The 60948-nt window shown below is 40.0% G+C and overlaps 2 protein-coding genes across 3 annotated transcripts; one reads left to right on the top strand and one right to left on the bottom strand.

The window, feature by feature from the left end:
- The first annotated feature begins 1030 nt into the window (after window positions 1–1030).
- Window positions 1031–12269, top strand: LOC139928214 (UNC93-like protein MFSD11). The gene is made up of 13 exons (XM_071920667.2): window positions 1031–1498; window positions 2300–2355; window positions 2833–2940; window positions 3034–3113; window positions 4212–4308; window positions 6289–6347; window positions 6506–6650; window positions 8091–8140; window positions 9137–9202; window positions 9297–9422; window positions 9542–9716; window positions 9808–9943; window positions 11259–12269. The coding sequence occupies exons 1-13, from the start codon at window positions 1409–1411 to the stop codon at window positions 11409–11411; spliced, it is 1341 nt and encodes a 446-aa protein (XP_071776768.2). The 5' UTR covers window positions 1031–1408; the 3' UTR covers window positions 11412–12269.
- Window positions 12270–15683: 3414 nt separating this feature from the next.
- On the bottom strand, window positions 15684–23537 carry kdm8 (lysine (K)-specific demethylase 8). Of its 2 annotated transcripts, none has more exons than XM_071920692.2 (8): window positions 23272–23537; window positions 20995–21473; window positions 19605–19777; window positions 18317–18449; window positions 18128–18178; window positions 16252–16401; window positions 16060–16152; window positions 15684–15971 (listed from the first exon to the last, which is right to left on the bottom strand). In XM_071920692.2, exons 2-8 carry the CDS (start codon window positions 21448–21450, stop codon window positions 15807–15809), a joined length of 1221 nt encoding a protein of 406 aa, XP_071776793.2. In that variant the 5' UTR covers window positions 21451–21473; window positions 23272–23537; the 3' UTR covers window positions 15684–15806. The 2 variants fall into 2 exon arrangements, with proteins under 2 accessions (XP_071776793.2, XP_078140956.1); XM_078284830.1 differs by having other exon boundaries at window positions 23426–23511.
- Window positions 23538–60948: the final 37411 nt, after the last annotated feature.

Here is a 60948-nt window from a genome sequence, read left to right as displayed (position 1 = left end):
GGTGGTGAAGGTGGTGAAAATTAACAGAAATTCCAAAACATTAAAAGTCCCTCTGTCCGCCAGACTCACCTAAAGTGGCTTTAAATAATTACAACCAACACACCAAGATCATTATAATATTGTGCAAACCATCCTCAAGTCAAAAAATCACCACTCACTTTAATCAACTTGCTGTTTGATGTTTTTTTTTCCCCCATCTTGTTTTCCTTTCAAATTACATCATTTGTCCATAGTTGCTGCATCTTGAAACTTTCCCTATATATGTCTTCTATGTATGCCCTGTATATGTTTTTATTCTTTTTTATTGTGAAGCACTTTGTACTTTATGTAAGAAAACTGCCATAGAAATAAAGTTTATTACTATTATTATTGCCATCCCTTTTTTTTTTTGTCATTAAATCAGTGGTTCTCAGACTTTTTCATGTCAATGTATATCCTACACATTAGACCCTAGACCCCCCATCTGATAACATTGTGTCTGCGCAACTACATCTGAGATCATCTTTGTTGTTGGATACGATTTGGTACAGAAGTGGACAACTGACTATACTGTAGGTATAGGGAGATAACAAACCTCTGAACAGAGCTGCACACTCATCATTCTCTCACCGTAAACTTCAAATATATGAGATAATAGTGAAATTAAACTCATTTTCCTGGGGACCCCCTGGAAAGCTCTCAAGGACCCTGGGGGGTCCCCGGACCCCACTTTGGGGGCCACTGCATTTGATGGTGTGTGCATTTGATGAGGAAAATTTACTTCAAAAAAAGCAAAAGTCAGGGTAATAATATCATGACAGTGAATTTTAGTTGACGTGCTTTGAGTTTAGTGGATTCACGTGAAGGCATAAGGTTTTAGCAGGCCCGTAGTCAAAACACATGACTGGGAAATAAATAGTAGTTTGTTTTTTGGGGGGAATACAGGCGTTTGTTCCTCTCGGTTACCTCTGGAAGGCAGCAACGCCTAAATTCGTGTAAATTGCGCAAGTAGTAGTAGACGGCGACGAAGAAGAAGAAGAAGAGGGAGAAGTGGAAATAGAAGGAGACGAAGAAGAAGAAGACACAACTTGCTTTTAATTAAAGTCACAAGTTGTCATGCATGCCTGGTATAAATCAGAAGGGAAGCGTTGTAACAGTGCTGCACTGTTTGAATCTGTCTGCTCCAGTTTCAGTCTTCCCATCCCACATCTTCTCTACTGTAGTAACCTGTAACTAACCAGTTAGTAAGTAGAACTTTATTCACGCGTGTATTTGTCAAAAAAAAAAAGGCTTTATCTGAGTCTTGAATGAAGACACCGTCCGTATGGGAGTCTCCTACAGGTCAGATGAGACGACAGCGCGACGTTATTAGTGGCAGTGAAGCTAAAATGTTTTGCTAGGACGTCCTAAACAGAGAAAACAAAACACCATGGCAGACAGAAGGACTTTCAACGTTGTGATTCTAGGTGTGGGCTTTCTGTTAATTTTCACCGCCTTCACCACCTGCGGCAACATCGAAGTAAGTCATAACAAACTTTCTCTTCAATAATTCATGTCGGTTATCAAGTTTGTCGTCATCTAAAAAACATTGTTTCGTATGTTTCGCCATGTCTGTATGAGTTTGTTTGACGTGTTGCCTCAGAGGCTCGTTTCCAGACAGTCTGCACGAGAGAAGAGTTTTACTGGTTTTCATGTTTTTTTAGTTGTTTTTTTTTTTTTTAACTTGAATTTACCTTCAAGGATGGAGCAGATTTCCTGACTCTCACTTCCATAAAACCCATTCAGAGGCTGTAGCATAAACCCATGCTCCACCCACAGAATAGGCTAACGTTATATGTTGGGAGATACAGTATGTTTCTACAACACACACAAACTGGCCATAAATATATTTTTACACGTATATGACATGAATTTGAAATATATTTTGGACACTGGAAATACATTTTCTCCCAGTCTGTTGACAACAAATATCTAGCTATAGGCCTATACAAAATGTGTCATGGCAGTTTCAAATGAATATCATCTACCTGTACAAATACTACAAGTACTTTTCTTGTATATAAAGATAGTCTGAAGCATAGGTGAAATGTTGTTGTTTTTTTTAATTATTTTTTTAGGCATTATGTGTGTCTCATGGGCAGCAGGCAGCAGGCCAGTCAGAGAGTTGTGTGTCAGGCGCATCTCGTGTTTCTAATTTTCTTCAACGGTCAAAGAAATTATCCTGCTGGACGAAAGACATAATTACGACCCCATTTTGTCTAGTCTAACCATACGTTTCACGTTTTCTTCTTCTTTTTTTTTTTTTTTTAATTATTCTCAGCAAACCGTGGTTAAAAGCCTGGACAATGATACTTTCACTGGAAGTGGCTACCACAGGTAAGTCAGTCTGGTTCACATCATTGTTGGAGGATGGAGAAAGTTGCTGTTATTTATTTATTTACAAAAGAAGTGACTTTAAAGTGAAAATGGAGTAAGTAGCCTACTGCAGTGATTCCCAACTTATTATCAAGGACCCTAAATTTAGTCCACATTAGAGCCACAGACCCCCATTTGATGAGATTTTGTCTCTCGGACACAAATCAGAGAATATTTTTATTGTTAGATATGATTTTGTCCAGAATTCCAAGACTATCTGAGATATAACAGTGAAACTATGACCAAAATAGTCATTCTTCTACATTATCTAATTGTGTAATTTATTGTAAATGAAATAATGCTTAAGTTTAACAATTGATCAATTTGCTGGGGACCCCCTGGAATCCCCTCAAGGACCCCTGGTGGTCCCCGGACCCCACGTTGAGAACCACTGTTGTACTGTACTGATCAGTGTTTTCTGTTTTGCCTCCTGGACAGTCTTGGGATCATCTATGGAGTTTTTTCCTTCTCAAATTTACTTGCACCAACAGTTGTTGCAGTAATTGGACCACAGATTACCATGTTTTTGAGTGGTATACTTTACAGGTAAACATTTTTTTTCCAATGTACTGTTAAGTGCATTTGTTGCCAAAGTTGTCATGTTGCTCATAACCGTTCTTCATGCCTTTTATCTTGTAGTGGTTACATAGCCGTGTTCATCATCCCAGCAACATGGTCCTTTTACTTCACCTCTCTACTCATCGGCATAGGAGCAGCCAGTAAGTTTTTCCCACATGGGAATGTGAAGTTTTCCCCATTCTTATTTACAAAAATATTAAGGCTACTCCTGTAACAATTATTGTCAGTTTGCAGCAGCATGCACATACTAAAAGACAGTGGTCAGTAACTTTATAGGACACTTCCAGATATTCTCAGGGGGTGTAAAGGGAGTTGGGGGTGAGGGGGTTATAGTGTTATTGTTGTTATTGTTGGTATACTTATTACTTATTCTGTCTCAGCTGCAGACAAACATGCAGCCTATACAGCGAAAGCTAAGAATGCCATTCAACCTCCCAAAGTTGGAGTGCAGTAATTTAAGATATTTCTCTTTCGATAGTCCAACTACAAAAATGTAGTTGGACTGTGGCCATTCAACATGACTCTCTTCTACTGTATGACCCAGTGAACCTAAACCTGGCTTATAATGTTATGAATGACATATTAAATGCTTAGTAACTTAACAGGGCCATCTGTAGGTTTTTTCTTACTGAGTTGGTGTATATGCAGATTGTTATTCAGAATACTCAGGTATCCAGTTTTTGAGTTGGCACACATCACATCCCATTTACAATAATCTGCATATCCTTATCATGAGAAATTTGAATAAGATACCTGGAACATTAACATTATCCAGGATACATGTAAATACCTCAACTTGGTTCCTCTTGGTTATTGCAGTCTGTGCAAGCTCAGTTTCCATATTAATATCCAAAATGCTGTTTTAATCATAAATACGGGGATAATCATGATGGGGATGTGACGATGCATATAAACAGTTTATCCCAAATAAGAGCTTAAATGGGTTAGGAGCTATTATTGGGAATAGCGTGCAGCACCTCAAGCCTGTTAAGCGATGTCAATGAAAATACTGAGCGAGCCACCCTCCACTGAGCATTTACAGGGAAAAAATGAAGAAAAATGAACGTTTTTAAGTGTGAAGTTTGATGACTCTTTATCATCTCCCTGGGCTACTGTATGGTTAGATACATTACTTACTGAAAAGGTAATTTTTCACTTCATGTGGGCAATTAACTGACGAGTTAATTTTTTTTCCCCCTACAAATGACCGCTCTCCCTCTCCCCTCTCCTTCCCACAGTGCTCTGGACAGCTCAAGGACACTTCTTGGTGGAAAACTCGGAGGCTTCCACCATCAACAGGAACACCGGACTGTTCTGGGCGCTCCTACAGTGCAGGTATGGATCTACTGACACACTCAGACATGTATGGATGGTACTCAGGTTTTGTTATTATTTCATTGAACAATTTAAAGGATAGTTTCACCCATAATGCTTTCGAATACTTATTTTCCCCTGGATATATTTGATTCCCCCAGAAGGATTCCACTACAGCCTCAGTGAATTCAGCTGAAGTGTTTTGTTTTGATTTGAGTTTCTATAAATCCTCATTCCAATTCACTCTCCTATACGATTTAGAATAGCTGTGTGAATGGCGTACATGATATCTTCCCACCGTTACGGGCTATGCATAAAACTCTCACGTTAAAGACTGAGACCGTCATTTGCATATTTCAAAGATAAAATTACACTGCAGCCGCCAAAATACCGCCTCCTCCGTATTTTTAGTCTGACAGGATATTATGTTTTAATTTAACAAATGTTTCAACAAATTGTGCTACAAGGTGTCATAGGGTGTCAGTGTGTCATGGCGTCTTTTGCGAAAACGTGAAAATTTTCCACCCCGTCTTAAAACGGGGAGTTGTGCAGGTGACAACTTTGGCTTTGGTGCTCTGTCATCTCTCGGATTTGGCCCACAGCACTCGCACACGGGCTTGGACAACCAATGATATTTGTTAAAAATATGCAAATTGAATTAGTATAATAATTACACAGGCTGCCACCTGCGCCAAAGCTCACAATAGGGCAATGCTAATCTGACTCCGCCACGGTAATCTCCGCCATGGTAAACTTATGAATCAGTTCTGTACAGGCCGCAGATCCGGCGTGACGGAATGCAGCTACCGTTGTCTTTTATGAATAACCCCCATTATCCCACAATGAGGCTGCGGGTCAGGCTAATTGCTCATTTACATTGTTTAGTTTAGGTGAAATGTAATTAAAGACAGAAATAGATCACAGCGCTTTCCAGGACTGCGTCGTTACCCATAAAAGGCAAATAAACAGCCAGAAAAAAAAACCAGAAGGATGAAGAGTCTGGGAGGCAGAAATGCAGATGACTGCAGCTTTATGAAGTCGGTGTTTCACTCAGGAGGGTCGAGCCAAGCAAGTGATGAGCACAGTCCACAGGCCTCGTCGTCCCCCATGCAGGGGTGTGTGTGCGAGTTTGGGGGTGGGACTGTGGAATCGGCCGTCCGTCCATTTGTCTGTCCGTCCATTAGTCTGTCCGTTCGTCCGGCACTCCATCAAACATGATATCTCAAAATTGTAACCATTAAAAGGCCTAACTCCTGCACCATGAGTCCAATTGACATGAAACTTGCTACACAAAGCCATGCTATTCTTACAAATTACACTGATTGGCCTAATGATGGCGCTATAGTTAAAGGTCCAAATTTTTAACTCAAATGTCATTTCAAGGACGCAACTGGTCTGATTTGATGAAACATGGAGAGGGATGTCACAATTTGGCACTGTGCTCTGGTGTGTAAAAAAATACTGATTGGCCTGATGGGGGCGCTATAATTAAGTTAAAACATAACTGCTACACCACCACTCCCGATTTTGATGAAACTTGGAGGGATGGTGCATCTTGTCACTGATTGGAAGAGTGCCTGCATCATTTGTGAGGGACGACATGTTAACTTGTTTAGCCCTTTAGGGTCGGTCGGAGTTGTGAGACATGTGAGAGAGTCGCTGTGGGGTGAAAACCTTGTAACTCCAATTTTGGTTATTTTCATATTTTAAAATTAATTGCAGGATTAGATGTTCCTTTATGGGTTGAGAGAATTCTACAGCCTTTGGGCCTATGAAACCTTGACAAATGAAAACAATCAGATAAACTCAAAAAAGCATGGTGGTCAAGCTAAAAACAAGGCTGCTTTTCTTAGTTATTGGAAAGCTGGCGTATTGGAGATGCAAGGTTTTTACCACAACAGCAGTGTGTTAGCTTTGTTAGGTGAATTGCTCTTTTAATTTGTGTTCATATCATGTCTATCATTTACTCATTTGATTTATATAAATTAATTTCATTTACAGCATGTTGTTCGGCAATCTTTACATTTATTTTGATTGGAATGGAAGCACAGAAATATCAGGTAGGGCTAAACTGAATAAGTATTGTAATGATTATAATAGCAAATGTAGCATGATGTTGAAAGCAAAATATAAAGGGATTTTTATGAGTGATTGCTTATGCTGAATATGCTGTAGCCTCCCTTATTATTCACGGTTTATTTTAATCTTTCTCTCTCAGACAGGAGCAGGAAAAACATTTTTACGTCTCTGTTGGTTACCTCTGTACTCGGCACACTAAGCTTCCTGGTGCTGAGAAAGACCCATCAGCAAGAGGAGCTGCTCTCTGAAGAGGAAGGGCAGTCTTTGCTCTCAGCTCACACGATGTAAATGAATATCCTCCTTTATAATGACATGTTTCTCTCTGTAGTCTCGGAGGTGTTGCTCAGAAGGTGTGTATTACTGAACCCCTGTGAAAAAGGCACGCGGAGGGTAAGAACCTGCCTGAGTGTAGAAGTAAATAACTGTATTATTAAAGAGCGTTACAGATCCATGCAACCCATCTGGGTGCTGAGGCGGTGCAGCTGTCTGGCTAGCAGTTCTCTCTTTATATCTTCTAGCATTACAAATGTATCAGTGCTTACCGTTTTAGAGTGTGTTGCTGTGCACACAGCCAACTATGTTAGACTTGACATTATGACAGGTCAACAAAAATACGCACTTGACCTCTCCACTCCAGTGTGGCCAGCTTTAACCAAACCATCCAGGAAATTGGGATTTTTTGACAGCAAGTTTTCTTTTTTCTTTTTTCCAAAATAAGCTGCTTCAGATTTTGCAAGGGTTTGCAGTATGACTAGCCACCGCAGTTCTTCAGCGGTTTTAAACCACTCTCATCCTTTACAAAAATGACATGGACCATTTTTCACAGATCATTGCAATTTTGACAGAGTCAAGTCTAATCATAGCTCTTCTCAACAAGTGGAGTGCAATCAAGAAGCTTTGGGGAGACTCTTCGAGTGTGAGAGGGGTTAAAGACTCGGCCTGTCTAGGAAGGGCCCCTAACGTTATTTCAAACATTTTTGACAGTTATGACTTGAATCTCTGAAGAAAGTTTGAAGAACTCCCATCATTTGAGATGGGAAAACATATAATGAAGCAAAGATAAATATAAGATCTGACTACGAAGACTATGAATGACAGTAACAGTGTTTTGTAGGCTACTGTGGCATTCAGCTTACCTCCATGAACATACACAGCCTGCTTTAACCTCTATGCGGTCTTGTCTGTGTAGTTAGTACATTATCTTCTACTCAGTGTGCACAAAAAAGTTAAACGCTAAGAAAATCAGCTTTGACAGAAACGTGATGGGACTGAAATTGTATGATCATATAGAAATCTCTTATTATGGCAAATGTAGCCTGATAATTACTGACAGTGCAGCTCCTTTCTGTCTGTTTTTGATTGTCTTGTGGTAATGCAGTTGTGTGTGTGTTTGGAGGCTGTGTTGGTTATCTCCTAGATGCAGGCATTTAATGTGTGATCCTCTCTTGTTGCCTCGGTACACAGTGTGCACACCTTTCTGACAGCATAACAAGGAATTCTGCAGAGACCCATCACTTACTGTGAAATCCACTCTGTTTTGCAGTCTGTTAGGATTTTACGGAAGTCTTGTAATCTGTATGCAGCTAAAGTCTTGTAAATTATTTCTCCAATTCTTCACCTGAAGGAAGCTATAGCATCGTTTTGTCTGCAGCATATTTTTTAAGGATTTTGAAGGATTTCAGTGTTGCAAAGCATATAATTCATTTATTTTGTGTTGTGTGTAGGTATAAGCAAAGAGCGAACACTGCAGTAAAAGATGCCAAGTCAGAATTCAGTAAGTTGGAATAACACACTAAAGTGTATATTGCCTATTTTGTATAATATAATATACTGTGGGATTTAGCCTAATATTTAGCCTCCTTTACACCTTTCATCAACATGCATCTTGTTATATATCTCCATATATGGTTTATCTACATTACATGCTTTTAAAATACATATAGAAGTGGGACTGCTCTTTTCCTTGCAACACGTAAATGTGCATCAGCTAAGGGAAAACTCTTCACACAGTTAATGCAAAAACTGAAATAGGCACTAGGGAGTTTACACAGCAAGATGTGTTTTCCTTTTACTTCTAAACCTGCCGTGGTTATTTTGCATACTGCAGGTAACCGCTAGTTCTCAGATTTCTTTGCTGTTACCGGTAAGGTAACAAGCAATCACATGCATTTTCTTCTTCAGTCAGAGTCAATTTAATGAGGATAAAAGAAATCTTCTGGAATTACAGTTGACTACACACAAACTGGTAGCGCAAGTGTTTATTTCAGATTTTGCCGTTTGTCAACTGGAAACGCCGCTGCACTTGCACTTACTTTGAAAGCAGCCTGAAGTTGTTGGGTGATCAGATTGCTCTTCTCTTCTTCTTCAGTGTATCTTGGGTGCATGTAGACCTCTTCATACCTGCCATTAAGGTCTCAGTTTTGTCAAAGACGGATCTAGATTTTACCTAGAGAGGGGGCTCAAGCCATAAATAAACACAACTCTAGTCCGATTTTTATCTCAATGTCCCAAACCACCGAAGATAAATTGTTTCTCAGGTGTTTTTACACGTGTTTAAATGTGGCTTGGCGACTCATCGAGACAGAATGTTTACACATCTTCTATCTGCTTTGAAATTTAATTGTCACATAAAAATGGGGCCTTAATGTCTGCTTTTTTTTATCTGTAAAAGCTCAACCCAGATGTTAATGAGGCATAGTAGTGCCAAGTGTATAGGGGTCCTTTATTTATCAGCAATTTAAAATAGTGTATTGTTTCTTTTCCTCCTCAGAAACAATCCTACAGCTTCTAAAGAGCAAAACTATACTGCTGCTGAGCACCTGCATGGCATACAGTGGTAAGTAGAATGGAGAATGCTCAACACCAAGTCTCTCAGATGTGTTGGCCTCCAAAAAGGCTCAGAGCAACAGCGTGTGCCCCTTGTTCTCCAGGTCTGGAGCTATCTTTTTACAGTGGAGTGTATGGAACGTGCATCGGGGCGACTACGCAGTTTGGAGCGGCAGCTAAAGGCTTGATTGGGATCTCTGGAATTGTGGTAGGCGTTGGAGAGATAGTGGGTAAGTTTATGGCCCTCTAATTCACGGCTGCTTCAGTTGATTTGCTGTCACTGAAGCGCTGCGTCCGACAGCAACTGAATTCATGTGGCAGAGATGTAAGATGTACACTTTCTCATCAGGTGGCGGCTTTTTTGGATTGTTGTGCAAGAACAATCGCTTCAGGCGGACGTCTGTGGTGTTTTTGGGGATGGTCGTCCATTTCATCGCCTTCTATTTGATCTTCCTCAACATCCCAGACGATGCTCCTGTCGTGTTAAAAACCAGCACTCAAAACAACCCTTATCTAACTCCAAGGTACTTTATTTCTCATAATTTTGTTGATTTTCTGGAGAATTCCGGTCATATTTCTGTTTATGATAAACATCGAATGTATTTTCTTTGTTAGTGTGTCCATTGCCATGCTGTGTAGCTTCTTGCTTGGACTCGGCGACAGCTGTTTCAACACACAACTGTACAGCATATTGGGCCATGTTTATGCTGAGCAGAGTGCGCCGGCTTTTGCCATCTTCAAATTCATCCAGGTAATCCTGACTCGCCACTTGCAGACATTGTTAGCAGAGCTGAGCAAAGTTGAGATGAAATGTTGTCTTGTCAAATATAAAATAAATGCACCTGAAGGCTCATTTTATTTTATAACTGCACAAGACAATAAATGTGCCTTTCAATCTCAATCTTTTCCTTCCTCTACTCTGGTCTATTATTAGTTTTTAATATTGCAAACATTAACCAAACAGTCATTCAGGTGTATTTGAGAAACATATTTGTTCAGTGACATTTCCATAATAAGCGTGTTTTTACATGGGCAATTTACATTTGCCATTAGGCCTTATTCATCTTATGCATCAATCTAAAAGGATGAACGTTCAATTATGAAATCTATACAATAGCCTTAACAATTTTTTTTTATGCGTGCACCTTTAATATAGAAAAAACATATGGGGCCATAGTGGCCACAGATCATTGAATAAAACAGAAACTATCACACACTTATATAAAAGACGCTGACTGCATGAAGTTGTAATTTGCCTGAAAGGACATTTACACTTTGATTTATGTTTAAACAAGGTAAGACATTGTTCTGAGATTTATTGCATAGCCTATACATTGTTGTTCAACACTAAGGAAAGGAAAGAGGATGACAACAATGAAGATTTATTCAATTGCAATGTTTATTTTATAGCCAGAGACAATTATACAAGAATGACACATGCACAAGTTGCAATTTAAAACTTAAAGGGCTAGTTAGATTTTTTCTATAGTCTTACTCACTATTATCCTGTTATCCTGCGAAAACCTCTTCTCCTCTGAATGATTACATGCTTTTCTATGGGTTGAGAAAATTCTTATGAAACCCTTTCAAAACCCCATTGGATAAACTCAAAAAATGCATGGTGGACAAGCAGAAAACGAGGCTGTTTTTCTTAGCTCCTGAAAAGTTGACCTTTTGGAGATGGGATTTTACTGGACAGTGATGATATGCTTGTATCTCTATGCTGTGGTTTATAGAGCAGATGTGCTTGTGATGAAGGAGACCAGAGTGAAGTGGAGTGGTAGACTTTCCAACCTTTAGAAGACGCGTTATGCTCTGCTTTGCTCACAATGAATGGCCTGTAGTGCAGTTGAACCTGAAACATTTACCTACCAGTAATAGGGAAAGTAGCAGTGGGATGATGGTAGATTGAGAATATGTATGAGAGTGATACATCTTGCAGTTCAGGCTCAGCTTTGTCACAGGGGGAATCTTTATTTGTTAAGTGTTAGTAGCTTTGTGGGGGCAAGTTTATCTACTAAATGAAGTTATTACAGGCATATTTCATTCTTTATTGCCCCTGTCAGTCCATTTTTGCAGCGGTGGCGTTCTTCTACAGCGGTTACCTCCTGCTGACCTGGCAGCTCCTCCTCATGGTCATCCTGGGCTTCACTGGAACGCTCTGCTTCTTCATGGTGGAGAGGATACAGAATTTCTCCGTAGATTTGCAAGAATATTAGAGAAATCATTTCCATTTCAACACTGGCAATTCTGTGGGACAGATACCTTTTTAAAGGAAGAACTGAAGCCCGCAGACAAAGAATCCTATAGCTTAAGTTTTATCATGACTGGTGATTTTAAAATCTCTCTACATAATGATGCACTGAAGGCTGTGTTGTGGTCCTTCAGACGATGGATAGCATTAACACTCAGTGGTTTGTCTAAGCACGTTGCCTGTTGCCTGAGCAAAATTTTTAAATGGACTTACATGGTTATCCATGTCACAGCCTGAATCGTACTTTGCACATTATTTACTGTTTTACTTTTAAATTATCTGACACCACACACTAGTCATCTCTGATAATTAACAATATTATTTTTCTATTGCACCACTCGTACCACATTATAGGATTTTAATAGTAGCCACTCACCTTATCTCTTATGTTTCTATTGCTCTCAGCTCAGGATTGTTATTTGAGATAGGGCCATTGTTGAAAATGTTTTATGTACGCAAAAATGTTAGTTGCCAACCTTTATGTTCATAGTTTGTCTATGAGGATAATTAATGATAGTTTGATGAAGATATATGTAAGATAAGAGAGACAAACACATACAGGGAGATATATGAAAGGTCTCTAATATTAGTGACTATTTGATGTGTTTAGAAAGCAGACATGCTAATCCATCAGAGTAGGATTGAGGTTAATAACTACTGCTCCAGTCAGTATATCAGAAAAAAGTTACTAAATAATGCTTGACAATCGCTGTTCCTAACATTTTGTAAATTTTGCATGATAATGTAATGTTATTGTTTTTTTCTACGGTCTAAACCTTTCATAAATAAAGCCCTATGCGTTGGGTTTTTGCTTTTGACAACACTTGCAAGCAAACAATGTGTTACATTTACTGTATTTTTTAGTACAATGCAATGCACATGTAGCTCAGATGATGGTGTTAATATAAAATACAGTGTATCAAGGTCACTGTTGGGAAAGAATGTCACATTGTGTAAGTGATTAACATTAAAATGTATAGATCAATAGATACATATTCTTGTGCAGGGATATTTTTTTTAATCATTTACTCAGAAAGCTGCTCTTTGAGCAAGTTGTTTATGATCTATGAATCAGACAGATTGCGGGTGTCTGGGTGAGTCAACCACTGGATTAGACACACTCCCACATTTACCTTTTATATTCCTCTGACTGAAGTGAACAACCAATTACAGAATAGCTCTAATACTCCCTTCGCCCTGCACCTCCAGCCCCTAACACTTACATGTAGTAGTCGCTTTATTGTATCACAAGACAAGATAAATCTACTGGATGTAATCGAGATTTGGCAGATTTATTTCAAGAACTAGGAGGCCATTAATCAAAGAGCAGCAGCAGCGGTCTGGATGGAAGAGAAAGGGTTATAGGCCCAGAGGTCCCACTTTACTTCACTGGTAATTGAGTATTGATTGCATTATAATGAGAGTAAGCAGTTTTGTGTGATCTTAAGTCAATTGTGCCACCTACTTGACAACAAAGCATTGAGGTTGTAACTGAAATATACAGCATTTACTCACAGAACTAAATTAAATTACTGTAGTGTTCATTGGTTTTGAGATAACCTTATAAGAAGAGCAACTGCTTTTGGGTAAAGCCATTACCCGAAGACTAACATGTCTAATGTCTAATGTACATGTCTAATGCACAGCGAAGCATCACCATGCTGTTTCTCATTTGAATTTTAAATTTAAGTGAAGATTTTAACACTCAACTGACACTGGTGAACTCACTGTTTATCTGTTTAAGCACAACAGTGTTTTGAAATATTGGCCAATTACTTTTCACACTTGTCTGTAACCGTAAGGCTTTCTCAGTCTGTCTGCTGCCCTATGGTGTCTGTCCATTGTGTGCAGCTGAGATGTCAGCACTTCTGTGGAAGCTGTCTGGAGAAGCAAAATCTGTCAAGCCATGATGAATCATTTAGTGTTCATCAGCATGAGCGCATTGCATTTCTCAAACTTATTAGCACCTATCAGAGAAAACGGTCATATCAATTATCGTCACATGAAAAAACAACTTATTCCTCGTGCAGCTGTGGATAAAAATGTGGCATAAACCTTTTAAGGCATAAAATCAATTTCCAGATCATGTTTTTGACTTTGTTTTAAACATTCAGCTCAAACAGATGTTTTGCACTGACACATAGCCTTAGCATATTCATATTCATTTTGTCCAAATGGCCACCAGAATTTCAGATTCAAAAGATGAAATATGTCTGCTGTTTGGTGAAAAATGCATTTACAGCCCTTTACATGAGCTGTGATATCATTGTTTTCACCTGTATTTGTACAAGATGACATATCAGAGAGGACTATGGTGCCTGGCCTCTGCTACTGGGCTCTTTAGTGTCGTCCATTCTTTTGACACTATTTGACTTTGTTGGCTGTTATCTGGCTCTTCCTGGTGGAGTTAATAAATAACTTCCCGTACTCAACTGCCTAGTTTAAAAAAAATAGTGTGGAACCTGCTGATCAGTTGGCTGTTTCAGTTTATTTAATTGAAAATGATTAGCTTGATATTTTTTCTCCGACTTAGTATACTGAAAATGTCAGGTTTGATTTTGTAGACAACCCCAAAATAAGTCGAATAGAGATAAGTAGAATAAACAAGTAAAGAAATACCCACAATGCTGTGCGACATGATGAACGATGATGGAAAAGGTTAAAATCGTGGAAAACAACACACACAACAGCGTTTGGGCTTCAGTAGAGGTCGAGTAAATGCTTGTAATTTGAAAGCGATTTCCCTGCACATGTCGGCACTTAATCCAATTCAACAGTCTGACTGCTTTTCAGTTGGATTAGGAAGATAATACAGATGAAGCCCGCATCTAAATGTACTTTACTCACCGGCTGCTAGTAATTCCACATAATGGACAACTTTTTAAATGAGTGTACTCTAACGCAGCTGCTCCTGCTGGTGCAACTGGAGAGCGGCTCCATCTTTGATTTATCTGTGATTCTTTGATGTACAGGAAGACTAACACCCCGAGGGACTCGAGCTACCAGCCTGTCACTAGACACAGACAAGACATACTGAGTTAATTTGTGCTTGTAAAGATGTGATTCCTGATCTGATTTGTTGAGAGCATTGGCACATAATTATAGGCCTATATAATCCAGGTTTTCATCGAAATGTTTCCAACTTTTTATATCAAAGTTAGTAGTTTGTAGGGAAACCGCTGTGCTCTAAAGCGTGGACATTTTTTTTATTTTGAGCAGTTGCCCTTTAACAGGGAACCAGATATATTGTGATTAAGAGAATGCCCTGATGAAAGCCAAGCATGGCTGAAACAAATCAGCATTCTCTATCCCAAACATTTTAAAGTTATGCCACAAAATGCCCGGCTTCTAGTCCAGTACTTGAAGAGTTTTACTGAAAAATGCCCGCATAACTCTTCAGCTCCTCCTCCTCCTCCTCACAAGTACGCCTCGTGCATCTTAAGATTTCCCAAAACACTACTTTAGCTCACGGCAATTCTGGCTGAAATGCAGATCAAAATGTGAACATCAGTCCAGACCAACCTAAGTTTGTCACATACTGATGTACTTCATGGTGCAAATTAGCAGACTTGATTGAAATGGACCTATGGGATACACGACTAAGCTTGTTAAATGTTTAAATTTGAAATGAAGTGTGGATTTCTCTGCAGTAGTAGAGTATTGTGAGTTTGGTTCAGAAGTTGTATCGTCAGAATACCTAACCAATGAAATAATTTTAATTTCAAAGTCTTTCTAGGCGTAGGGATTTGATTAATTTATAACTGCAACCTGCTTGACTGCTTTAGACTGTCAGTTTAACTAGAAAGCTGTGTTTATCACTACGTTTCTGTACCTGTGGTTCACTAGGTTATTAAATTTGAAAAGTCTTGCCTCATTTGCATAAATTATGGAAATCACACCACATCATCTGAGAATATTTGTAAGAATAAATTTGAGAACACAATTAAATATGCCAATTTGAAAAAGCATATCCTATCAAATTAGATGACAACTCTCCATAATTTATATGCGGGAAGAAACGAGCACAAACCGCTTATTTATTTTTTTTCCCTGCTTGTAGCTTTCCACACAATAAATGTTCTCGCAATTGTGAGTAGCACAATTAAACAAATCATTCAGCGGTGTGTGTTCACTGTTCATGGATCAAAGGTTTGTGTGATCAGCGGTTGTCCTAATGTTTCTGAGAATTAGCCTTGCATTAGTTATGAACTCCAGAAGAGAGAGAGAGAGAGAGGAGAGCAGCCACTGATTGATTTTCCTCTGGAGTGCGTGGGCATTTCTTTTAGCGACAGAGAACAAATGTAACTCAAATTTTTATTCCGTTCGTGCGAAAAAATTCTGCTTTATTATGGATCTGCCGTCATGACCACCAGAAGCTGACAGAGAAGCTGAGAGCCAAGGAGCGTACGTAATGCCAGTGCCGGACGGGGATGAACAGCACATCCCCGGGCCGCAGCACACACTCCAGATACGGAGCCTCGGCAAACTCGGGGAACCGCTCCTCGTCTGGATTCTCCACCTCCACCTGCATCGAAGGAGTCATTGTTAACAGGGAAACGCTGCATACATTTGCAGGCTTAACATGCAGTATCTCCGCGGACTGTCAATCCCACCTGACTCGTGTTATGAAGGAGCTGTGATTGATGAGGGTAGAGCTTGTCTGTCTCCGCCGGGGAATATAGGCGAATGTATTTGCTTCCCACCACCTGACGTAGACGAGGAAATTCCTTGCGGTAAACAAGTCGCAATCACATGACAAATCTTTGACATTAACTGGATCCGTAGAGAGCGGTTATTATCATCACCTGCGCCAGGAAGTTCTGCTGAGGATCTTGGTGGAGAGGAGACACGGTGCCTCCAGGCCCAAACCACGCGTTTATAGTAATATCGTCCTCATCTCCCTCACCGAGACAGCAATAATCAGGGATGCGGATGTCTTCTCTCAGCTCCGGTATCTGAGGACACACAGATACATAAAGAAAGACTTTAAAAAGGGGGAATACAGGTGATGATGACTGTTTTTCAGGCATCTCTATCTGTGAGCGAGTGACTGAGCCCAAATTTGGTCTTGTAGTTTTCTATCATCACAGTGGAGAGCAAAGATTAAGCAAAAATGTATTTGGAAGCCTGATACATTAGGACCCGCCTGCTGTCAATCACAACCCAGTCAAGCCAACAGACAAACCAAAGACGCCAGCTATAGTCCGTAAAATTAAATGGAAAATAAAGCTCGACTTTCCAGAATTGCGGCTTAAAATTAGTGCTCTCTTCTTTACTGGGAGTACCTCATAATATGTAGACAGCATTTATTTCAAAATATTTCCTTTGAAAAGCAACTAAGACTAGGGAAAAATAGCAAATATCTCCTAACATGATAAAAGCACTGGGAAATGATCTGCAGTGATGTAAAACAGTAAGGGAATGCAGAAAATGAGCAAAAACTCCAATCACAGCGGAATTGTCCTTGAACTGCCTAGATCAGTGTTCAGTTTGCCTCATTCTAAACTATCAAACAGCCCAAAACATTCCACACAACTTTTAGTTTGACACGGTGCCCTTTTCATTAAGTTCAATCCAGACGATGTATTGACTTCTGTGGTAAAATTAGCACTAAAAAAGTCCACCATGTCTGGAGAAATGTGGTGTGAGGGTGACAGTTTGATAGGGCTTGTCTGATAGCTTAGATTGTGGACATTATATTCCAAACACACCTGTGTCCTGCGGTTTAGACTCTGCTGCGTAGGGAAAAACTGTTGGGACACATTTTGACAACTTTCTGAGCAATGCATGATGATGCCATGATTCAACAAGGCAACAGTAAACACGTTGTCCCCTACAAATGATGCAGCCTCCCTCTGGGCCACTCAGTAACAAATGTCACCTTGTTTTGACCTGTAATTACAGCCCCCCCCCCCCCTTGGGCCAATCAGTGTAATTTTGAAAATGCCAGAATGGAGTGGTGCCATTTCCCAAAGTTTCATCAAAATACAATCAGTGGTGTCTGAGCTATCACATGTGACAAAGTAGTGCATTAAGTAAGTCATTACAGTTCCAATATCAGTAATCACATTACAGTTACTGATCCAACAGATAGATCGTTACTTGCGCTACATTCTTTAGCCTCTTTATTGGCGTAATATCTATCGAAAGATTCCCCTCATCTTATCCTGCCTTCAAGTCATGTCGGAAATATCAGAATTACAGCAGAGTGGAGCGAACATGTACGAGCCAACAAAGTGGTAAACATGACTCGGAAAGTCTGAATTTAATGCTGTAGGCTCTATCTTTATTAAAAACCTTAAAAGAAAGATTTTGTGTCTGTCATTATTTAGACTACTTCTACTGGTACGTCGACGGTATTTATTGGCCCAGTGAACACAAGTAATCCGAGCACAATCGTTTGAGGGTGTAACGCAAAAGTAATGAGTAGTGTAACTAATTCTTTTTCTGTAGGAGTAATAAGTAATTCATTACTTTAAAGAAAGGTAAAGCAAGTAATGCGTAATTTACTTTTTTCCAGTAACAACCCCAACACTGCACGACACATGGATGAACGAACAAACGAAGAGACGCCCCCCTTAGACTAATTGGTGTCATTTTGTCATTATAACCCTTTCTAAATGAAATATCTCTCGTAGCGAATCACATATACACAGGTTACAAGCTGATAACATAACATACCTGATCAAAAAGCTGGTGTTGAGCAAGATATCCCACACCTTTCACTCCATCCTGGGTGAATTTGATCCGCAGAGAAAAATAAAAAAATAAAAGAAATTATGAGAGCAAATTAACGTGTTTTATCTTTCTTTTTTCATGTCAACAATGCAATAGCAATAGAATACAATGGGCAAATGAGGATGCACTTACTTTTGTTAAAATGTACTGATCGATGAATTCACTGACTGTCAGGAGTGTTTGTGACCATTCCTCGTCGGTGTATCTCGATCCCACCTCGACAGGTACCGTCCGACACCCAGCAACAGATCTCAGGTATTCTATGCTTTGCAGGAGGGAAAAATAAAATGAATCAAACGTTACTGTAATATCACAGTGTATACAATTCACCTAAAAAAAAAAAATCTGGTTATAATGGATCCTAACGCTCAAAGCACATGTCAGGTGTGCATTTTAGGATATCCCCCGCCCGTCAGACATCAGAGTGGCGTCAGATGCCAGAAGTCACACAGCAGATGTCAGAGTGAGCAGTCAACTGTCAGGAGTCAGGAGTGAGAGGGAGGCAGAGATATCAGAGACAGGTGTCACACATTAGAGTCAGGAATCAGACATCAGGTCGGGGATGTAGAGGAGGGTAAACCCACCTGAACTCAGTTTTGCGACTAGGCAAATGAAAAGGCTGATATAATTTCTTAAGGTCTAAATTCATAATAAACAATCCAGTTCTCAATCCTGCCCCTCGAGTTCCGCAGTCCTGCTGGTTTTCTATCCTACCAGCTAGTTAATTGCTTTCTCCTGGTGTCCCAATCTGTCCCTCATTACATGACTAGAGTGAAAACCAGCAGGGCTCAGCGGTGCTCGAGGACCAGGATTGAGAACCACTGTTTTATGCTAATGCTAATGCTAATACTGTGCTCTAATGCTACTAAAGTTCTTATGGTGCTAAATGCTAGTACTTACTGTCTCTGCAAGTTTTATCAAGTTAAATGAAAATATGAAATGAAAAAGTGAAATGAAAATGAAAACCACTGCAGACCTATGAGAACTATACTATAGATATGAGAATACTATAGATCTGCGTGACAGAGGCTGATTCCTCAGTGGAAAACACACTGCATCAAGAAATTGTAATATTTTAAAGACCTCTAAAATTCAACTGGACTGTATTCAAGACCTTTTAAAACCTTGACTTTAGATATGATTTAAGATACTTTAAGACTTTTTTCAGACACAATTATTTAAGGTATATTCAAGGTAAAGGAGTCAATGGAGGTTATAGTCTACAGGCTAATACTAATTAGCGCTAATAATGCAAAATGCCAAGCTAAGTCATAATAGTCCAAACAACTGAACTGGTGATATAATCCTGACAAAAATATACAAAAATGCTAGTGCAGTTTGGATGAGGTCATTCTGATGAGGGCACCTCCATATAATGTAATGACACCCTTTAACTGAACGTTAATGTGGAAAAACAAACCTCCAAGGGTATTCGTTGAGGGCCGGCCAATGGTCTATGATCCCCTCTAAAATAACTGGCTTCAGGGGGAGCAGGTAATTTGTCTTGAAGCTCTCCAGTGAAGGACATTTTATCCTGGGAACTGCCATCATTTGTTTGGTCACAGGAACACGTGGGGACTCTATCTTTATTTTCTGTTAATGAAGCAAAGACAAAGTAGAAATTGTCAAATATTTCATTCAATTCCAAAATGAATTTACTTGCTATTTGAAAAGAAAAAGCAAAAGCAAAACAATTGGGCATGCTTCTCCTGTGTGCAATTAAAATAGCTTTACTATGCTTTTGTTTTTTCATGCTCTTTTAATGGGGAAGTCGTGTGTCCAAAACAAAAAACATGAAATCCTGAACAAACACATTCTTGCTAACCCTGATCAAAGCTCTTAATATTGATAGCATCTAAACTAAGTGGTGAAATCAGAAATCATGTAAGATAAAGGGCAACAAGGGTGAGACATCTCTAAAATTACAGAATGGCTTGAAATCGGTAAATGTGTGTTGCAAAAATTGCATCAAGGGGAATCTAATGGAGAATATCAAGACCGTCTGCTTGGCTGCACTAGATAATGCTGCTCCTCTCAAACTAGAAGACAACTAACTTTTAAAGTTGTCCATGGTTGAATGAGCGATGTTAAAAGACAGCGCCGGAACAAAGTTAATGTTAATGGTGTACTTTGTTGTCAGTGAATTTCTCTACACCTGTATTGTTATTAACTGTATTTAAATTAATGTTGTCATTGTACAATGGGCTGTTACTTGTCCTTGTGCTATTTCTGTTCTGCAAAGCAGGCCTACATGGACCCAGCAGTGCAAATCTTCCCTTTATGATAAGTGAGGGGTTTGTTCATATGATTATGTCCTTCCTTTATTTTTCAGTGTTTTGTAAGTCTGTTAAGAAATGTGCTATTGAATTGTTGTTGTTATTACAAGCATTATTATTAGCAGCAGTAGCAGTAGTGGTGGTAGTAATAATAGCATTGTGCAAATCGGCTGAAAATTTCAGAATGCAATTTACTAAACTCCTCTCCTCCTCTAGACTATAGTGTACTACAGTTGTTTAAATTTGTATTTTACTACACTTTGAGCACATTAAGCAAACAAGACTACAAATAAGGTTGCATGATACTCAAATGCTACTGAAGTACTGCATTACCAAACCTGGCGAATGCTTAGTTTCCCTAGTGGGAATTTCCCCAAGGGGATTAATAAAGTGATATCTTATCTTGTGATACCTGGATTCAAATCCTTTTACACTATTACGAGAGGGCACTAAAAAGGTAATTTCACTGATGATTAACTAACTAAAGCGACTAACTAACTAAAGAATTATATGCGATGAAGACAGAGCACTGACCTTGGCATTTACGTGTTCAGTTTGATCCTCCTCCTTGGTGGCTTTCCTGACTTCTCCCTGCAGAGTCTGGACGAGCACTTGAAGAATATTGTCCATGATGGCTGCACCCATGAGTAAACCCATGTCACAAGTCCTGACGGCCTGCTGGATCATTTCTGGTGACGGATCTTCACGACACAGCGCCGCCACTTTGAACAGACAGCCGTATGAATAAACCCGTCTCCACTCTTTGTCCACATGGCGCCACGTTCCCGTGTTGAGCTTCTCCCATGAAATATCCAGGATGATCTGAGCGTTAAGCATACGGCCGGCTCTCGTAGCGTCGCTGTACAGCTGCTGCCTGGATCGTTTCAGCACCTCCACCACACTTGACTCCACTTTGTCACTGAAGTGAAGTGGAAACTGTGCCTCATTAAGAGGCAAAACAGCAGAGACTTTTGACCACAGCGCAGCCATTGATGGGAAGGTCTTTAGTTGTGCTGTGAAACACACAGTGAAGGTGAGTTAGTAGAATACTTCAGATTGAAGCTCTGATGATGGAGCACTTCTGGATTAACTTGAATTTCTGTTCAGAGACAACAGACTTCATCAATTCCTCATGATTTTCATAGGTAAACCAATAGAGTCTGTAATTTACTCGCTCCTGCACTGTGTTCAGTCATGGCTCCACTGATCTTCCAATTTGGTAAAGCTACCTGTCATCGGTATTGTTGCAATAAATACAAACACACTAGATGCTTTGCTTTTTCCATCACTGACCGACCACCACTGCACTGCACTGAAGCAGGTGTATAAACATAATTTCCAAATTGGCAACCACAGAGAGCAGGTGAGGACATCCTTGAGCCAGAGAATTGTGGGTATGACACATGCACAGTGACAACGGGCGAGACCTTGCAAGCTCACACTGTCACATGCTGTTGGTGCCGCCAATTCTGCTTCCATGTGACATCGATGTTTGGACGCTCTGTATTGCTGGACAAGGTGCCAAACTACGTGGCAGCCAACTTTAAGCACCTGATTCACTGGAGTGCATAACACACTAACACAGCCCTATGAACTGTGAGCAGAGCACCCAGTGACAAACAGTGTGTGACGTGCCTGAGGTAAACGCCTGGGGCGAGGCAATGGTGACACTGTGTATATTCCCATTTAGTGCACTCCAACAGTGAGTGAGAAGACAAAATATTCTGAGTTTGTAATTTGTTGCAACCAATGGCTGGGAGTGGCAAACAGTGAATAACAGCCAAAATATCTTAACAGAAATAACAGGAACATGAGAGACGCAGCACAGAGCTTTAACTACAATCTGAAATATACAGTCACATCAGCTGAAACGTTTGTGCAACCTTTGACATTTTAAATAATTTAAAATAATTACACTTGCACAATCTAATTATTTGGCTTTGGGGGGGAGTTACGTTTCTCTTGTCAAATTTTATTATGGAAGTCATTAGGGAAATTGGGCAAGACAGCCTCCACTGAAAGTCCACCTCATGCATTTTCACATAGTAGTGGGAGGAAGATAATGATTTTTTATTTTTTTGCTTGAAAACCTCAGATACCAAACACCAAAGTCATCTCTAAATGTCAAAATTCAATAGAGATGTACTGAAGGGACCTGATACCAACTTTGATTGGCTGAATTGTAACTATTCTGAATGGAAAGTATTGTTTACTACCCAAATATAACTTAAATATGAAGTCTGAGTTTAAGATATGATACAAAATGTTGAATAAACATTTGATTTACACAATCTTTGATAAAATAGAGAATTTGGATTGTTTGTATTGTATCACATACCATGGGGAACATTTTGAATTTGGTACTATCAGTTCAGAAATAGTCTAAGACTATTTTGCAAGTAGTTAAAAAAAGTCCTATTGTTACTAGTCACTATTGGGAGTAGTAACAATTTCAAATACACTTGCACTTTATTCAATAGTTGTAAGTAACTAACAGAGTACTTAACCTTATTCAATTAAATAGTCGTACAAATCATTTAGTACAAATCCAACTACTGAATTGGGCTGGTGAAAGCAAGAAGTTTCTAGTAACTACAGCCAATCAGTGCTTTCATCTCATCAACAATGAGGCAGGTAGTACATTTCCAATTGTGAATAGTAGTTATCGATCAGTAACTACATGTAACATAAGCAATGCCTCTCAAGTTTCAAAAATGAAAATGAAAACTGTAGATCCAGGTTAGGTTGATTTCTCAACCGATAAATACCGCGCACCAACACATCTTTTAAGTGTTTAAATGCTATATTTACCTGTAATCAAGACCTTTAAATGCCTTGGCCGTCCTTAGACGATATGATTTGAGGCATTTTGAGACTTTTTCGGGACCTGCAGACGCCGTGACAGTGCGAACAGGCGAATAAGACTTGGGTATAAATGTAAAACAACGGAACTGAGGTTTCAAACCTTGGTGTACAGTCCGGTAGCATCTGTTCAGTTAGCAGCGTTTAGTTTAGGGGCAGTTTGTTGAATAATTTAGTGAGTCTGTTCGTGAATACACGCATCGACTATTTCTAAATGCAACTGTAGTGCTGGTGTGACAACAAAAACACACCGTGTGGGAACCAAGATATCGGGAAACATTGGTTCCACGTTGTGTTGAACAGCGCTGATTTCCAAAACGAAACCGCTTTTTGTGAGGTTTTAAAGATATTTGAAGTTCCCATTAATGCAATTTAGATAATGATCAACTTTAGTTTTTTTGAGTTGGTTTTAAAGAGTTTATGTTTATGTATTTATATAGCAGAAACTTTGGTCTGCGTTCACTCCGTGGTCCAGTAGAGGGTAGTAAATCTGAGCAATAATCTGCGTGGATTATTAAATACAATTTGGGATTGAATTTAATGTCACAAACGTTTTATTTGGTCATTTAGGCCATTTATTTTTTTTTTCTTTCTTTTTTTTTTTGAGTGTATAGTGTATAGAGACACCCCCCACCCCCAATCCCCAGCGCTACACACACACGCACGCACGCACGCACGCACGCACGCACGCACGCACACACACACACACACACACACACACACACACACACACACACACACACACACACACCTGTTGGCCACATCTTGCCCTCCCACCCACAGTCACATCTGTCCACAACCTGTCAGACTTCTGGCTACACAAAATCAGTTTCTCTGTCTGAGCTGGTTTTGTTCAGTTTGTGAACAGACTGTAGTGAGCTCAGTTAAATAAAACAATCCCGTGGTCCTGTGACAGTGCAGCCTATACTCCACATAAACACTACAGCTATGCTAAATTCTATATCTATCTCAACTACAGGTGAACAACAGAGTCCATTCAGTGTGTGGTTTTAGATAAACACACAGGGAATGAAGGCAGAATTGTAACAGAAGAGGTCGTATGTTTTTACCCTCTTTTCATTGTAATGTAATGACACTGTTTTCCAAATGCTCTACTCAAAATGCTATATCAAAAAAAGACACTCAGCCACTTTGATGAGTTACACTGATTGGTGTGTATCTGCTCATGCAAAGCTAAAGCCATTATTGCGTTTTTTTCCCTTTGATCTCATGCAGAGATATTTGAGTTTTGCGTTTTTCAATTGTCACTGCATTTTGGGGAAGCCTGAACAAATATGAGAGGAAATCTTCTGCAGCGGAGTCTAGAATCTATAAACACAACACTATTGTCAACTGTCAAACACCCCATGAAATTCAAATAATCTCAGTGCAAACCATGGAGCTGTTCTTGTATGTAAAGCAGATGGAAACAAGACAGCCCGCGTTTCCAGGAATCACAAGGGATTGTAAAATGTTTCATGCATTTTCTATTCATTCTCGCTATGTAAACAGCAGAGTGCTAGTGGCTCATTCGATTGTTCACTTTCTTGCGTGGAGGCAAGAAATTAGAGGCCCAAAATACAGTTTTCACTATATTTTTTTCTCTTAAGCTTTTGTGGTGCTATTTCATTTGCACATAAAGGATTCACTGAAATATTGAACCACAAATTCACTAGAAGAATGAAGAGGATGGGGAGTAGAATAGCTTTTAAGAGCCGTTTTACTGAATAAAGAGACACTTAAATTATTTAAATTGTGTAATTTGTAAAGAAAAACTTAACTTACCACCAAAATAGAATATTACGGCCATAGGCTTAGCTTGTGTTAGGGCAAAAAAGGACTCATAAATATGCGAAATTGCATTTCACAGCAATCATTTCTCTAATATTATGAGCTAAAAATTGCTGAAGCCACATGATAACACGACCTGAACCCCCGTGTGTTTACATACTGGAAGGTGAGAATAAAGAGACTCACCTTCAGCTGGGCATGCAGACTGTGTTCATGTATTATTGTATGGGATGCTGTGGGAGACATACCTCATACTATGATGTGAATGCCATGTTTGTGTATCTGTTTCTGAGAGCGGAGTGTGTGTGTGTGTGTGTGTGTGTGTGTGTGTGTGTGTGTGTGTGGGGGGGGGGGGGGGGGGGGGGGGTTTGGGGGGGGTGGTCCCAGCAGGAGAAGGCAATGTATTATTCAGATGTATCTGACTCTGTGGTTGTAAGAGGGTGTGTGGGGGCACACTGAAGGTCAGAGGCCCAGCGATGTTGCTTCTCCCTGTGCTGTCAGCACCGACTCCATGCGTTGGCCGTCCTCCCAAATCTTGTTCGGCAGGGGTCAGTGACCTTCCCCTGGTTCCCGTGGTAGGGGAGGCAGATCGCTCTGTGTCTGCTCCTCCCAGGGACTCGTTAGCCGGTGCCACTCACCAAATATCGAAGGCTTTTGTTTTGAAACGCTGCGCATCCTTCTTTTTTTTTTTACATTTTATTTTTTTAATGAAGATGTTTACCTGAGAATTGCTACTCACAGATGATTGCATCCTCAAATTTCATGCCAGTAATCAACCTCTACAAATAGGTGTCATTTTGTTTTATCAAGTGGTTGATATTTTGTTTGGAGTCTCTACTCTCATTTTTTTTGTTTTTTGCATTTACTTTGTGCAGTAAGCAGTTAATTTGGTTTGCATTATAATTCCCTTTAAAACTGGGCTTGTCTCAGCAGTGCAGCAACAAAAAGTAGCAGCAGCTTAGGGTTTGCCAGGAGCCAAAACAGGGCAGCAGGGCAGCGTGGAGCGTGACTGTCAGCAGCGTATTCCCAGGGGCTGCGAGGGCTGAACCACCGGGGGACCGCAGGAGGGATGTAATCACCCCCATTACGCTCCAGGTGCTGCTGAAATAAAAGATGGAAACAACCCTCTGGTGGTGTTGCCATGGATCAGAATCCAATTAAACACTGTTTAGCTCTACACAAACTGCCAGTCGTAGCCTGTTGACTCATGAAATTAATGTATTGTAGTGGCACAAAGAAACTGTTGCAACAGAGAGCGCAGCATGACCTGAGGCTGGGCCCAGTCAAAGCCATGTAGCTTCATTCTTGGGTGATGTAAATTTTATTAGGCAATTGGGGTGTCAGAGAGACAACACAATATTGCATCTACAAGTCTCTAGTCGGAGCATTTTTGTTGCCTTTCAATTTGAAGGTCACGCATTTGCTCAGGTGCCCGCGCACACACACACACACACACACACACACACACAAACACACACACACACACACACACACAAACACACACACACACACACACACACTCTGGCAGAGGCTGTGTTTCACTCCTCAGCTGCGTTATGTCAATACCCCGATGTGCTGTCACGTTTATCGCAAAGGCAATTTATGCATGCATAAAAGCTAGTGGAGGTTAAGGGTTGCTACATTCCATGGATACCTGTAATGGACATTTGGAAATACCCTGAAGAAGTAACAAATGAGAAGTGTAAAGTTAAATGTCCTGTGAAATCATGGGGCGATCTGAAACAAGCTGCCATTACAGCCTCGGGGAGGTTTCCACAGCCAATTATCTTGGGCCCACCCAGCCCTCAGCTCTATGTGACTACAGGTCCGCATCACAGGTTTGCTCACTTACAGATGTTGCCGGTGCTCAGAGGCAGAGATGACGGAGCCGTCCCTCAGGTCATTCAGAAGACATGGGCTCGCCAGCTTGGCGTGCCTCCACAAAGTAATGTTAGTGGAGTGCTCTTGCTTGCTCCCTCCTAGCAGGTGCTCAGTTCCAGTGGCTTAATGTGAGACGCCAGAGTGCAGGCAGTCCGTCGAAACCACTTTGGATCAAATTAATGCAACCAGGTGTGCCCCTGCAGTTGGGGCTCAGGTGACACCTGCTACTTCCCTTTAATTAGAGTTAAAACAGCTGTTTCAGGATAGACAGAGAGGCAGAGGGTCCCCAAGTTAGTCTGCCGCCTGACTCACTGGTTTATACTGGTCACATCTGATTATTGCTGCTAGCTGTCGGTAATGCTGATACACAGATCAACAGCTGACAGTGGAGAAATATCTGTTTTTATCCTTTTGCAGCGAGTAAAAAAAAGTAATAATGACATTGAACGTGTTTGACTTTCTGAATGATACCCTGTTTTCAACTATCTCCGTGCGTTGCGGTGAGGTCAGCATGCCACTTTCGGCCAAAAAGACTCACTTTTGACAAATAAGACTCACTTACTAAGCAAGGTGAGGATAAAAGTGCAGGCCGTCTCACCTTGTTATTCTAGCACCGTGGAGAATCTTCAGCGGGCTGCCAGTGCTGAGGATAGCTTAGGCAGCTTTGATCTTTCTCAGATGCAGTAATAAGCATAGCGTAGATGAAGAAGGAGGGTTTCCATCTTGAAATGTGATTTCCCTTTGGTTCTTTAATAAGTCTGAAAAGGGGTGGGTGGTCAGCTTCAGGGGTTTCCTCTGGGTATTCTTAGCCCCTGACGAGGTGTGACTCCACAGCATATATGACCGTAGGATCTTAACAAAGTGATATTAATACTGCTAGGCATCCCCTGAATCATTACCAGAACTGCCTCTAGTCTGTAAATCTGCAAATCACCAAGGTGGATGATCTGTATCTTGCTAAAACACTAAAAATATCTTCACCTGAGGACACGATAGCCAGACTAACCTCTCTGCAGCTATAGTCTCTGCACAGCACACCCAACGTGCTGCACAGCCAGGCTATAGGAATAAAACATAATAAAATTAATGACATCGGTTTGATGATTCCTCTCCCTTCATATATCATAATTGATGATATCTGACTGTGCAAAGTGGTTACTAGAGTGAGATATACTTGATTATGTGGTAATTAATAGAGTGATAATGAGATTCGTTTATGCAATGTGCGCTCATCCAGGGATACAAATTGACTTCTGTCTGGAATTAAATGTCCTGCAAGATCTTTTTGCAAATGCCACGTCATCCGCTCCCATTTTTAATTGCACATCCTTTTTTTTATACAATTCCCTTCATCAGATAGAAAACATGAATGCCTTTTCTTTCCAGCTCTTTCCTGGAATTTTTCAGCCAAAGGTCAATTTTACATGGGAAGTTCATTTGCCAGCAGAGAGCAGTATTGTGGCAGCAAACTGGCTATCCCACACCATGGATTAATAATTTAGTATGCAAAAAGGAAATAGGAATAGCCGCGCAATCCATGCTTTCATTGTCGACACTGTTCTGGCTCCACAGGCTTTTCATCAGTTAGATTTATGAATGATGTGACATACCCAATCATACCCATAATGTGGAAAGATTATGGAGAGAGGCTGTAAAACAGAGATTAAGACTTCAAAATATTGCCAAAAGACAGAAAAGAAATATTATCTTACAAAATGTACACTATAGGCTAACACACAAAATGTAGTATTTACAATATTTACCAATACACAGCGCAATGATATATATTACTTTGGCAAACAAATTAGTTGTGCCCAGCCCAGTTATAGATAATAAATGACAGAAAACGGCCAATAGAGAACTCCTCATTTAAAGGACATACATTTCTCAAAATAAGATGAATGCATCCAGTGTACTTTTTTTTCAGAAAGAACTGCCTTAAAAATACACACTTCTATCTTCCTTGTTATACTTTATCCTACAACAAATTTGTTGAGTTTCATCAAGGTTGGAAGCTAAGAAAATAAAAAAAGAGACTTTACTGAAACACAAGATTTGAATGTCTAATTTTAGGGGCCCACTGCAGATACCAAAAAGATCCTTCATCCTTTTGAGATCATCTTTGCACTACACAGGCTCAGAAAGGTGACAGAACATCAGAAAGGTATCCAGAATTGAAAATGAACACACACAAAACCACACATCCGCGTATACACCTGAGTCAAGAATGCCTTTTGGCGGTTTGCGAACAAATAAAACCTGTGGGTGTCTGACCTTGGCACACAGGACCAGCTTCAAACTGGGTCAGCAGTCACCTCTACTTGTGAAGAGGAGTGTATTCTTCACTCGGCGCAACCGAAATCTAATGCTCTGGGTGAATGCATCCACAGAGTTATATGTCAGTGTATGGGAGGGTAAATGTTTGCACTTGTTTGCAGTAGGAAGAAGAAGATGGTTAATTTCCATGGCACCTGTGACCTGCCACTGTTCCTGTCACAAACAACTGCCTTGGTAAATAAGAAGGCAGAGAGGAAGATATATGATGGCAGATTCAGTGGCAGAGTCTTGCTTATGGTCCCAACAGTCTTTGGTGGACTTTTATGCGGATCCCTGCCAAAATGGCATCGCATGCTATTGATTTCAGAAACCTAACCTAAGGAGTTGATTGATGATTTTGACTCTCCTCCCTAAACAATGAGCTTCCCTCTCATTGCCTCTCAGCTCATTTCTGCTCGTTTGACAGTGATGCTTCCTGACTAGGACATAGTTTGCATCTTTTTTATTGCCTTTAATCATCATTTTCAGTCTTTGCCTTATACCAGTCAGGCCATTGCCATGCCCCAGCATCTTCAAAATGCACAAATGTACATTATATCAAGCTTTATTACTTCTTTTTTTGTTTGGTAGGAGGGGAGCGGGATCTGGAACATGAATAAGGAAGAGTGAGGTAATTCAGTCCTCCATCCACTCTCTGCCACTCTCACATACACAAACACACAGACACATCTCTGAACACGCCCAAGGGCCCCGGAGGCTGTAATCACATCCAGTCGTCAAATGGGTGATGATCCATCATCCACATTTAATGTTAACATTTTGACACTTTGACTGCTCTGATTGACACTCTAATATGACTGAATGAGCTGGATCTTCACACATTTTTGCAGGAATTGAAAGCACCGAGTTGCCATATTATACCCTGCAAAAATTTGAAACTTGACCCCTTTATCAAAGGTGTCAAAGTGGGTTCAGACGTGTGTGTGTGTGTGTGTGTGTGTGTGTGTTTGAGGGGGGTCAGTAGGTAAGACACTTCAATGCAGATGGACACATTGCCAGTTGTGGGGAATGCACCCGTATCCTTCCTGTTGACATCACATGCGTCACCCTAACACCCTGCGCTACATTTATTTTCCACCCAACACCTAAATGGACAATATGAGGCAGACTTTGTACAAATTTTGCATTATAATTTCTCCTCTCTTCTTTGCTCCCCACCAACAACAAAGTCCTGCTACCTACATAACAAAGCTGCCTCACTGGTAACCTAGGAAACTGCAGCTTTGTTTGAAATGATTGTAGTGCTAGTCCTTCAAATTTCAGATTATTCAAGCATCCACAACTTTCATATATTACAACATTACACACTGGAGTTGACATAAACTGTGGTAAATCTGTCACAGTCCTAACTTTCCTCATGTTCTTGCCTCATCAGATTTGTAAGGATATAGTGATAAAACACTTGGAGCTTTCCCACAAGAATATTTCTGCGCAAACGAGAAAGGAAAATGTCTAATGATGAAAGGAGTACGTTTAATCAAATGTTTATGACAAAGTTTGCTATGAATACTTAATATTTCCTATATTCTCTGTACAAGCTGTACAAAGAGAAAGTGATAAAACGTCTAAATGATAGTTAGGACACATAACTGAACTGGCTGAAGGGCTGCTGTCCCCCATAAGCTTCTTATATTTCCTTTGAAATCAAAGCCCAACCAATTCATTAGTTTCCTCTGTCTAGTTCAGAGGAGATTTGCCTTAGGGGAGATTTGCCCTGCCTCGCCCGTGGGGCTTTCAATTCATTTCATGTTCAGATGATTGTATTTTTTGACATTTTAGTGATATGAGTAGTTAACTTTGTCCATAGCATTGTAACGGCACCGGTCCCATAAATAAAATGAAAAAGTCTTAAGATATTGGTGGTCAGGACATCATTTTTCCCCATGAGAAGTTTTACTTAAACCTTGATGAACATAATCCACAATGCACTTTTATTTGCAGCACAGTAAAGAGGATTTAGGAGTTCTGTAGTTCATACTCTACTTTGCGGACTTAATCTCTGAAAACAGTTAAAATGTGAGTGGGAAGACCCTGTGATTCTCTCTGTCTGGCCATAACAAACATTTCCAGAACCCATAATATTTTCCACCCCTGAAACTTTGAGATGAATCCTTTAGTTGTAGGATGTGAAAGATTTGGCAGTTCACTGACTCCAGGCAAACTTGGCAAGCCTCACTAGTTTGTCTTCTAGCTCAGATAGAGCAGACTCACAAACTCAATCTCTTCCTGATATGCCCCTCTAATCTTGATGCTAATGCTATGTAAAACATAGACACATTGTGATTCATTATGGCAATATTCTAGCTGAGAGTAGCCTGTGTGAAACCATGAAAATAATTCAAGCAGTACACCTCAAGTCGTTTTTTGATGCAGCCAGTGCCTCCTCTTCCAGAACAGAGAAGGAGAAAAAACAGTTTTTTTTTACTTGAACACTTCATTTCCCCAGGAATTTACAGTGCCCATCTCAGTAAATATTACACACCACTTTCTTCTCAACTGCTGTGACAACAGGAACAAGAAGCACACCTCCACTAGGTGTTTTTCTGCACATCATCAGAGATAATTTTTTAATTGTAAAGTCCTTAGAGACATGTTTCTTTGTGATGAAGGGCTTTATAAATAAACCTAAACTGACTAATTATTCAGGTACAATGCATTAGCACTTGTAGTCATTGTAATCATCATTATTATCTCTATCATCGACCTCATCACGATAAATAATTAACTATTGCATTTGCTGCATGACTTCATAATCAGCAGAATACACCCCCCCCCCCCCCACAAAAACTAACAATCAACACATACATCACACAGACATGCACCCCCATCCCCCAACTTGTATGTGTGCACATACACTTATACACATACAGTATACTGTATACCTATGTGCATACTAATGTACATATCCCCCAATACACTGAATCACTGAATAAAGTGAAAAGGAAAAATAATACAAGCAGGTAGAGCCTGTCATTTTCCAACTGAATCAGCACCAAGTTATGAGTTGGACCTGCCCCTAAATTACTAATATGCAAATATATGATCTTTTATTTCAAAATAAATTAGATTTGAGTCCCCCCAAGATACGCTTACGAAATTAGATTTTGAGAAAATCCAACTCCTTCTTGATTTGAGTTAGAAGTGATCAGTTCAACTCTGCAACAAAATAAATACAAGCCAGTAGTGAGCCATGAGGAACCACACCGACACAAATCACACAGTTTGCAAGAACTTTTGACTGTTTTTCTCAGAGATTAATAAATGTCTCTACTAGACATAAGCATCATACTAGATCTGTCAGCACTGGACTCTTGTGTTGCCCAGACCAAGAACTAATCTGCTCAAATCAACGCTTGTATATCGAACAATTTCACTATGGAATTCCTTACCCACTTTTATTGTAGCTAAGGCCAATAGCAAATGTATATATATATTAAAAAAAAACTTGTTTGATGACATTTGATTATGAGTTACGATTAAATGCTTGATTTTAATTCTACTTGTCTTGTTTTATACTATTGTATCCATGCATATGTATTTCACTTGCACTTTTTGTTTGTTTGAGCTTGTCCATAGCCTTTTGATATGTAAGAATCAATGTTTACTGGAGCGAATGGGGATCCTTATCAATAAACAATAAACAATTCAAAACAGACCCATATGATTCTTCTTCCCAGTGCCTTAAACAAAAATATGATTATTTCTTCCTTCACCTTGCCTCAAATCCCTTCATGTAGCCTACTTTTAACAGAACATACATTTTTCCCATCATCTCTTTAGTGTTTTCATCAGCTTTCTCAAACCTTCTATTTAAAATAATTTCATATGTTGTTTTTACCAACATCCATTCTTTGAATGCTGTGTATAACTTCTGCTCTTCCTCAGTTACCTCATCCCTCTACACTAAAACTATCATCTTATGCCCAACCAATCCAAGCTTCCTATCTAACAAACTCAGTATCATCACCCACAGTTTACCCTCCCACCCTACCAAACCAACCTTACCCTTCTACCACATCCAAACCCCTGAACCTACATTAGTATTTTGATACAAAGCCGCACACTTCAGATACTATTTACACCATAACACAGTACGCTTCTCCATCCACAGACCTGATCGGAGGTATTTCAGCCTCTCTTTCAATTTTAAGCCTTGCATTGTTGTCACACATTTCATTTGTTCTGGACCACAGTACACAAGGGCGTGATTACTGCTCTACCTGTGTGATAGAGACATTTCCTCCGTGACTTGGGGTCCCTTCATGCTTTCATTACAGCACAACCATACATCTTCCCCGTATCTTGATGGTGTACCGGGAGCGCAGCTACCATCTGGGGAAGCATACAGACATACAACACTGTATCATTTGTGGCAACCTATCAACACCAGCCTCACCTTTTTAATTCTGATTTAGAGGGAGAAGTGAGCGGTTGGGCGGAGGTGCTGATGATACAATCCCCTTCACACCAGGCCCGCTGAACAAAAGAGACCGTGGAGACCGCCGCTCCTCCAAGAGACACATGAATCATCACTGACAAGGCTCCTCCCCCCTGGTGCTGCCACCATGAATTATCTACCTCTGTAAAGGCCTTGATCAATTAGTCAATCGCTCAACTGCGGCCCTCAATTAACAAGGTGATTCCCAATGCTGCTGGCTCCTAACATGTTGTGCATTGCTTGATGCTGCCAATTAAAGCAACGCTCCGCCACGGCTCTCAGCGCCGATATGGGTAAATATACTGAGGGATTCATCTAGAATCACGCCGTGCCTGTGAAGCCGAAAATGAGGGGTGTAGAAAGCATCTCTCTTAGATTGATGTGCTCAGGGATGCTGTTGGAGAATTGATTTTGTTATAAATTCAGAGAGCAGGTGCCAATCACCTGAATTGGCAGCCAAAGACACCCAGTCTGAACAGAATTTGAAACGAAAGCAGGGCTAAAAGGAGATGTCTGCGGGTTCAAACAGAATACAGATTGGCAGTGGGATGTGTTGGCCCCCAGTGCTCCTGAGCAACATGCCGCTACCCCAAGTCCACTCCAATAGACCGTTGCATGTGTCAGGGGGACTCTGGTGCGTGAGGCTTGCTGTAATTGGAGCAATCTGTTCCCTTGGCCTGGAGCTGCCGGGGTTGTTACATGTTTGAAGTCATAACCCCGGCAAGATGTCCTCCATTTCCCCAGTGCTAGTGAGCTGTGCTGCTCTTGTTCGAGAAGCTCCAACCTCTGCATGCTCCCCACCGTACCCTGATGCACTTTGACATTTATACTTATGAACTTCAAGACTGCTGTCATCTCTTTCACTGGGAGATGTTTGAGCGCCTTTTTCTGCAAATTACACAGATTAAATGTAATAAAGTGCGATGCTAGAGAGCTTGAACCTACATGTGTTTTTGCTGCCTTTGTGCAAGTTTGACTATATTCCAATATTCCCTATATTATTGTGTATTCTTTCTTTACTGGTTCAATACTAAACCCACTGTTTAGCTTTCTTAGGAGTTTATCTTAGAGAATTGACTCTGAATCACTTGCTATCGCTTGAATACATTATTGAGAAATCTTTCAAATGAATTTTTACCTAGAGAACCTAATCTTAAGGCCATTCAAAAACAGAATCAACACACTGAATGGCGCTCCTATTTCTTCAGAGGGTTCAATCAATATTGAATATGATAAAGTTGTTCATGTAGTGAATATGAATAACTCTCCCAAATCTGAAATCCAAAGAATGCTAAAAAAGAATCATGAGCTTTTAGACTCCCACAATATTTGAGTTTTAACATAAAAATGAGCTCCATGTCATTGCACTGCCTACTGTTCTGAGCCAGAAAATGTTCCCATATCCTTGTAAAATCACAACTAGGTACTGTCACCGTGTCCACAAATCAGTCTCCTATTCACTGCCAATGAAAGCGCTCCATGATTAGTCTTTTGATGACATCATGAATAAAGCCTTTGTACTTTTACAAGAGACTTATTTATGTGCACAAATATTGATTCAACTATCCATGATCATAAGAATACCCTATGTGAATTCTATCTGATTGTGGATCTTCCCTTTAAGCATTTTACTTTATTACCTATTCAACGGTCAAATGGTCTTAAGTGAATCAAATAATGAACCATAACTTATAGCGGCCATTTTCAAGCTTGGCTGATCTATGTAGGTAGTATTTATATGAGTTCTCTGTCACTTGTCTGGCCGGCGCTCAGCACTGTGGGACAGGATCTGGAAGGGAAAAAACATTCAGCAGGTCTCAGGTGATCGCTATAGAAGTGCTAACCCATGTAATAGAACAACTGTGCTGTCTCTCAGCTGGAAAGCAGAACACATGAGTGGCCACGTAAATCCTCATATTAATATCAAAGTTGATGGACTCCCATCAAAGCTGCTGGGCCAGATGCATTACATTTTCTGGCTCATTGAAATCCTTTTTTTTTTTTTTTTTTTTTCATTTTATTTCAAATTAGATATGCTTTGCTGCAAGAGTCTCTTCCTCAGAGGAGAGACGGGAGCTTTGGATCTTCTCTGGACTGGGCTGCTAAAAGAATCGTGCTTATACTGTGATACATCTGTTTTTATCTTGAGTGACTGTGATTCTTTGAAGGGACTTTAATGTAATTTGAGGTAATGGCTAACTCCAGCACCGCCTCCTGCTCTCCCAAGGAAACAAGCAAGCAAAATATATTTTTCAGCAACTACAAAGGAACAACAAAAAGGAAATGTTTGCCTTAACTGTGTCTTACTATCAGTGACAGTACAGAGAGTGCCTGACCAAATCAATTTAATTTTTTAATTGCATCAAAATGTTTAGCTATTAGACCTCTAATCAGTTTGAAGTTGTCATGCTGGGCCGTTGTGCAATGCGATGTACGACAATTTAGAGGTGGAGACAAATTGCTATGGAAGAAAAATGTAGTGCCTTGAACCACACATTTTATATGCTTCTAAATACTGCAGAGTGTAAGGGGTGAGGGAGAGCTATATGGTGATGGTTGCTACCTGTTGCTCTCTCTTCCTGGTAACAAGAAAGTAAAGCAAGGCCGCTTATCCAGCAGAACACATGGACAAATCTCTCCACAAATATCTTGGAATGGGGGATCCATAGGAATAGTCTTACTTCTTCCTATCCTATATTCCTATATTCCTATCCCCATATCCAGAGCAGGCGACAGCCATAAGGCCCCATCTGACACCATCTCAATCATTTTTGAACATGTGCCCCCAAGTGGCCTGAATTGCACCTGACAGCCTGTGTAATTGCAGGACCCCTGTGGGTTTTGTGGGTCCATGACCAAGGTTAGCGAGGCGGGATCGTCTGAATAGCTGCAGATGGGTGTGTTTGGTCAAAGTAGAACGCCACAGATAGGATGAAAATAATTAAATGTAATTAAAATACTTTCGCTTTGAGCCATCTGTATGGTTTTGCTTTAAAGTGCTCACTCTAGTAAATCAGGACACCGCTGTCACTCTGCCTTTCATCCATCCAGTCTCCAGCCTGCCATCCACTGTCAACAAACACAACGTCACATCATCATATACATCACGACTGCACCCAGTCTGCTAGATTTGGGTGCTGGAACAGATTGCACACCTAATTAGTTAGCTTTCAAATCAAGGATATTTGACGATTAAGCTGGGAACCGATCAAACATCAAAACAAGGTAATGTGTTGCCGTGGTGGAATAGACACAAATTTCAGGTTTTTGACCAAGCGATGTCTCCAGTGCGTCCTTGGAGAAAGTATTTTTTGGGTTTGGGTGCATTTGGTAGTCTCCATGCTGAAATTTTTGTGGCATTCTGTTTATCCATGGACAACTTAAGAGACTAAATATGTTTAACTGTGTTGCAGTGGCCAGCAGGCAAACGTCTGCATTCATTCAGGCTTTTAAGTATGTACATTAGTTCTGCCTTGCTGCCAGGAAATAAGCTACAAGGAATGAGGTTGTAATTTCATTCTGTTAACAATATGATGTCACCTATAGCATATCTCCTTTCTTGCTTGATGTGACTGCTTTATTGCTAAGTTAATTATTTCTTTACCAAGCCCTCCCTCATTTATAATTAGAACTGTGTCTAAATTAATAAACCTAATTGTCTGTCATGACTGAAAATGCAATTTAAACCATTCTATTGAGCTTTGAGATATGCTGGAAGTTGATGGCACCAAGTGGCTTCTTTCATTCTGAAACACTCCTAGAGACATGGCTTAGATACTTTACGAGGATCCAAAGATGAATAAATGCTGCACCTTTCAACACCAAACTGCTTCGCTAGATCTATCCTTTTCTCGCTAAAATGTGCTTTGATGGAATATTTCTTTTCTGTTCATGAATTAGCTACAGCAGCGCAACTTCACACAGTGTTTGATGCCAAGCGCATCAACTGATTGCTCAGTGGAACACCTATATCTTGATTAATTTAGAAGGAAAAGACTGCCATTTCAGAGCCATTCTGTTAATCAATTAATCAACAATCATCAGAGCAGAGTATTCACTCAAGACATGGATGGTATAAATACATTTAAAGATCAAGTAACATATTTTAGTGATGTAGTTTCACTTTAATAATGATTATTCAAACTCAAGGTCCATGGACTGAATATGGTCTGACACACATTTTAAGCCGCTCCACAGATTCATTCATTCATTCATTCATTCATTCATTCATTCATTCATTCATTCAGGTATTCTCTTTTTTCCTACCTTCCCTGAAATGTTTTTGGGCATTGGATAGGCTTACATATGATTCATAATTTAGCAATGTATTGTTTTAATCTGCTGTCTTAAAAATCATACATATTACAGAAGAGTCATTGAAAAAAACATCCTCCTCAAATAGGCTTCACATTCAGACAAAATTTGGAAAATAAATAATAAATAATTTCAAGATTTTTTTTTCCCTCCCTTTTGGAAGAATGACAGAGTGGAGCTTGGCCGGGAATTTCATTTCGCTGCACTCCGCTCACATGCCCTGTAGTGTCAGTGGATCAGACACACCAGTGTGATTACCAGCTAATACATTTTATGGAGAAAAGTTGAGTGAAAAAAGTCAAATACCAACCTGTAAATAAACTTGAATATTGCTTCTTGCCTACTTTTTTTTTTTTTAAAGATATATTTTTAAGGCATTGTTCGGATAGCTCAAAGTGGAGAGTGACAGGAAGGGTGTGTATGTGTGTGTGTGTGTGTGTGTGTGTGTGGGGTGGGGGTGGGATGGGGGTGGGGGGTTCACCTGCTACCATCCTTTATTACTTAGGCTTGAGTCCTATTGGAGGTTGTGAAGGTCTACAGTTTATGATTAGCCTTTGAAAACAATAATTGTCTGTTTTTTATAGTTCAGATGGTTGTAGCCTCCACTGGTTTGTGATAGTACTACTATACTATTACTACTGTGTTATTTTGACAGATTTGAGTGGCATGGCTGGGCTGACAGTCGTTGGGTGGTTGGGGTATGTCAGATGGATCTGGGGCAGGCAGGCATTGCCTCTCTCTCCAGGGAGCTGAGAAGCATTCAAATGTCACTTCAGCATTTGTTTGATTTTAGATATTATAGATAGAAGAATTATTGGCAAACTCAGTAAAAATAAGAAACTATACTGACTACAACCTGTGCTCACAAAATTCAGAAAATTATGCTGTTTTATGAAGGTGCAATTCAAAAAGTTGCTTATTTGCAATGTGTTTTGTCCTAAAATACATTTTAAAAAAATAAATTCTTTCACTAAGATTCAGAATAACTGCTGCAGATCATGCAGCTGTCCAGATCATGAGACTCGTGGTACACATCACATTCCAAAATCTGTCAACCCTTTACTGCAAGTCTCACTTTTGCATTCATCTCTGTGGATTTTTAAGGATTTTTTGGGTTCTTTCTTGTTGCGCAGCTCAATGAACTTCAAGGCTGACAGATGAAATGGCTCTTAGGGAACAAAAGCCTGTTTCAAATGGTATAAAGATACAGATGAATACCTAATCATCACAGCAGGGGTCAAATCATTTTCTGTCCTGTACTGTATAATTATAGTCTTGTACCACTAGATGGCTGGCATGCCACTAATTGTTAGTGTCCTCCTACTATATACTGCACCTGCACACACTGAAATTAGCCAACAGATCCCCCAGGCTTCATGGATGACAAGTCGTTGCGCTGAAAAACACACATTCATGTTGTTTGCAATAAAATGACTGAGCAAGATGTTGCTGACAAGTATCTTTGTATCATCAGCAAAACCAGTGTTTTGGTTCATCAGACAAGCCTTAATGGGCATTATAGTTATGGCTAACATTGTTTAGGCGGCCTGTCGTCTGTTACCAGTCCCCTCGAGAACCACAATTTACAGAGTAGATTTGTCAAGCTAGCCACTTCCAGCAACACTCTTTCGTCCAATATTCTTTCCATCTTCAATATAAATATAAATCACATGTATTTTACTTAATAAAAACATACTTCAACCAGAAACTGTTGCCTTGCCCTTCAAATTGAATTCACAAGTTCATACCTTACAGCTCCAGATGCTCTAATATATCCTGCACCTTCTCAGATTCTGGTTACTCACTGTCAGTTCTCCATATAGATGATCCTAACTGTGGAAAGGTCACATCTGTATTTCCACTGATGCTACAGCTCTCAACTGTTTTGAACACAGAATTAGGATCTTTCTGATTAACCAAACTTTCCCCCAGTGTCACGAAAAACATAGTCTCTCCCTCTTTTTCTCCCTGTTATATTTGTGTGTGTGTGTGTGTGTGTGTGTGTGTGTGTGTGCGTGCGCGCGGCAGTGTGTGGAATGAGAGCGAAGACACCGAGCGTGAAAGAGAGAAAGTGTGCAAGAGAGCGGTTTGGAGCGTCTTCATCAAGGAGAAGTTGATTATTTCCAGTGGAAGTAGAATTTGTTCAGTGCTAGACCTCTATAAGCCAGGCTTACCAGCCTTACTCACTGAGAGCTATTATATTTCCACTGCAAGGCTGAGAAACGGTGCAAAACAATAAGAACAGCTTGTGAAAGGCAGATAAACCACAGTCAGTAACAGCTAGCAGGGAGAAAGCTGGCCTTTGCAAGGTATAGGTTGAAGGAGACTGTAAGTGGATTTATGTCTTCCAATATTGTCCTTTACCTAAATGTATCTTGTGAAAAGATCAATCATTGGCTTTGGCTGCATGCGAGGCCGGGACAGCTAGAGTACAACCAAACGGTCAGGATCAGGAGAGTTCCCAAAGTACAGCACAGATCTCTTTCTCATTCCTCAAGTATAGAGCTTCTGTAATAGCCACCATGACGATTCCTGCATACTAAAGAGTCTCTCTTGTATGCATCCAAATTATTGTGGAGAGGAGTCCAAAAATATCACTCACAGAACTCAAATTTGCAGTGACTAAATAAGCTCCCCAAAATGTAACTGATTAATCAGTAATCCTTTTAACAAGCCAGAAAACAAAATGTTCTCCTAAGTTGCTAGTGGATACGGTGATCATGGATTGAATACTTTCTATTTATAAGTAACAAATAAATCACATATTATAACTACTGTTTCAGGAGACTGAAATTACAGTTAATTAGTATAATAAATTAGTTGTTAATTACAATGGAAGTAGATCTGTAGCGTCACTGTAATGAGTGATAACTACGTTTAGGACTTGCTTTATGTTTATTAGTGAATCAGCTGCTAATAAATGTCATCTTCAGCAGCCACAGCAGACCTTGCAACAATAGTATTAAGCCAGAGTGACATTACGATTAATTTACACTTTAGTCACAGCTACAGTTTGGTCGCAGCCGTTATTGGTCTTCATTTAATTTGAACGTGCCCTTCTATTTGTCTTTACTTGTGTTTCTAAGTGGCTCTTGGCGCTCTGCAGCTTGAAGTGTTACATCTCCGAGTTTATAGAAGAGTTTGTTCTGGGCCTAATGGGCCGCTTTGAATCAACCAGCAGGCTGGATCTTGCCCAGGTCTTGCCTAAGAATTAAGTATCAAAATGTGTGTGATCGTGAATTATAGGGCCACAAAATTTTAACATCACATCATCCCTCGATTGGTTATTTCATGGTGGTTTTTTTTATTGTTATTGTTAAGTGTTATCATTACCAGGTAAAAAAACATAGCCTATTCTATTAATGTAATGTGTCCCTGTGCGATGCTGGGATACAATATGTGGGTTTGAATGGTACACTTACATTTGTTGGTGTATAAAAGCATTGTTTTGTTGTGCATATACTGTTATTTTGCACATATATGTTGGTTTGTGATTGCAGATTGAAGATAGAAGATAGAAGTTTTCTGGCACATATCCAACATGGTATCATGAAAGAAAGACAAGTAGATACTACTTGTGTAGATGTGTAGTTTTACAGTTCCACATACGTGTTTTGGCCATGTATTACTGTGCCAGTAAAACACTTTGAAAAAAAAGAATTGAGAAAAAGCAAGGCTCACATATTTAGTTTCATCATTGAAAACAACCCAGTGCAGAGCATTATTTACAGGTCATGAAGCCTGAACAATGAGCATGAATAATGACACCCAACACCATCTGGGAAACTTCAAAGCTTCACATTAGCCGGTAATGAACATTAGTGTTATGAAGAGGGTCACCGAGCAAATCTAAATCACAGTGTTCCTTGGTTCGATTTACACTTCTAGCGAACAGCAGAGGCAATAGAGCAGTGAGCAAATATCAGCTTTGCAGCATGAGGATGAAAGCACAGAAATTATAAACACTGTGGCTACGCTTCCATGCCTGGATCTCCAACTCCTGTGACTAGAGATCCAGGCAAATGTTTAAACATGCTGTCCACAACAGGGGAATATCACTGTTTGTACCCCCCAAAAATCTGACATAATACTTGGTGTCGTGACAATATTATGTTAATTAGCGTCATGTAGTCCACCTCTCCCTTTTAAGGTGTTAAGTTGGGGCTTATGAGGTTAACAATGGGCAGTAGGTGCCATATGTTTGCCCAGATGATGACAGTGTACATGTGGAAAGTTTCAGGACACTAAATCTCTCTGAACACCAGCCGAGTGCGTAGGATAAACAGCTGAATTTTCAGCAGCAATGGTGTTTATAATGCATGCAGAATAGAAAGCATGCACATACGCAAACACACACACACACACACACACACACACACGCACACACACACACACACACACACACACACACACACACACTCTCTCTACTTGTTTACCATTCTCTCTTTTATAATGGCTATTATATGCTATAAAATGTGCAAATGAAAACATTCGTGCATAAATTCCGTCTAGGTAAATCAACCAATTTCAAAAAGGTATTAAATGTCAGTGTCATTATAAACACAGGTTATTAGCTATAATTATCAAGGGTAAAGGGCGGCATTGTTGTATTTCACCCCGGGTGTCACGTTGGCCCAGGCTGGCTTTGATGGTACAGTACGGATTCAGACCGAGGCGCTGCACGTCGAGATGAGGGGAGAGAGAGGAGGTGAGATCCACAGTCTCTGTGTGCGAATATTGAGCAGCATGTTTAGACAGTTTATCCTACTGTATCTCAGAGAGGTTTTGCTTGAACTTGTTTGCAAAGTAATGCTGGTATCATAACTCTGACAGAAGCCTCTTGTGCAGCAGCAGATCTGTGAAAATAGTCTCCATGTCCTGGGTGCAGCGCTGTACGAGAACAAGAAACAAGCTGGAATGATTCTAATAAGAGACGTTTGCTCTTCTCTGCTCTCACTGAATGCTTGGCAGCTACTCAAAACAATGCAGTGTGTATTTGTGTGTTTTCTTCCTCTGGATGAAGAAAGACAACTTTATGTACAAACACGTGAGGGTAGTGCCACGTCTTTGGACACTTTAAAAGCTTTGTCAAGGGCAAATTTAGCTATTGACTTCCCCCACACAAATGTTAGCATTCAATAAAGTGACGACAATTGTGGCACTTTGCTTATTTAACTTAGTTGTAGATTTAGAGTAAGCGTATTTCAAAAAGGCAACAAAAAATAGTTAATTAATAAGCAGGCTGCTATAAGCAGTTACACAGTTTTGTTCAATTCTTAGCCATTTTTGAGCATTTGAAAATTGAAATACAGTAAATAAATAAATAAATGAATAACTGAAGGTATCAGCAACTTTTGTAATCTGGAAGCTCATCGGTGAGCAATGTTTTTTTTTGGTAAATGGCTCAAAAAGACTGCAGATGGCTCTCAGGGGCTTTGGGCCAAGATGTGCTTCAACAAAACCCAGGTCCCTGGTTTTGAATCAGGGAAAAGTGTTGGACAAGTTTTGCCTTTCCCTGGGAGGCCCTCTGATTTCATCCATCATCCAATCCATCCTTTGACTGCTATCTGAAGGACACGGCATCCATCCAGGTGATTAGTTGGGTGCTAGACTCATGACTGGTGACAGTGAGCAAATCAGTACTGCCAGGTGAGTTCAAGACCTGAATTTATCAACAAATTCGTGCTGTCTACTGTCTACAACAAGAACAAGATAAAGCGTCATTTTAGCAACTGAGTCTCCCTGGAGTCTGTCTGGCTGGCACAGAAGAGAGGACCAGGAGGAAGTGGACAGCACAAGATGCAGTTGAGCCGGTTGAGCAGTGTTTCTGCAGTCTGTTTATTCCTCCTCTGAATATCAGTAGGTTTTGAACAACTTATTACAACAAGACCAAGGGGAAGTCCAGTGGCAAGGGGACCAGGAGGAAGTGCTAGCAGCAGTGCAGGAGCTGCATGCCAATATGTTGGGAGCAGGCACTGGACCATAAGATCTTTTGGTCTGAGCTCTGGCAGGCCGGGCCTCATTGTGTCAAGTTCACGATTCAATCAGTTAACGTTGTCTCCCCCTTTCCATCCTCTTCTGCTGAGTCACTGTTATGCCCCCTGTGCCTAAAAGGAGGAAGGCTGTAGGACATCCTCAGCTCCTGTATGAAAGCCCTGGGAGGGGAGGTTGAAGGCTGTATAGCGGGCCCCATCTGCAGCGGCATCACCCAAGGCAACGTCCTCTAAACAGTGAGGCATGATGGCCACTTCTGTACTTTCATCAAAGCAAGCCGAGAGAGGGTCAGCTGAGCGGTATAAGACAGGCAGTTGAAAGTAGGCAGCTCAAATTCCCATCACAGTGACCATGTTTAGACCAAACATTGCGCTGCTGACTGAAAAGACAGGCGGTCATGCTTGAGCTGACTGTTTCCAGAGAGAACTGGCTGGAGGAGGCCTAATGAGAAGAAGATGGGTCCGGCGCCACAGCCAGGGGTGGAGCACACAGGGAGGAAGGCCACAGAGGGAGACCCAGACAACAAAAGGGGTGGAGGGGCACAGAACATGCAAGAAGAGGTTTCCTGCACACAATCCAAGGCCTGATGAGTCCCAGCTCAGTTGTGTGGGTGACAGTGACTGACGCTGAAAGACCCGACACATCCAGTGGCCCCAGATTACATCACTGATGATGCGCCTAAGTGGATGAGTGGATGATGAGTGGATGTTTGAATAAACCACTGTATACTGAAAAGCAGTAAAATACATGTGTGTATGAGAAATACAAGTGTGTATGAGAATGAATCAACAACAAAATCTATAATATATGTCTATATAAAAAAAAAATCAAGAAATACATAGTGTATGAGAATGAATCACCAAATAAACACACTATGTATATCTTAATTTGTTTTTTATATATAGAGTAATAAAAATACAAAATATACATACATAGAATATATCAGCTCTTTTGTTATGATATACAGACCTTTTCGTAGGTTCGTAGGTTGAGGGATGTGGCCATGTTCACATACTCTCTGAAGCATCTAATATTAAAGGCACAATTGGTGTTAACGTAAATTGGATAAAACCTATGAAATATTTCAAATGCCACATGTGAAATTCCATGCCAAATAAGAAGTACGAGCCAAGGCTGATCAACACAAAGGTCTCTGCCTCTCCCTCCTTGTGCCTCAGTCTTTGCCAGACTCAAACACCTGCATACACAAACCAGCTCCCTCGCTTTTTGCCAATCTTGTCCAATTAACTTTAGTAGTCTGAGGAAAAATGACATGCATGTTAAAGATAGAGAGAGAAGTGAGAAATTGAAATAACCACATTATTCTGATTTTACACCAGCATTCGTTGCACCAACCACAGAGGCAAACTATCAGTTGTTTTTCTCCTCTCTCTCCTAGCACACAACACACACACACACATACACACACACACACACAGCTATCTGGCTACTGTCAGACAACTACATTAATTGTTCCAATAGAAATATACCTTCAATTTATTAAGCCATTCCACTGCAGTTAGCTATAATGCATTTTTGGCACGTACCATGATTATTCTAAAAGGGATCATTGATTATGAACATGTTGAATCAATTAATGATTTTGAATAGAGCACCAAAAGTTTATTAAATATTTAAAAAGCCAGCAGCCAACCTGCCAAGCTCTAGCAAACTCCATTATATATATATATATATATATATATATATATATATATATACATATATATATTCTCTCTATATATATAAATAAGTAATATGTTTCTGCTGAGTTTTTCACTTTCGTTTTCCAGAGTACCATGACACATGCAAACTATGCAGATTTTTTGGCAGTTGCATAAGTGGTAATAACCCTGTCATTTGAAAGACAGATAATTTGGATTACAAGGGAGAAGTCAGTTTGTCTGTTTGGGAAAAGGTCATTCAACAAAACATGCAAGAGTGTTTTTATTTGCCCTCAACACAACTGACATACACAACTTGCAGGTATTGTGTACTTCATCACCCAGAATGGCTGTAGCATGCTTGTGCGTCTTTGTGTTGGAAAAATATCTGATAGGCCTAGGCAGTTTTTGATGCTCCATTTTCCATTAGTCCAAATTCTAGTGGATAGCCTCAAAATTACAAGAATCATCCGTGGATATCATGGGAAACAGGCAAGCAGTTTTAGGCAGGGGTGAATAAATTCAAAATTGTTGCGAGCTGGTTGTGGCCTTGTAAAACTGTGTTTTGAGAAAAGACCTGCTCTTTTCAGATGCACCAATTACTAACCAATTCTGACTATTATTACTGATGAAATCACAGAGAATATTCACCTGGATCTGGGGTTTGACTTCAACATTCATTTTCTATTATACTGATATTGAAAATACTAACCACTTTATTGCTCTTGTAATACTTTTCCTTACAATACATGTTGGCTGACGCACAGTGGTATGTATTCAGAAGCACATGTGGTCTGGTCAGGAGGGTCCATGTGCTCTTGAAGTGTAAAGTCCCAATACTGTAGGCTACCAAAGGAACTGGCACCTTGAACTCTATGATTTCTGTGTCTTCAGAATAAAAAAACAGCAAGAACCCTCTCAAACCCTCTGTTCGGCTTCAGGGGAGCGAAAGTCCTTGGAGATGCCTGGTACAATGAGTTCTACTGATACATGTTACTTTCATATTATGTCCTTAAGAGCAGGGCGCAGTTGCATTATTTGAACGATTCATAGGAACAAGATGTTACAGAGAGCAAACAAAGCAGCTTTAAGAAAGGGAAGCAAACTGTATTACATTGTTTGACAAGACTGAGGTCAGGTTCTCTTTTAGCACTTTTATACTAAAGCAGGCTCAAACACTATACATACATTCAGGCAAACATTTGCAAAGGCATCTACAGTGAGCGCCATAAGTATTCAGACAGTGACACATTGTGTGATTTTTTTTGGCTCCATTCTCTTCTTGCTTTGAATGTGAAATGAGACGATGACTGTGATGTTAGAGTTCACATTGTCAGCTTTGAGCATTGGAGGGGATTTTCAGCCATATCAAATGAACTGTTGAAGAGCCACAGCCCCTTTTGTACTTGTGCCAAAACTATTTCGACAGATTAAGATTTTATCGTGTTATCACAGTCTCTCACCCTTCCCCATCAATTGTTGGTGGAAAGAATGAAAAATTGCCAGAATAACAACACAGCCACGTGTCAGATAGATTTCAATACTTGGCTACCTGGCAAGTAGCCTACAGCAGAGTAAAATCTCTATTGCTATGCTAGAAAGTTACCATCATTACCAGATATCATCAGTACTGAAAACAAGTTGGTAAAGTAGCTGCTGTTACAGTACACTGCAAAAAACGTCCATCTTAGCAAGTCATTTAGTCGCATATTCAGCCTTCAAATCTGATTTTTCTTAAACCAAGAGAAAAATTCTGCCAATGAGGTGAGATAACTCCAATGCAGTTTCACTTGTTTCAGGAATTTTCTAGAAATGAGTGTCAATATCTTGAAACAAGTCAGAATAAGGCAGATCACTGCACTACTATCAAGAAAATGACACTTGATTCTGCAAAATTCTTGAAACAAGTTGATTTGCATTGGAAACAAGTGAAATGATCTAACCACACTGGCAGATTTTGTATCACTTGTTTTAAGAAAATTGCGATTTTAGGACACAGTAATAGAGTAAATGACTTGTTAAGATGGATATTTTTTGCAGTGTACATGTCATTTTGGATGAGATTTTTTGTAATCCTGTTAATCACAGCTATTGGACACTGTTCACACTGTGGCTACAAAGCAAGGGCATCATAAAAAGGGAGCTACTGTATTAGCTCAACTCTGGGCTTAAGAGGGCCATCCAGGCAATAATAAGTGTGGGCTGTCCACTGCGTCTGTGTCTGACTCTTCTGACTAATTCAGCTAAGTTATTCTGAGGCAGAGAGGCTGGGGACTGTGAGAGGGATGGCAGGGTTAGTGAGGTGGAAGCTGAGGTGAATGACAAAAGGGATTGCTACAGAACAGCCCCCACTACCTGTTTAGTATATTATTTGCCAGGATGCTCTGTGTTACAGCTTGTCGATCATCCAGGCTATTATCCTACGGTCTGTCTCCATATGACAAAACTGGGCACTAACCCTTATTGTCCCCCACGCAATGAATGTGGATCGGGCTGTGTCCATCCAGAAAACTCTATATATCTCAGGTAATATCTCAGACACCACTGGTCTGATTTTGATGAAAGTTGGAGGTATGATGTATCGTTGCACTGTGTTCCAATGTTTAAAAAATGACACTGATTGACCTGATGGGGGAGCTATAATTAAAGTCAAACGTGATACCTCACACACCACCGGTCCGATTTTGACGAGCAATGACGCATTTTGGCACTGTGTTGTTTGGAAAATTAGACTGATTGACCTGATGGGGGCGCTATAACTAAAGGGCAAAATTTACGTCACTGTCCAATATTGGAGGGATGATGAATTTTTGCAATGCTTCTGGAATTAGAAAAATTACACTGATTGGCCTGATGGGGGTGCTATAATTAGAGGTCAAAATCTTTAAGTCAAATGTGATATCTCACATTCCACTAATCCAATTTTGATGAAACTTGGATGGATGATGCATTTTGGTGCTGTGTTTCCTGCGTTTGGCCTGATGGAACAGTTAAAGGTAAAAATTTAAATCTTTGAAAGACACCACCGGTCCAGTTTTGATGAGACTCTTTAGGGATGATGCATCTTGTTACTGATAGGCCCAATGGGGGCCTGCATCTTTTGTGGGGGACGACATACCGTATTTCCTCTAATAGTGGCCTGTAGTCAATTAAAAGCCGGGTCTCCGATAATGGCCGGGGCCGTCGTCGACACAAACAAATGAAGGCCGGTCTCAAATACAGGCCGGGGGAGAAAACAAAGGAAACAAGACTAGGTCAAAACCTAGTATATGGCTGGACCGTGTCCGTCTCCTCTCTCCGCCGCTGCCTCTCCACCGCGCCCACGGCCCGCATTGATCCTCCCGATGCAAGCCCCGGACCCCCGCCGAAATCTCGGCCGGATCACCGGGAACACATCGGCACCCAGGTTCAGTTAGCTTCAGTTAGCTTCAGCTTACATGCAAACAACGGTGGATACCGGTAAACTCCTGGTGCCTGTTTGTAACTGTAGTTTGTAGTAACGTACAAGTGCCACAAGATGGCTCGGCCGGCGGAAGTCTCTGGAACATGCCGTCGTCGATTACCGTAATTATCGTAATGCATTGCAGTAACAAAAAAACGGCTTCGTACTAAAATATGAGCAAATATACTTATCAAACAGAGGGAATTAGAAATAAAGGCCTGTCTCTAATATAAGCCTGCTTCCAATAAAGGCCTGGTACCCTCTGCAGTTGAGGTAAATAAAGGCCCGGGCCACTATTAGAGGAAATACGGTACTTGTTATATATTACAGACATGAGCAAAAACTGAAACATGTATTCAGTTACTTCAGTAATTTGTATTTTGCATGTGTTAACAATCACAGTGTAATTTGTATCGAGATCAAAGTCATATAAGAATAAAAATAACATTTGTAAACAGCAACAGAGTTCTGTAATGGAAGAGTGCATAATAAAAACAAACCACTTATCACACCAGTAGGCCTACATCATTAAGCCCCTATTCAGGCCAGTGGAGTATGTACTGTATAGGTATGTACCATATATAGGCTATACGTATATATATACACTGTAGGTAAAACCACCCTGCATTTCCGCTACAACTGCTGCATTGTTACTGGTTGAGTTTCTTCAATAGCTTTTAAAGCAGTGTGACAGGAAGGAAGAGTGTCACTAATACCGGGCATCAGGTTACTGGTGTTAGTGGGCATCATACACTGCAGTCTGCAACAGAGATTCAGCAGTATCTGTGGCGAATGATTAGTGTTCAGCAGTCTTGATCATGTGAAAATGCTCATGTACTATGCATGTGGAAACAAGAGGTCAAGGTGGAGTCGCAGTTAAAGTCATAAACAAAGGACTTTCGCTGTTACAGGCTGCCTTGTTACTGTCATCACCAGCTAGAGCTCTAAGGAGCAATTGCTTGTAATTTATTTATTCACCAAAACACACTGACAGGCGAACCTAGAGTCGTCCAAAAAAGGCAGTAAAGACCACTAAATTAATAAAGGGCTATGAGCTTTTACCAAAGCTGTGAGAAGAGGAGGTTGTGTTTATTTTAGCCGGCTTCCCAGCTGGCAGAACAAGTACAGAACCTGTACAAGCCCACAGTGGCTCCCATGCAGTTACAGTACATATGTTCCTGCATTTTTTTATTTTTATTTTTAGATGTAGGCGTTTTATACCATTGTTGTCCGTCAGGAAATGGGTTTTGAGTTGTACGAGTGAAACGATAAATTATGGAAAATTTCCAAAATACATGGAGTCAATAAATAAATAAATAAATGTGAATTCTTTTCTTAATTCCTGAAAAAAAAAAGATTTTTTCCAGAAGCATATTTTTTTGTCTGCCAACACCAATAGTCCTTCAATTGCACTTCAGCCATGCCTAACCATACAATCTTTCAAGTGGCATTTGGAGGTCAAATTCCCATGTACAAAAAATAGATGGAGAACTAGTGGTTGTGGTGTATATTTTTGAAAATGATTTATACTCTTTCAGCACTTTCCCCTTTATTAAAATACACAATACTGCTTTTGAAACAAAGCGTGTTTTGCATCCAGTGAAGGTTTTTTTCTACTTTGTAGGTGATGTTCGACCTAACATGAGATTTAATTTACTGTTTATATGACTTTTGATTATAGTAGGTATATTATTATTAATATCTGACTTTTGATTCTGATCTGATGATCAAAAAATATTTAACGTAAATTGAACTGACGACTCAGTTATGACAACATTATGAGCCTTTGTTTATCTACTTAATTGACTTCATCAAAACAAGGAAAAAAATGCAATCATATATTAATTAATGAACATAATTTATAACCAGTAATGATAATACTCAGTATAAATTTTTTTTTTCTTTTTCATGAGTCCTTTTCATGAGCCAACAAATCAAATTCAAACCGAAAACCATAGCAATCAAAATCTTAATGAAACATTTGCCGGCCTTTGAAGTTGTTGAATAAGTTTTCATTGTCACACACTTGCCAGGCCAACCTCTGTTTCAGCCCGCACCCCCCCCCACCCCCCCACCCCCCCACCCCGACACAATGTCTTCATGTTCTAATAGGGCCGGCTCATGGGTATCTCCATGAGTCAGAACAGCGTATGCCCTGTCTACAATGACAGAGGACTGAAAAAATCATTTTGATGTTGGGAGAGAATAATGCAAACTTAATTACCGTGAGCTAATAACTTCAGGCAATCAAGCCAAACTCAGCTCAGTGTCTCCTCCTAATTGTGAGGATAGCTAAAACCTTTTCTCTTTCATTTAGGGTGACGCTAAGCAGAAGTCCCGGCTCCGTGGCTCTCGCCGGTTTGAACGGGGTGATAAGGGTGCCTTTCCGATGACGGCGACGTGTTGGCTTTATTTCCTGGCTTGTCTCTTCAATGTGAATAATTACACTGAAATTTGAGCATAGCAAAGATAAAATGCGTACGGCTAATCCGATCATTTCCAGCAGAGTGGAGAAACGATGGTTCTTAGAAGACTCTAAAACAAATGTAGGAGTGCAGAACATTTCAAGGAAAGTAGCTCACGGAAATCTCAAAGTGCTTTCTGTTTCAGTAATGTTCACCTTGGCTAAAATAATTGCGGGTGTGCGGGTGACCAATCACACTGATCAAACAGCAGGGAGACTTTATTATTGTCTGCTGAGGAAAGAAGTGCGTAGTTGTGTTGAAAAGGTCAGCATATTTACTGGACTCTGTTGTTGATTAGGAGGATCACATCTCACAGGCGGCAAATCAGCCCCTTTGTTTTGCTTTTCAAAGGAGACTAAAGGAAGAGGATTAAAGTCATTTCTGAACCTTGGGGCAAGATCTTAAAGTAAGGTTCATCGTATTAATCAGCAAGACACAATGTGGAATCTTTGCGAAGGAAGAGAGGCTATTTTACCGAGAAAAGTATAATCTCTCATCAAATTGTATCTTTCATTCAAATATTGAATGTTTTGCTTGCCTTTGTTAAAACCTCATTACCGCCTCAGCTTACATGGAGGATGGGCTTTGCTGCTGAGCTGAATTTGGATAGGAGAGTAAACCTACATCTGGCTGCATTTATACTGAAAATAAGGTTCAATAAAAGAGGACGATACAAAATATCCTTTCAACTATCTGTCACCATCAAAAACAAAATGTGAATAAAGAATCCCAAGCAGAAGATTTTTTTTGTGTGATCAGACTGACTGCTCATGTGAAATGCTCAAGGATTTGACAGTTTGACAGGGAAACAGTGACATAAGTGAAACACAGCGAACTAAGACCAAAGAGCTTCTTGTCAAGTGGTAAGTTCAGAAACAGATGAGCTGAACTACAGTAGTTTTTACTCCATTTAATCTATATTTTTATGGTTGCCAGAAGGCCAGGCATCTCCATGTGCTGATATAGGAGCCTGTAGGATTTTCAGGAGTCCTTGTCCTTGTTGGACTAGGAATTTCTGAAATGCCTGTGGTAGTAAGGCATTTTTTTTTCTGCGGCAATTTAAAAGGTTGGATTCTGTTTAGAAACTTGATTTCGCTATAAAAATGTATCTAGCTAATGGTTTTTCTTGTGTTTTGCAGATATCAAGTAGAAAAGAGCCAGCGCCGGTGAAAGTAATGAGACAGAATGAGAGAGACTGAGACTCTATTAGTCGGCAGCTAATAGCTGATAGCCTCCTCGGCAACCCTGTTAGTGTCTTGCAACAGACCTGATGTAAGTTCAGTCACAACGTTTCAACTGACCACAATGTGGTCAGGATTTTCTCTTTTCAAAGTTTCCACTGCTGAGTGTTGAACTGTGTGAAACAATCTGCAGTGTGTTGTCTCTCTGTCAGTCTGACAGTCAGCTGAGGTGAATTCCTGCCTCTCCTCATGTCACTGACTCTGTAGAAGAGATGCAGCTGTGGAAAAGTTGCTTTAGTGATTGGCAATGATGTGGTCTAAAATATTTTGTTAAGTCCCAACCTAATTTTAGACTATCTAATATCTCAGCTATAGGACATTTTTTGCGTTTACTTTACTAAGTTTACTAAGAGGGTTATGCTTTCCTGAATGGTACGTTTGTTTGGCATCTACTCTGATGTTTGACGTTTTCATAGTTTTTCGTTGGCTTTCAGAGGTAAAATTAGTTTGCCATGTATTATTGAAATATGGACTGAAAAGCTGAACAGAATGATATATTTGTTTGTGTAATTGCACTGAGTAGGACAGTGGTTCTCAACGTGGGGTCCGAGGACCACCAGGGGTCCCATGAGGGAGTTCCAGGGGGTCCGTAGCAAATGAACTTCAGCATTATTTCATCTACAAGAAGTTAACACAATTAGAGAATGTAGAAGAATGACTGTTTTGATCATAGTTTCACTGTTATCTCTCTACCTGCAATACAGATAGTCTTGGAATTCTGGACAAAATCATATCTGACAAAAATATTCTCAGATTTGGGTCTGAGAGACAAAATCTCATCAAATGGAGGTCTGTGGCTCTAATGTGGACTACTGAATATGCTGAGATGTGATCTTAACTTTTAAACAATACATGATAGAAACACAGGGTTTGAATTTTTTTTTTTTTTTTAATTGAACCTGTAACAGGACTTGTGGAGATGGTCTGGAGTGACTGGCTGGAGACACTGGAGAACACTGGAGTTCTTTCTTTAATACCACAGGTTAACTTTAACAAAACAGCACACAGTTGGGCCACCAACTGAACTTATCTAACAGTCAAAGTCAATATTGTCTGTCCTTCCTGGAGTTCAGTTTGTCTCCCTAGGCTCCAGCCAGTTTCTGTTATTGTCAGAGAATCCAGTCGGTGGTGGAGGAACTGAATCTTCACACAATTTCTGTCCTCATTTCACAAAATTTTATGAGATCACGTTGACGCCATGTCTGTTGACGAGCCGCTCCATGGCCACTTCTGTGTGTTTTCAACTTTGGGCTCCAGTCTGACTGCAGAATGAAAGCACACAACCATGAATGAAATATGTGATACATGTCGTTTGTTGGTCTACTTCACTGCACAGCAAGTGGGCTTAATCCCTTTTTGAAGATGTAATGTTACAGGCCTTGCTAAGCGAATTTTAGCAGTAACATTAGTTGTAGTAGTGAGCTATTATTGATGATTTGATTTTGTTGTTCACTGTTACATTTTTATTTACCGAGACGCTCACAGCTGGCACACATTTAACTAACGCTAAGCTAGAAGCTGGTTTTCACTTGTGACTTATTTGTTGTTGTTTTTTTTAGCCTTTATTTGTTCAGGGAAAGTTGCCTCAACTACCTGCTTCACATTCACACAGTTACATACAGTCACACCTGGGAGCTGCCCAGTATAACCGCAGTCTTCTTCTGGTGGCCTGGAGCAGTGGGGGAAGTGTGTGCCTTGCTCAAAGGCACCTCCACAGTAGTTTGTGAGGGAACGGAAGATGTTAATAAAACACTTTCCTCACCCATATTTTCCCAGCCTGTCTCTGTCTTTCCCCACCAGGCCGGACAAATAAGAACAAAGCATGATTTATTATTACAGTCTGGGAAAAGGGAAATGGGGACAGGATCTTGTGGGGGACAATAAAATTATTTAAATATTACACCATGTATTGTAATACAAAATGACTGTTAAAGAAGATGAGTGAAGTCGGAATATAAAACTAAGCTCTAGAAAACATTAATAACCCACATCTGTTGCATTTTCAAATCAATCCATTGGAATCCTTTGTGTGTGAACATTCAATTAAAATTGTTTGAGTCCTATAACATTCACATAGTCAACTCTTATAATAAATTGTATTAAAACCCTGCAGGATTTCCATAGACTCAAACTGATAGCTCGATAGCATCCTAAAGGAATGTTTCCAGAATATACTGCTGTGTATTGACAGAGCCGAACCCATTAGATGTTCTTGCAAGAGCCTCCTTCCAATCCTTTGTCATTTTTTGACAGACAAATTTTCTTCTCCTAATGCATCTGAAATGCACATATATATCCCTATCATGGAAAATGCCGAACAGAAGTCACATCAATACAATGCTATATTACATTCACACCATTGCATCGATACCAATTTAGAATGACTAGATTTTTGCAGGCTGCTCCTGGCATCTAATGTAAGCGTATAAACTAAATCTACGTCCATATTCATGATAGTCGGCTTGATTAATGACATTGCAACTGATTCAATTCTTTGTAATTTAAAGTTGCTGGCAATTATCCTGTAACAGCAACTTACGCACACTGCAAAAAAGAGTAAATGAATCAATAAGGAAATAAATCTACTATTAACAGAATCCTATTAACAAGATTCTGTTAATTTACAATTAACTGAATCCCATTATCAATTCCCCCCATTCACTTTGCTATTACTCTATGTCCAGGGCAGAAAACAATTTCACCTCTTTGATAGCAAGCCCTTGCACTCAGTGTTATTGCACTCAGGAGGACTTGCATAGCACAGGAAAAAATATATAGTGCAGCCATTAATTTGCCATCTCCAGAAAAGGGCATCAGTGATCTGTGAAATCACTTTGTTCGTTTGAGATGGTTGCACTTTCTGTTCATTTATGTCTGATAATGACTTAGATTATGTGAATCTCCCTGTCTGCCTGTCTCTTTTTGGCATCTGCACTATGTCAGACTGGAACATTCCCATGCCCTCGCGCGCCGTCTAATTCTGCTCCTGACAAAAGCTTAAACAGCCTCGGCTTTAAAGTAATCAAAAGAACATATTAGAGAATGGAAGTTGAGACACTCCCTCTGCTGAATGAGCCACAGTTTTGTTTGCTGTGATCCATGAAATAATCTGTCAATGGGATGGGAAACGTGAAGCACTCCCATCGATTCTATTTTTTATTGTCAGTGTTCAGTTCTGCTCATGTGGTTTTATTGCACCATGGGAAGTCTCTGGCGCTGCTCTGCCATCCATTGTTTCTGAACTTCTGTTCTGTGTGGGAAGCTGTAAATTTCTATAACTACTCAGTTACTTCAGGATTGTAATTTTGCAGTCGCAACATTTTTTGGCAAAATCAACAGCCCCCCACAGATATTACTGGGGCTTGAAATTATAGTCAATATTTGCACTTTTATCCCATTAAACCCACTAATTCTAAAAAAAAAAAACCCTACTAAGACTACCAATATATATAAATCACCAGAATGTTAATGTTATAAACAGTTCAATCAGAACACCATACTGATCACCATATCCATGTCTTATGACGCCCACTTCCTCATACCTCTTCACAAATTAATGCAAACAATACATGAACCTGCGCTGACATTCCCCATTTAAATCCCAAAAGCAAAAGTTGAAGAACAACAAAATCTTTGCAGGAGTGATTACTGATGGAATGGTTGGTGTTGTTGGTGTAGTTTGTATTTTATTCTACAGATATTGGTTCAAAATATTGGATTGCATAGATTTACGGTTAAAAATAAATCTGACTGAACATAAGTTGTGAAAGCCTCTCTAACAGTCTACTGTTTTGTAATGTACCAGGCTTTAAGAGATGGCAAGCGTAAACCCTCAGGATCCCTTGGAGGACTTTTACAGTGAGAGGAGGACTATCCCACTAGATTATGTCTACTTTTAATTAAGTGAAGGATTTGTACTTCCTCCATCAGCGGTATAGACCCAGTGTCACCAATAGTTCCACTTCACTGCAAAATGAGGCAAACACTTTTCATCTCATTTCAGTTATTTAAAAGAAAAAAATCATTTATGTTTGTTGATTCCAAACTTCAGTGAGCTCCCGAGGGATCGCTGCATTTGTTAGCTTTCTCCTGAGCAGGCCAACATGCACAAATAGAAAATAATTAAGCCAGAAATGGTCAGAAAGCTTTTCCCAAGCGCCGTTACACATTTTCAGCATCGCATTTAACTTTTGAAGAACACATTACAAATACGTTACTCGCTTTCATGTTGAAACGTCATTCCTCTAACACAGTGGTTTTCAACCCTTGTCCTCGGGACCCAGATTACTTCTGAGATGCATCCCAAAGCTCCAAAATCCACTCCTCCTTTCCTCCACCACCTCTCCTCCTTTCCTCCACTACCTCCTCCTTTCCTCCGTGACCCAGAAACTGATGTTGGTGCCGCCATGTTGCTTTCTGTCCCAGTAGTGGAGGAGAGGAGAGAAGCTGCTCCTGATGTCTCCTTCAGTGGAGGAGGCACAGGTGTATCCTCCCCAGGAAGTCTTTTTGATGTGTTTTGTGTGTGTGTGTGTGTGTGTGGAGGGGTGGAGGGGAGGGGGGGGTTACTCACTGTGATCCTGCCCAGAATATGACATCACTCACAAAACCTGAGAAAAAACAGTAAACATGAGAGCGTAAGGGATTATGATATGTAGGATGGGCCTGTTTTACTGTAATATCTCAAGGCAATGTTGCTAGAGTCAAATTTGTTGGAACTGGGGCCACTGAAAATGTCTTCATCATGTAGGCTGAGGAAAAAGATTAATCTGTGAATGCGTGTTAAGACTACATTGACCTACTGTATAACTAATCTTACTTATCAATTGAACATTAGCAGGATGGAGGCACAGTCACATCCTTTGTTCTGTTGGCTCTGTATGACCTGACCGGCTTCCCCTTGTTCATTTTGCACAGTTTATCAAGTGTGTTCAAAATGACTATTTAATTTAATCATTCTTTTTGATTATTGTTTCTTTGCATTATTGATTAATCGGCGATGACTGCTATTTATTGTTCTTTCATTATTAATTATTTATTGTCTGCACTGTGTGAATTCAGCTCTTCTGTTGCTAGACCATTCGAAAGTTATGAAACTTAAATTTGTGTTGTGCAACGGACAATATTGAGATTCATATTAATTATTTGTGTTGTGTGTTTCCTGATAATAACAGAATTTTGTTGAATTATTAAAAAAAAAAACACAACCTGACCTGCAAAACAAACAAACGCTCACCTTTCTCACCTTTGTGGAATATAGACCTGGATCTTACTCTCCATTTATCATGGATCGCTCATATTATCGATGCCTCCAGGACGCTGCAGCCCCGATCCCAATAGGTGCCTCACCCATCACAATGTGTACTAAACATTTAAATATTCTACCAAATAAAATATTATAAGTACATTTCCAGGCTTTAAGCAATGCCAGAGGCCTTTTTGGACGAGAAGGAATACACATTTGAATTCTACGCTTGGCTAAGATTTTGCAGCTCACAATAAGAGGATTCTTCCTTTTTCGATGTGCTCTTGTTGGCTGAAGCTGAAAGGAACCCAATTAACCCGAGTTAGAGACAGAGCAACACTTCCAGCAGTTCCCTTCTACAACACTCAGGAGATCACTCTCTACTATTAAAGTGAATGCACTGCGATGCTCCACACTTTTCTAATTGAAACCTTTGGGACTGACTTTTGAGCTTCAGAAAAAAGCATATAAATGTTAGGGAAGAGACAAAGAGCTCAAAGGATCAGGGCCTCAATATGTACTTGGAGAAAAAATGAGTCAGACAGCTCCACCAACTCACTAACAAACATGTGTTTTTACTTCAAACTGGACGTGACAGATTTTTTGAAGGAGTGTAGGCTTAACAATCCATCCGCAACACAGTGTTCAAAACCATGGAGTCACGATGGACTTTAAATGAATGGTTAGATTTGATTGTGACTAATGTAACAATGCATCATCAGTTTGAAAGCTTGAAAATATTTATATTCCAAATATTTTACATATTTGCTCCACTCTCTACAGGACATAATTCAAGCAATAGTCACAACTTTCCTCAGATGACTTAATTTAGTCAGTTCCAACTTGTCCAACTAAACTGCACATCACTTATTCTGTCCACACACACACACACACACACACACACACACACACACACACAAAATAAGGCACCAAGGGATTAAACAAAAGAACATTTGTCAAATTAAGTGAAACCTGTGGTATCGATTTCTTCTAACCAAGGTAAATGAAAGAGAATTAATTAAAGAGGATTAATGTATAAATGAGAACCAGGCAGAAACATTTCCTAGGGAGCTGTTAATGACCCACAGGGCAGATGAAAGCCCCCACTCCCTGAGTTACCACCAGATGACAGTCAACAACACACTGGGCTCAGGAGGAGCTACCAGCAACTCAGGGTTGGACCTTCACAGCAGATATAGTGGTAACTTTCGCAAATCACATAATTAGCAAAACCTTCACAAAATCCCTTGGAACGTTTTAGGATCAAGACTGAATTTGAATTTTGATTACTGTTTGCGCATCGCATCAAAATGTTCCATTTTTGGAATCACATGCTATTCAAATCAAATCGTAAATATCGCAACGCAATTGATTGTGACCTTAGGAAGTGATGGGAATTGCAACAGTTATGTGCTTAATACTGCATGACTGGCCTTGCTGCTCAAATGGTGCTACTGCTGTGACCGCAAAATCACATGCAAATGAATGTGTGACATACTAACTGTACATGTGTGTCAAATTCAATTCAGCGGTTGTCAGTCTGGGCAAACGCTAAACTGCTGCCTGTCCATGAGATTCAATAAAAGGGGAAATGCCTCGGCTCAATTGAGAGCAGTTAACAGCAGTGCGGAAACAATAAAAGAATAGAAATATTTAATTATATGTGGCAAGGTACATTATGTTAATAGCATGTAATCTCAGCTCTCCTCAATCAAGGTCCATCCTCCAAAGGCAGGTGATTGCTTGTCTTGTGTCAATGGGATTAATTCCACTAAAACCTCTCATGCCCCCCAACCAAAGTTGAAATGAATCCTATGCCCTGTATGAACGGTTAAGATGAATCTCCTGATAGCAGAAAAAATCCTAAAAATGTGCAATACCAGTCCTAAATGGGTTGTGTATTCTTACTGGTAGTAATATAGAGTATTGATGTGCTGACATGGTCAAATAGCTCTTTAGGAATCCAATAGAAAGATACTGTAGAATGCGTTGGGAATGTTTCATACTTGGTAAACAATCCTTTACAGGTCCGTCCCATTGGATTGTTAGAATCCTCTGGGCGTTTTTGTAGAATCCAAAACCTTGTTAGACTTCTATTTAAGTCAAATATCCCATCGGATTTGTTCCAAAATAGAAGGGATTTTGATTGGACTCTGTCAGAGTGTTCACAGCCAGCACACGGATCAATTTTTATTGTAGTAGCAGCTTTAAGCAGAACACGTCATGTCCAAACAAGCACAAGAGAAAAATCCCACTATCACCAAATAAACCTGTCAACTTCAGATATGCTACTGCAACTCTTTGAAGAATATTTATCTTGCTAACTTTTAAAAAGTATGGAAGCCTTCCACTGGTGCCAAGCTGGTAAAGGATCAGTTAATGTATACTGCATAGATCTAAGCCTCCACCATTTGAAGCAGATTTTTTTAAGCCATGAAATCAATTCATTATAAACAAATGTGGTATTGTTGGAAAAATGAGATCAGTTTCTTGAGACTCAGTATAGCAGAACTCTTGCGTTTGACCCTGAAAGCAAACAAAATTGCAGTCAGCCAAAATGTGTGATCCGCTTCAAAGTCTGTAGATGCATGATGTACACTTTCATACATTACCATGTCAAGTTAAAGTTAATAAATTCCTAACTGTCTGGAAAGTGTTGTACATTTTGTGTACATACAGTTTATACATGCAGCTCCATGGCCAGATGTTCTGTAAATCATTTCCCAGCATGTGGGGGGGTAAAAAAAAAAAATCAAAAAAAAAATCAATGGAGACTTCAGCAAATTGAGTTTGCTGCCCAGTTGAAAAACTTCAAGCTCA

The sequence above is a fragment of the Centroberyx gerrardi genome, chromosome 7 (assembly GCF_048128805.1).
Source record: "Centroberyx gerrardi isolate f3 chromosome 7, fCenGer3.hap1.cur.20231027, whole genome shotgun sequence".
Classification (NCBI taxonomy): Eukaryota; Metazoa; Chordata; class Actinopteri; order Beryciformes; family Berycidae; genus Centroberyx; species Centroberyx gerrardi.
Note: the sequence above shows the minus strand (reverse complement) of the source record. Positions and strands in the feature narration are given on the sequence as shown.

Bases quoted from the DNA above. Each gene is read 5' to 3' on its own strand.
- LOC139928214 (XM_071920667.2), top strand. From the start codon at position 1,409: ATGGCAGACAGAAGGACTTTCAACGTTGTGATTCTAGGTGTGGGCTTT. The intron at 3,114-4,211 runs GTAAGTTTTTCC...TCCTTCCCACAG, and splicing joins CATCGGCATAGGAGCAGCCA to TGCTCTGGACAGCTCAAGGA. The intron at 6,348-6,505 runs GTAGGGCTAAAC...TTTCTCTCTCAG, and splicing joins TGGAAGCACAGAAATATCAG to ACAGGAGCAGGAAAAACATT.
- kdm8 (XM_071920692.2), bottom strand. From the start codon at position 21,450: ATGGCTGCGCTGTGGTCAAAAGTCTCTGCTGTTTTGCCTCTTAATGAG. The intron at 18,450-19,604 runs GTTTGTTTTTCC...CCTCCTGCAAAG, and splicing joins CTCAACGAATACCCTTGGAG to CATAGAATACCTGAGATCTG. The intron at 16,402-18,127 runs GTATGTTATGTT...GTGTGTCCTCAG, and splicing joins AACACCAGCTTTTTGATCAG to ATACCGGAGCTGAGAGAAGA.